Raw genomic sequence first — 72,089 nt, 5'->3', positions numbered from 1 at the left:
AAATCACCCCCTAAAATATACATAGACCATGTATATTTATAGGCAACATAAAAATAAAGAAAAGGAAACAACAAATCCTTCTCCATCTCTAATTCATATGTCTCAAATCTAATATGATTCCAATATCAAGTTGGGCTATGAGTGAGAATCCATTGGGCCTATTATTTTATTAGCTACAATGAATTAATAATTGGCCCGGTCCATGGACCCAATTCAATTAATTCATAAATTAATTTCTACTCCACTAAAAGAAATTAATTGAACTCCAATTAAATAATAAATAACCTCTAAGTCAATATTGCACTTTGACCCCTCTATGCATAATTAGTTATCGGATAAATATAGCCATCAATCCGACTACTTAATTAATATATTTATTTTGGTACCTTTGATTATTTCTGGCTCGATCACAATAAAACATTTGTTTGACAAAAATAATAATTTAAATAAATAAATATATAATAAATCATTTTGTCTAAAAACACACGAAGGCCTTCGAATTTACTTTGTGATCAACCATAATCAATACAAAATAAATACAAGTAGCAATGATGCAAATATTAAAAATATAACCCTCTAACTATTAATTACATAACTACCCAAAGTGTCGGTCTAAGGATCCCGAAGAATCCGCCGAACAAATCAAAGTAATTATTAATTAATAAAAGAGTCTATACTTTTCTCATGCTTAAGAGTCAAATGCCATGACGGTGATAAGGAGTAATTGCATACGACGGCTCTCGCAATATATCTCAACCTAACGCGGATCCAGTTCAAGTCTTAATTAATTATGAGTCCATCCATAATTATCGACTATGAACAATTTATAATTACTATTTATATATCATGCATTGATTGTCATCACATACATATATATAAATATTTCTTGTAATTACATGGACACTATCAATTTCATAGTGAATCGAAACATAATACATTGAATTCACCAATTATATAAATCATAAATATTTCAGATATGTCAGGAACATATGTCACTACAATCCAGATAGGAATTTGCTATGCCAGGGCATATAAATCCCAACAGCTCCCACTTGCCCTCATAGCCAATTCAAATTGCACCTAACTCCAATGTTATCCAGATGATGATCAAAATTATTGATCAATGACACCTTTGATAATGGATCAACAAAGTTGTGTTCCAATGCAATGTTCTAACTACATGTGCATTTTTTTGCCGGACAATATCATGTAGAACATGATACTTCCTCTCAGTGTATCTTGTTCCTCTATGGAACCTTGGGTCATTGGTTTGGACTACTTCTGCACTATTGTCACAACATAGCTCAATAGGCAGGCTAGTATACTCCACAACCTCTAAATCAGTGAGATCAAACTAATAGGCTTCCTTTGCCGCCTTTAAGGCTGTAATATATTCCACACAGGTTTGAGTCAGCAATTGAAATCTGCTTAACAATCTACCAACTGATCTCCCTTCCATTAAGTGAACTTACACTGAGTCATGAACCTCATAGTATCTACTTCTGATTGAAAATCAGAACTAGCATACCTGACTAGGACCATATCATCACATCCATAAATGAATATGATATCATTGGTTCTTCTTAGGTACTTAATGATATTTTTCACAATAGACCAGTCGTCAAGTCCAGTATTGGACTGATCTCTACTGACTATCCCTACTATGTAGCGGATGTCCTGTTTGGTATAGACCATGGCATATATGAGACTCTCATATGCCGAAACATATTGTTCCAGTTTCATTTGCTCAATCTCCTTTGATAGTCTTGAAAAACTACTTACTAGAGAGAGCCATTCATATCAATAAAGCAAGAACTCATTCTTTGAGTTATGCATACCAAACCTGGTCAAAACTTTATCAATGTAGGATTATTAAGATAAGCCTATTTTCCTTTTAACCTGATCTTGCAAAAGCTTGATCCTAGGAATATAGCTTACATCTTAAAAATCCTTCATTTAAAAGTAATTGAACAACTACCTTTTTATTGATGACACAACTTCCACATCATTCTAAATGATTAGGATGTCATCAATATATATAGAATTAGAAAAATAATGACATTCCCTTGCACACTCATGATTTATTCACTAAGAAATCTTCTGGTATCTTTTTGTAGATTAACTTGCCTTCCATAGGAATCACCCTACTAGAAAGTTCTACAAGATCCCAGAATTTATTAGAATACATCGATTCCAACTCTGATTTCATAGTAACTCACCAAAACGATCTGTATCCACATCGGTTCACGCTTCCGTGTAGCTTACTGGGTCCAACTCATGTTTAACAGGGATGTCCATAATGGTCTCACCTAAAAACATGATTCTGTCGAATTGGATGATAATCCTCCCACTACATCAATGTACCGATGCAAGAATCTGTGTAGTAGATGATGCTAACGCATCAATAGGGAATTCATATATTATTCTCAATCTCTATAATAAGTGTGTTCACATGTGGTACATCTGGTACTCATACCAAATTCTCTAACATTATGCTACTAGGTATGTGATTCATAATATGATTCTCCTATAGATAAACAGTGAGTGAAAACAATTAACTTTTATCTTTGAGATCATAAAATAATCCATCCTAGTGACATTTAGAGTAGCTATCAAATCTAGCATGCCTATGATCTGCTTCCAACTTACTTGTCCATATCAAGCGCACATGTGCAAGACTACCCCATATGTGCATATGATTTAAACTAATATTTAGTAAAAAAACACAGCTCAACGGTATCCTTGAGACAGACTAAGATGGAATGCAGTTCATAATGCGCATCGATGTCATTAACGCTAAACTCTTAAATGAAAGAGATAATGTAGCATAGCTGATCATAGATCTACCCATGTTAAGTGGAATTCTGTTATTCCTATTTGACACCTAAATACATTTAGCGTCAATTGCGGAAAACTGGTACATAATACCCTCATTGACCATATAGTCTTTGCACTATCCCAAGAAATACTCATATCCTCGATCAGATCGAAGTGTCTTGACAAGTTTACCTAATATGTGTTCCACATCAGTCTTAACCTTCTCAGAAAATACCAAGAGTTTAAGACTTGTGTTGCATCAGATAAACTTATCCAAAACGTGAGTAATCTTGCTTGGATGTTCATAAGACCACACGTGTCAGTGTGTACCGACTCCAATTGTCCTTTATGTCTATTTCATCTGGCTGATTAAGCCCTAAGAGTTATCTATCCTTCAAAACAGGATTCACAAGTTTGGTTTAGGCTCCCCTGCCTCACTAGGTAATTAACCTTCTTTGACCAATCTTTGAATCTTATTTTGATTGATAACAACCCAAAAATAGACATTAAAAATACAATGAGTCAGGAATAACAAATTTTCTCTTAACATTTAATCTAGAAGATGCAACATTAGTTTCTACATCCTGTAAATCTTAAGAGTTTGTGATTCTAGTATATTAACCATCTTTCAATACACCAGAAGTAATCGCATATCTATTCAATTTTATAAAACCAGTTTTACAAAATAACAACACAGTTTTTATAAACCACAAGTGAAACAAGAATAAGATAGCGTCTAACTTCTGTGCATAAAAATAGTTCTCTAATACTAATATCCTCATACTCTCTATCTTCAGATGTAATACTCCCACTGACTTAGCTACAACCTTGACATCAGGTTAAGTACAAATATATTCCATATCATCGAGGCTTCTGGAATCCTGAAATCCTTACAATAAATTGCAAACATGTTTAGTGGCTCCAGAATCTATCCATCAGGAATTAATAGACACAACCACATAACATGGCTCAATGATTAAATATATATTTTCCTATGCCACGTCATTGCTTAAACAGTTCGTCCTTTAGTGTTTTAGTTAGCGACAAAAGAAACAGTTTTCTTCGCCCTCAACATACACTGCCTTATTCCCTTTAACCTTTTTGAATACCCATGTTTTGTGCTAGTCTAGTCCTATTATCATCCTTCTTCTTTGCTTTGCCCGTCCACTTGGGCCTAGAAGAAGATGGTATAGACTAGGTTAGATTGATAGGAACGCCCATACTCTTGATTATCCCTTCATCTGTTACCAATTCTATAAGAATATCAGCGAGTGTGAACTCAAACTGATTCCTTATTTAGTTCACTCTAACAGAGTCGAATGAGTTTGGTAACAAGGCAATAATCATGTCAACTTGAAACTTACCACCCAAGTCAGCCTTATTGATCTCCAGCTAATTTTTAAATAATAAACAATCATTTTCCAAAATTTGATTTCAAACTGGAGTTCATGAGGCTATCTTGATGGTATTTAAATTTGACACAATACTTAGGCATATGCTCTATCTAATCTCACCAAAATATCTCATTGACATTTAATATGATACTTGAAGAAAATAAAATAATACAAATGTTAGCTTTGGAGTATATTCGAGCTAACTCTAGAATATTGCACCAAGTCATATCATTTGCCTTATCTAATTTATTAAAAGCATTAATGTCAAATTTGGTATCTCAAAGTAAAAGAGATAGGTATAGGAGTAATAAACACATTTTGTACCCTTACGTTGTGAATAAAATATCTAAGTTCATTTTCCAGTCATTATAAATAAGGTCCAATATTATAAAATATGTAAGCAAGCAGATAAACTGGAGTAGACATAATTAATCTGAATATAAATGCATTCATACGATATACAAGGTGAATTATTAATACTATCATGCATATTTAAAATTAAAATGAGTTTGTTAACCACATAATATAATAAATCTCAATCGAACAAGAGATCATTATCATTATTGGTGAACAATCCCTTTTAATTAATGCGGATCCCTCAACTTTGTAGCATAATAAATCAACCAATCAATATGTCAATAACTTATCCTGTTGGAGGAGTTCATTATTACTATTGTTGAGATTCATTTACTATTAGGTGAGCACTTCCATTAAAATAGTATGTGGGTTCCTTAACCACTGCATGAAAAATCGGATAACCAATACACCAATAACTTATTCGGTTGGCGAAGTTCATTATTGCTATTAGCGGGCAAATCCCATCATCTCCATATTTCTTAAGACAATGCCTTGTCTATCTATATGAAATGATTCCCGATTATGTTTAGCCTTTCTAAAATCACCTAGTGTAGATCACTCCGTTGGGGAGCTAACACTATTGATTTTAGATTGAGTGTATAACGTTATTAATGCTCTAATGAAAAATAAAATATTAAATATCTTTTCATTATAATCTAGACTCTTTAAATCATGCGTAGGGCCTTATTTTTAAAGATCTAAGTACAATGAACATTTAATATTATTATTTTCATGAGACAACCATTCTTGTAATATTAAGACTCTTCAAATCATGCGTGGAGCCTTATTTTTGAAGATCTAATTACAATGATTTTAATAACGAAGGCCATGGGGTAATGTATAAAAATCCCCGCTCCCACTCAATTTTTAATCATTCATAATTAGGGTTTTGAATTTATTCATTTACATAATATAATGTATGCAAAACGTCTTGATTTTAATCCAATTAAATTTAAAAAATATTTGGACTTAAATGATTCACTAATATTTAATTTGAGGCACACTTTAAAAATAATTTTTCTGTTTCCCAATAAATGCCCTCAAATTAATTAGCAATCTAATCCAATTTATCTTCATAATTTAATTAATATAAATCAAGCCATTTAATTAAAAATCATGGATCTAATGCATGAACAATTATAACAACTATTAAATTATTCCATGCATCAAATAATAGACAGAAGCAATATAAATGGCCAATGGATTCAGCTTTTAACATTTAAAAACTATTCTTGCTGTACGGGCATCCTTCAACTGTCTGTAAACACCCATAGGAAGCTTGTACGCGTCAGGAGAAGCAAAACATCGCTTGAAACGAGCCCGGAGGACCCCACACGCGCTGGCACGCGCCTAGGGCAAGCTGCACGTGCTCCCACACGCTCCCACGCGCCGGCACGCGCCTGGGGCGCGTGGAATGCACACTCACGCGCTCCCACGCGCCTCCACGCGCCTTCACGCGCGTGGAGGTCAAGCTACCTTGGCTGGCGCGTGCAATGCACGCGCCAGCATGTGCACTCTCCTGGCGTGTGTGGAACACGCGCCAGGCTCACCATCTTGACGCCACACCTGATCCTGGCCACCTCCGACGCCCCTTCTCGCCGTCGGCGAAGCTCCGGCCACCGGAAAAACACCGAAAAAATTCCAAAATATCCGGAAAAATCCCAGAAAATTAAATTTAGCCTCAAAAAATTCCCGAAAAATTCGAAAAAATTCCAGAAAATTACTGAAGCATAATTTAACCCTTTCGGACCCTCTTGAAGCTTCATAGCATCCTTTGATGAATATTACATGGCTTTAATAAATACTTACAATTTGAAATACAATGGAAAAAATTAAATTACATCATTGAATTTTCAAACGGCTAAAACAAAGCCTTAATTACATTCATCCAAAAATAAAATTACATTCTATATACCTATAAGCTTCATCCATGGCCCAAACACACATCATCATCCATTCACAATTATACATACATCAACATGTATTAATATATATCAACATAATAAATCATACATCAACATATATCAATAATTTTATATATGTATATATAATTTGGATCCATGAATATGATTTTTATAAACACATGTTCTTTAGTAATGAATCAAACCATGTGCTCTGATACCACTGTTAGGAAACGTGCAAGCTTTAAAAACTTTTCGAGGGATTTTGATTCATAGATCTTGATTCATCACATAGAGACAAGTTTTATGCAAAAATAAAAATATGATGTATCATTCAATTAATGGATTGAATACTTACATCAAAGGTCTGAGTAAACCTTTAAAACTTTCCTCTAAAGTGAATGTTCTCACTTATTGTAGATCCCTTAGCAAGATGCCTTCTCCTTGGATCTCCATCTTCTTGGTAATTATTTTGCCTTTAGGAATCACTCATAAGCCTCCATGAATTACCTTGGAAAACTAGGCTTGTGGGAGCCTCTATTAGATGAGACCATAAACCCTAATTTTCTAGAGAGAGAAAATTTATTCCTTTTTCCTTCTCATAAAAATCACCCCCTAAAATATACATAGACCATGTATATTTATAGGCAACATAAAAATAAAGAAAAGGAAACAACAAATCCTTCTCCATCTCTAATTCATATGTCTCAAATCTAATATGATTCCAATATCAAGTTAGGCTATGAGTGAGAATCCATTGGGCCTATTATTTTATTAGCTACAATGAATTAATAATTGGCCCGGTCCATGGACCCAATTCAATTAATTCATAAATTAATTTCTACTCCACTAAAAGAAATTAATTGAACTCCAATTAAATAATAAATAACCTCTAAGTCAATATTGCACTTTGACCCCTCTATGCATAATTAGTTATCGGATAAATATAGCCATCAATCCGACTACTTAATTAATATATTTATTTTGGTACCTTTGATTATTTCTGGCTCGATCACAATAAAACATTTGTTTGACAAAAATAATAATTTAAATAAATAAATATATAATAAATCATTTTGTCTAAAAACACACGAAGGCCTTCGAATTTACTTTGTGATCAACCATAATCAATACAAAATAAATACAAGTAGCAATGATGCAAATATTGAAAATATAACCCTCTAACTATTAATTACATAACTACCCAAAGTGTCGGTCTAAGGATCCCGAAGAATCCGCCGAACAAATCAAAGTAATTATTAATTAATAAAAGAGTCTATACTTTTCTCATACTTAAGAGTCAAATGCCATGACGGTGATAGGGAGTAATTGCATACGACGGCTCTCGCAATATATCTCAACCTAACGCGGATCCAGTTCAAGTCTTAATTAATTATGAGTCCATCCATAATTATCGACTATGAACAATTTATAATTACTATTTATATATCATGCATTGATTGTCATCACATACATATATATAAATATTTCTTGTAATTACATGGACACTATCAATTTCATAGTGAATCGAAACATAATACATTGAATTCACCAATTATATAAATCATAAATATTTCAGATATGTCAGGAACATATGTCACTACAATCCAGATAGGAATTTGCTATGCCTGGGCATATAAATCCCAACAACTTCAACATCATTAGGCCTGCCTTTGAAAATTTTGGGGGCTTAGGGAAAACCACTACTGCAATGCTCGATTTCAGAAGATGCCTTCATAGCTCAAACCTTGAGGACTTGAATTTCTCTGGAATCTTCATTCATGGTCAAACAAGAGCATGGGGGTAGCAAACATTTCCAAGAAATTGGACAGAGTTCTGATAAACGACAGTTGGAATCAATCTTTTCCACTATCACACTGCAAGTTTTTACCTTCAGGAATCTCAGACCACAGTTCATTAATCATAAGCCTTGGAAATCCATAACCACATAGGAAGGTTCCATTCAGATTTTTCAACTGCTGGTGTACCTCAGATGATTTCCTACCAATTTAATTTCCATTCCATTTGGAGTATGCATATTGAGGGCTTCACTATGTTCCAGGTTGTGTCCAAACTAAAAAAGCTCAAACAGCCTCTGAGGATGAAATTCTCAAGAAATTTCAATTCATTACAGCATGATGTTGCTTCAGCAAAGACAGCCTTGTCCAATTGCCAACTTGAACTTGATGGAGCTCCTAGTGATCCATTACTTTGGGCCAAAGAGAAAGAACTGCTCTCAGCCTTTACAAGCCTTGCAACAGTAGAGGAACAAACCTGTAGACAGAAGTCTAAGATTATGTGGCTTAAAGAAGATGACTCAAACACCTCTCTTTTCTACAAATCCATAGCTTCAAGGTTCAATAAGAATAAAATTTCCTCCATCACAACATCCAATGGAGTGCTGCTAGACACAGAACCTGCAATCAAGAAGGAATTTGTCACTCTCTTTCAGTCCTTGCTTGGCATGAATCCTCACCCATATCCAGGTATTGATTCACTTTCACCATTCATTCACAACACACTCCCCACATCATTCTACCATTCCCTTTGTTGTATTCCATCAAATGAAGAAATCTACCACTGTATGATGGCCTTGGGCCTGATGGATATAATGCTTTATTCTTTAAGAAAGCTTGACCAATCATTGGCAATGATGTTACAACTGCAATCAAAGACTTCTTCACTTTAGGAAAATTGCTTAAAGAAGTCAATTCCACCTACATTTCCTTGGTTTCCAAAGTCTAGAATCCCACTTCAGTCACTGATTTTAGACTTATCTCATGTGTATCCACCATCTACAAGTGCATATCCAAGCTAATTGCCAATAAACTTAAACCTACCCTACCACTTATCATTGACCATGCACAGTTTGCATTTATTCAGGGTAGACAAATAGATGACAACATCCTATTAGCACAGGAGCTTCTTAATGGTTACCACAGCAAAAACTCATCACTTAGATGTGCCCTCAAAATTGATATAAGGAAAGCTTTTGACTCGATTTCATAGGACTTCCTCTTTGACACCCTCAAACTCTTAGGTTACACACCACCCTTCATTGCTTGGATCAAAACCTGTGTTACAACTCTATCATTCACTCTAACCATCAATGGTGAATTCAGTGGATACTTTAGAAGCATCAAAGGTTTGAGACAAGGGGACCCCATATCCCTCTTTCCGTTTGTCATTATCATGCAGGTTTTCTCTTCAATCATCAATAAATTCACATTGGGAAGTCCATTTAAGCACCATTAGAGATGCAAGAAGCTGAAATTGACACATTTAATCTTTGCTGATGACCTTATGCTTTTCTCATGTGCAAGTCTTCCATCATTAATGATTCTCAAGGAAGCCATTGACACATTTTCTTCTCTCTCTGGACTCCAAATCAACCACAACAAGAGCCAGGTATTCACCTTTGGCATTAGCCCTCAGATAGAAGCTAACATTCGTTCTTTGTTTGGCTTTGATAAAGTTACTCTACCAGTGAGATACCTAGGTGTGCCACTGGTTACATCCATGTTGCGACCAGCTGATTGTAGATCCCTCATTGACAAGAGTACGTCAAGAATAACACACTGGACTAGTAGAGATCTTTCCTTTGCAGCTGATCAGAGCTGTGCTTTTCTCTACACAAACCTATTGGAGCTCCAAATTTATCCTTCCAGTAAGCATTATCAATGAAATGGACAACATCTTCAAGTCCTTCCTTTGGTCTGGTCCAGCACTTAAGAAGACATGAGGTAAGGTAAATTGGGAAAGTTGCTGCCTTCCCAAAAGAGCAGGAGGCTTGGGACTGCCTAACCTTCTATCCTGGAATGAGGTGGCCATCATGAAACACTGGGCATATCATTAGCTCTAAAGACATGTTGTGGGTTAAATGGATCAACACCTACCTTTTGAAAGGCAGAAGTATATGGGAAGTAAAAATCCCTGGACAGTGTTCTTGGACTTGGAGGAGGCTTTTCAACCTTAGAACCACCATTCAGCCTCTTGTCAGAGTTGAAATTGGAAATGGGAATAAATCTAATTTCTGGTTTGATAATTGGAGCAGCCTTGGTCCTTTGTATAAACTTGTATCCCCCTAACAGATCTCTACCTCAAATCATGACAGTAAAACCAAGCTTGCTTCTTTCATTGTCAACTCACAGTGGCAATTTCCAATCACTATCATGACACTAATACCTCAGCTACTTCCAATAGCTAATCTTCCATACCCTAATCCACACAATCAAGACAAGGTTATATGGTGTCCATCAAATCCAGCCAAATTCTCAATCTCCCAAACCTTAAAACACCTAAACTAACACTTACCTACCTTACCATGGACACACCTAGTCTGGACCAAGCCTCCAATTCCAAAACACTCATTTACATTATGGGTTGCCATCCAAAGCCGCTTCCCAATATTAAACAGAATATGCACCTCCCACATCAATGCCACAATGTGTGTCCTCTGCAACAAGGAATTGGAAACCCATGACCACATTTTCTTCAAGTGCGATTTTGTCAAACCTTTGTGGACATTTCTACAAATACGTTGTGGGTTTCACTTTCAACCCTCTTCATGGTCTACTCTGATTAATTGGCCATCACACCATTGGAGAAGAAGACCAAGCTTCTACAGTGTCACAGCTTCAAAATTAGGCCTGACATCACTTGTTTATTGCATCTGGAATGAACGCAACAGAAGGATTTTCAAAAAAAGTCTCTGCATGCAAACTCACTCTTACACCAAGCTCTGGAACTAGTTCGATGGAAATTGCACTCCATGCCAACAATCGACTCATCTAACCCTAGCAGAATTATAGAGGAATGTGAGCTTCCATTTACTGTGCTAACCACAAGACCACTGGCGAAACCACCTGACAACAATGTTCGTGATTGAGGAGATCTTCTCTATGTGCCTCGCAGCAGAGTTTGCCTCCAAAGGTCTTTTTGACTCTACGTTGGGCTTAGTTGTTTGGCCTCAGGTCACTTCTTTCTTGGGATGTAATTGGGCTGTAATGTTTGTTTGGCTGTTAGTCTGTCTTAAACGCTTTTTTGGGCTGTATTTTTTGGCCGCATTGGTTAGCATTGGGCTAGCCTTTGGTTAGTCCTCTTTTTTATAAAATCTGATCTTTCAAAAAAAAAAAAAAAAAAAAAAAAAGGGGCTCATGTATCATTTGTTTAACACAATAATATCATGACTGTATTTGCCGTTGAGAAACCTCTTCCACACCACATATGTGATGTAACGATAGGATGACATGTATCCATTTTAATTTTTAAATATAAAAAGAAAGAAAATTAAGATTTTTTTTAAAATTTTTTTTATTCTTAACATATTTAAATAATTATAATAATAACATGGGTCTTGTGACATTTCAGTGACATGCATGAGGTACATAAACATTGATGTGGTGATGCAAAACTAGGTGTATACTAGTACTTTTTTAGGGTTAAAGGACAATTTGTATTAAACATGTAACTTTGGCAATATTTCCCCAAACAAATGCATAAAATAGCACATTTAATTTCTTTTCCACTTTTTGACCTATTAATTACAAGAGAAATGTCTAATTTGGCTAGACCTAAGAATTTTAACGTCTCAAATGGAAATTAAGAATGTTTTTTTTTTTTTTTTTTTTTTTTTTTTTTAATTTTATTTTTTAGTTAAGGGTAAGCTTGTATTGATGATAGAAAAATTACATGGAGTCCTCAATGAAGAGGGGAAAACAAAATAACATGAAGGCCGAGCCATTTACAGAGACAATAAGACAACAATAGGTTCAAGGCCTTATACAATATATACATAGCAACCATTGAAACATTGCAAAAACCAAGTCTTGCTGCTTGTGAACAAAGTAAGGGGACACTGCTATCTTCCAATCACAGTTTCTTATACCCTCCAGTACCTCAAAAATCAGTGAATCAGCTTTAAGTAATCAACCAAGAGTGCCCATATTCTGCTCCACAAGCTTGTGTAAACAAGTTGTGAAGTTCAATCTCAGCTGAAATCTCCCTTAGATCAGCACAGTTTTTTAACTTAATTGCTGCAAGTTTAGCTCGGACACAAGATTTGACTTGAGAGAAGATGTGATTAGGGCTGGTGTATGCATTTCTGAATGCTCTTCCATTTATCTCCAACCAGAGATAGTAGATTGCTGTAGACAACAAAAGTTTGTGTATCAAAAATCTTCCAAAGGACCAATGTGTTGAGCACCAGTTGATCAGTTCATTCCAGCAGTTGGGTAGAATATAGAATCATGCAACCTCTTGTATAGCATTCCAGACATGTGAACTGAAACTACATCTGAAGAACAAATGATCCAGTGATTCATTCTCAGCCAAACATACATAACACCTGTTAATATAATGCTTAAGAAACATAGGCTTTGAGTCCAATGTATACAGTTTACCTCTAACTGCAAGCCAGGCAATGCAGTCGTGTTTAGGAATGTGGTGTTTGAACCAAATTAATTTGTGCCAAATAAAGGAGGGGGAAGGTGGGGCAAAGTAAGCAAAAGTTTGGGGGAATGAGTAAGCGCCAGAAGAACTAGGCAACCATTGAATACTATCTAATTGCTCTGAAGGAGGTTGTAAATAGTATAGCTGAGAGAGGAAATTTACAGACTGAAAAAACTAAGGGTAGGCTAGAGATAGAGGGATTGTAATACCCCTAATTTTAAAAGGATGGTCTCGCTATTTAATTATTGGTTTTATTGTATTTTTAATTGATTATTTGCTTATTTGCTGAATTGTTTAATTATTTTATTATTTATTTGAATTAATTGTTTATTTAATTGCATTATTTGGTTAATTGTTTATTTAATTGAAATATTTGGTTAATTGGTGATTTAGTTGAATTAATTGATAAATTGTTTTATTATTTTACGCTTATGTGGAAATTCATGTATTTGTAGCTTAGGATTTAATGTCTTAATTTCGTGTCTTTCGTTTTTATGATTATACCTATAGGTTTAGGGTTTTATATTTTTATGGAGTCGCCGACTTATAATTTATTTTGAGGTTGGAATTAGGTTTTAATTGAAGTATATATATACCGTTGTAATCAGACTTAGGGTTTAGACGCCTATATATATATTCTTATTTATGTCTGCTAGGGTTGGAAAACCCTATTCATGTAATAGTGACTTTGGAGGAAAACAGAGAGGGTCTTGAGAGATAACTAGGGTCGGCTAAAGGAGGAAGGAAGGGATTACTTCTGGATTAAACCAAGAGTAATGGAGGTGTTGAATGGCAGTCAGAAATCTGTCGGAAAACTCAGAGACGGTGGTTTAAGGTTTCAAAACTGAAACAGAAGGCAAGTTTTATTCTAACTCTTTCCCTTAGACCTGTGTTTTGTGCATGCTATATAGTCTCCAGGAATTAAATCAAACTTTAAAAATAGTTGTTTATGCATGTTAAATCAGACTATGTTCTAAATTTTTGGTTAGCAAGTTGTACTGAGGTTAGATAAGTTTCTGGAATTTTTAAGACTTGGATTGAACCCTAGAAACTTTTAAAAAAATTGTAACAGAGGACTTGAACTTCGCCGGAAGCGAAGAAGACGAACAGGAGGAGCAAATCACGGCTCTCCATGAGGGAAAGCTGGCTCCCATGAAGGGGGAGCCGTCTCCCTTACTGTAACACCCAGATGGGTGTATTTTTGGTATTTTCTGATGATAGGGGGCTAAAATGAAATTCTGTAATTCAATTGGGTTTTTTTTATTTAAAAAAAGATGTTTTGAACCTGTTAAAGACCCCGAAATGTTGGTTTAGGCTGTTGTGATACCCCCGGATTCCCGGATGCGGGTTGGCCAGGCCCACGCCTGATAACCCGAGGATATCAAAACAATTTAGCAATAATCGAACACAGAATATAATTAAGATAACCATGAGTAAATAAAATTCGCTGGAAAGAAACTAAATGAAAATCCTTTATTAAAAACTTCTGAATAAATCTTATAAATAAGAACTAGTCTGTTACAACCAACTTCTTCAATTATAATACAACTCGGGAATCCATCTGGTGGACCCCTAATCAAAAGCCAATACTGGAAAGCAAACAAATAAAAAGAAGTCCACTGCTAAACCATGAAGAACCCCCCTACATCGTCGGTAGAATAAGTAGTCGTCTCTGCTCAGCACGAACAAGCTCTAAGACCTGGAACCGTCCGTTACCTGAAAAATAATAGTGGGTCAGGCCCACGAACAAGTTCTACCCTAACTACAATCCAAACAGAGACCCGATATGCAGATACATCCTAGACGTCTCAAACATATCTATATAGTCCGTAATAGATAAATATATATCCACACTACAGGACTCTCACTAACTATGCTGAGGGTCTCAACCTGAATAGAAGGTAACATGCAATACGCACCTGAGTGGGCATGACTACCTAAGCCTAACAGGGTATACCTCAACCAACATAGCTAGCTACACATCCTACTGCATATACGCACCCTAACCGTCGACTATGAGACTCAAACTCAAATCGCGGTACCATAATTTATATATATAAATTCCCATCCAAACCAATGTAGTGCCGCTCAACTGATTCATTGCCATGACACGACATAAAATTAGGATTTAAATGTTTTAATTAAATCCCTACTCTAATTATATATATAAGTTCCTTCCAAACACAATGTTGTGCCGGTCAATAGTTCATTTGTCAAGACACAACATATAATCAGGATTTTAACGGTTTAGTTAAAACCCTATCCATCCTAACGCAGAAATATAAACAACCATCCAGTATGTCGTTCAACTGTTTTAGTTGACAGGACATGAAACCATGTACGATTTAACTGTTTTAGTTAATCCATTCCGTATGTATAAATGGGTTGGAATTAGTGTTTTGATCTAATCCGTCCCTCCGTATGTCACCGTCCCATACCGATACATACCATGCATATGATCCGTAAATGATGCAACATTATAAGTAGTACATCAAATAAAGTTCACAGTATCCATATAGTTGATAAATCTAGAGTTTAAACAAGTCATCAACTAAAAATCCAAAATCCATCCATGTCATTAATCGAGACAAAGTTTACTAATTTGTCAAGTTAAAATCCAAAAGCCGTCTATGTAATGAACGAGACAAAGTTCAATGTTTCATTAAGTTAAAATCTAGAATCCATGCTTGTAATTAACGAGATAAAGTTTAATGTTTCATCAAGTTAAAATCCAGAATCCATCTATGTCATTGATACTTTAATTTATCTAACTTAAAGTTCAACTAACCCCTAATACAGTCCAACAGTTAACAACATTATCAATAGTAAAGTGTCAATTTATAAATTCGAGAATAATATAATTTAAACTAGAAAACCAACCACGCATATTACATTCAGTTATATTTGCATACAATCATACCAATCCTTTAACCTGCTACACTCACAACAAGCAGTTAAATATTCCCTATCCGGTTACAGTATGCGATTAAATAACTAACAATCCAAGGACTGATATATTACAAATCCGATACCTAACAGAGCATATTATACTAAATTACATTTAGAGTATAATCATACCAGCCCATAATACTTGCTAGAACAGCAACCTACAGTTAAATCCTTCACTTCCATGGACAACATTTAATTAAGCGATTTAAATTTCATGATGTCAATTTAGCTTAATTGAATAAACTAACCATCCTGGGACTTAAACATGTCATTTAAAATTATATAGAAGCCCAATTACAATTCCAGATTTGCCCCACAGCCCCAAAAATTCAACAAACCTCAGAACTGCACCTATAGGTGCATTTTTTGCATGGAGCCGGCTCCCCCTAGCCTAGAGCCGGCTCTCCCACAAGGGAGCCGGCTCTCCTTGCCCCTAGAGCCGGCTCTCTCCTTTGGAGAGCCGGCTCTCACTCCTTTGAGAGCCGTCTGCACTTCTGCAACTTCTACGCCCTTCTACCTCGTCTCCGACAGCTTCCACCTCTTCTGTTCTTCTTATATACTAAACTTAGGAGGCTTATCTAATCCTAGTATCATCCCCATGGTTTGTTTACAGTGATTAAAAGCAATTACAGTAACCAATAACAATAACAATTTAGCATGCTTAAAGAAACGAACTGAACTAAACATGCACTAACTGTAATAGAATTTAATTCAACACTTACAGATCATCAATATAGTATATTGTAAACATGTAAATCCCAGTTACTGATTAATTAAACCCTAGAGACTGTCTAGGGAAGCACAGAACACAGGCAACGGGAGAGAGAAATGAAAGAACTTGCTTGTGATTTCAGTTATGAAATTCCGGCATCGTGTCCATTGTTCTGGCAATACTGAGTTACTGTCTAGCCTCCCCTTACTTCTGCTCTTCCCTTCTCCTAGGTCGGGCCTTGAAGCCCTAGCCGGAAAACCTCACAACTTATTCTGTTTCTTTCAAAAACCTCTCTCTGTTTCCTCCTAATATCCCAGAACGTGAATAGGGTCTGTGTTTTGTTTTTCAACCCTAACCAGCCATAACACAATATATTTATAGGTGTATTGGAAAACCTAATTTTAATTCTAAGAGGAAACTAAAAACAAAAGAAAATAAAACAAAATATAAAATAAATAATATATAAGTCGGCTATAGATTTCATGGTTATATACAACCCTAAAATCCTATTAATTTGATTTATCCTATATACACATATACCAAAAAAAATATATGTATAATCATCCATGGATATTAACAGTACCCGTTACTCTCCTATTCGAGTAGTCCATGAGACCCAACCGGTTGGTACATCGCTACTGTCCAAGCCCATCATTTTAAACCAGAAATAAAATACACATTTAATCTAATTAAAAATACCAAATAAAAAATTAAATAAAAATTAAGCATATAATTAAATTAAATCCACAAATCAATTCAAACAACACGTCATTCAAATTCCACACATAGCCACATAAGCACTTAAAAATAATAAAATAAATACTGAAAACAATAAAATAAATAATAAAATTCCAATTATACCCCTTTTAAAACTAGGGGTATTACATTCTTCCCCCCTAACAAATGGAATTCCGTCCTCGAAATTCACAAAACTTTGAATTATTTTTATTAAAATTCATTTCCATTCTCGTGTAGACTTCGCTCTATTAGTACGAACAGATTGAGTCATAACTTGGTAACTAACCCATGCCTTCCTAAGTATAGTTATTTATACTTTGGCAAATAAACCATGCCCCCTTGTTGTATATTGTGATAACCGCTGCAAATCAATCATGCCGACAATTCAACCATGTCTGTGGCAAATCACCTATGCCACCTTAAGTATATTTAGTTATACTTGACAAATCAACCATACCGACCATTCAACCATGCCTTTGGAACCATATACCGATTTTAAACTTAATAAAGAACTAAATCTCACCTAATTCGAGCATGCATATCAAACGTATTAATTTAAAACAACCAATCCAGATAGACAAATGAACATATCTTACATCATCTGGTTCACGTGACCCGACAGTCGAAGTCCCGTTGTACCGTATAATTATCTGAGTATATTAAGAAGAAGTGCCGATTTTAAATCGCATTTCATTCCGACAACCCTAACAGAAACCACTAAATCTCCGTTAGTACCTTAAGCTCTAGTTAAGTAAAGTAACACCTCCACAAAGATCAACCTTAATATTTGCAGTTGTCTTCCTTAATTTCTGTGATAATAGCCTGTGTCGTTATTATACAGGCGAAACTACAACTACGAACTCAACAATGAGTCGCAAGATATGAATATGAGATCGGTTGTTGAGAGCGTCCACCTCCCTATTCCTTTCCCCCGAACAGAACTTAATGCAAAGTGTGAATCACCAACTTGATGCATCTAAGTCGTCTTGTATTCCCCTCTATTCAGATGAACTGATGACCCACCAGTTCGCAATAAACCAGAATTTAGCTGACTTAATAAAGAAACGAACCAATATCCTAACCAAATCCGAATCCAAATCCGTGAAAAGGGTCTATCAGTTGAACATAGAAAATGTCTACAAGGGTCTAGGAATCTCGAATGGTCCATCGCGATCATATGAGAAATGGTATCCAAAGCACCACGTCCCTCTGCTTGCCAATCTGCCAAACAACTGCTTCATACCATGAAGCATTTTATGATGCACCGGGATGAATAAAGAACTAAGAGATGTGAATCTCAATCCTTATATCCTCCTTCCCGTTTGTTTATAGAAAGTACCAACTGGTCTGGTACCACCAGCTTCCGTATGCACCCATTACTTACATCGAAGCATTGTCAAAAGTTAACCCAGAAACTGTATCTATGCATCACCAGTTAGTGATAAACTTACCAATAATAAAATTAACCGGTAATTCCATTTATCGAAGGTCGACTCATTATGACTTTTTTACACACACCGTGCATCGCTTCCTTATATAGGTGTTCAGTCTCACCTTCCTATCCTTAACACACCTTACTTCTCTATTATAGGTAAGTGTCAAGTTAACTCCTTGTCTCGTTTTCAATTGAATTTAAAACCTTTCGTATCCTCCATATGGTCATCAATGTCGGAGCAACAGCTAATTGTTGCGAAAGATAACCCTAAATAAAAAAAATTTCCACTTTTTTATACAGTGTAGAAACTTTGGTTCCTCCTCCAAGTGTAACACCAGCAACTCCTCCAAATGACACCCTTGTAAAATAATGTCTTAATTACGAATAGACTGCTAAAGATTTTATCAGCCCACTATCTTCTCTCAGCGTCATTCTAATAAGTACCTACCAGTACAAAATCCTCCGTCTGAACCATAGTGGCATTACAGTGATCTTTACCTACCACAACCTCACGAATCCCCAAGACACTAACAACCACCATTATTATAGCGGTGTAAAAACGAATCCCCACCCAGCATTGAGCATATCAAACTAATCATTTTTTATTATTTGCCTCATTTTGATAGTTTAACTATCCCATCCTAACTAGCATACCATATTGATGCATACCCAGATCCATTAGATTGGCTAGAAGTTTGTATTCCTACCCAATCCTATGACCATATTGCCACAAATCCTAGCGTACATAGCGCTATTATCCATGTCATCAACATAATAGTGGGTTGATCACGTACTTGTGTTCCCAACGAATCCATACTCCCAATCCGGACAAATTAACAAAAATGAAACACGTAACAACAAAACGAAACACATAATATCAAAATGCAACACAGAATAACAAAATCAAACACATAGATACACACAATGCAACAAAACAACCAAAATATAATTCCCAATTAAAACATCCTCCATTTTAGAGAAGAAAACCTCATTTGAACTCAAGTTTGCAAAAGTTCATACCATAGTTTCGTTGGTAATTATCCAACCTCGAAATTTCTCCATTAACCGTAGTTTAACTGCACAATCGTTTGCTTAAACAAATATCCAAAAGCTTAACCCTCATCCTCCTAATATGCGGAATGTAAACCGTCTATTGTGGTTTTACAACGTACCATAGAACGTCACAACCTAATCCCCATTCGCTCCAGAATGTGATATAAAATCATGTCTTTGTTCTAATGAGAACTCTATCCAATTTCCAACCGAAGAGTACTGTTTTAATTGACTCTCTGAGAGACGACAAAAATTTATCCACATGTAGATTGATTTACACCAATTCTACTAGTATCATTCACCATACTGTTGATGAATGAGATCACCTCCATGCGATCCTTCATCTTCAAGCTTTAATATCCCTTTTCTTGGAGACACTGAAATTTCATCCCGTAGGACCCTTTTCAGAATCCTACTATTCGTCTGTCTCCTTTTTAAGAATATCTGCAATTTGTGTTGGCCCCGATATACAGACCTAACACCGACATCTTAATCCAGTCTTGGCGTATACTGTCTAAGTAATGCCAACCTTAGGACTAAATCTTCGATCCCCAAGTTTTGCTTCTAACAAAGAACTTGATAACATCCTCCTTTACTCCATGGGGTCCGTATTGCTTTCCCCTTGAATCCCATCCTTCTCCTAGTGTCAACCATTCCATAACTATGGATTATAATTGACATCAACTACTCTTAACGAACCGCAAAAAGAGTACAATGAATCCTAATATGGCTCTAAGTATCAAGAGACGCAACGCGGAAGTCTTATAATGGAAACACTCCTAAGGACACTAGAACCTGGATTGCTCTGATACCAACTGTGATACCCCTGGATTCCCGGATGCGGGTTGGCCAGGCCCACACCCGATAACCCGAGGATATCAAAACAATTTAGCAATAATCGAACACAGAATATAATTAAGATAACCATGAGTAAATAAAATTCGCTGGAAAGAAACTAAATGAAAATCCTTTATTAAAAACTTCTGAATAAATCTTATAAATAAGAACTAGTCTGTTACAACCAACTTCTCCAATTATAATATAACTCGGGAATCCATCTGGTGGACCCCTAATCAAAAGCCAATACTGGAAAGCAAACAACTAAAAAGAAGTACACTGCTAAACCATAAAGAACCCCCCCTACATCGTCGGTAGAATAAGTAGTCGTCTCTGCTCAGCACGAACAAGCTCTAAGACCTAAAACCGTCCGTTACCTGAAAAATAATAGTGGGTCAGGCCCACGAACAAGTTCTACCCTAACTACAATCAAAACAGAGACCTGATATGCAGATACATCCTAGACGTCTCAAACATATCTATATAGTCCGTAATAGATAAATATATACCCACACTACAGGACTCTCACTAACTATGCTGAGGATCTCAACCTGAATAGAAGGTAACATGCAATACGCACTTGAGTGGGCATGACTACCTAAGCCTAACAGGGTATACCTCAACCAACATAGCTAGCTACACATCCTACTGCATATACGCACCCTAACCGTCGACTATGAGACTCAAGCTCAAATCGCGGTACCATAATTTATATATATAAATTCCCATCCAAACCAATGTAGTGCCGCTCAACTGATTCATTGCCATGACACGACATAAAATTAGGATTTAAATGTTTTAATTAAATCCCTACTCCAATTATATATATAAGTTCCTTCCAAACACAATGTTGTGCCGGTCAATAGTTCATTTGTCAAGACACAACATATAATCAGGATTTTAACGTTTTAGTTAAAACCCTATCCATCCTAACGCAGAAATATAAACAACCATCCAGTATGTCGTTCAACTGTTTTAGTTGACAGGACATGAAACCATGTAGGATTTAACTGTTTTAGTTAATCCATTCCGTATGTATAAATGGGTTGGAATTAGTGTTTTGATCTAATCTGTCCCTCCGTATGTCACCGTCCCATACCGGTATATACCATGCATATGATCCGTAAATGATGCAACATTATAAGTAGTACATCAAATAAAGTTCACAGTATCCATATAGTTGATAAATCTAGAGTTTAAACAAGTCATCAACTAAAAATCCAAAATCCATCCATGTCATTAATCGAGACAAAGTTTACTAATTTGTCAAGTTAAAATCCAAAAGCCGTCCATGTAATGAACGAGACAAAGTTCAATGTTTCATCAAGTTAAAATCTAGAATCCATGCTTGTAATTAACGAGATAAAGTTTAATGTTTCATCAAGTTAAAATCCAGAATCCATCTATGTCATTGATACTTTAATTTATCTAACTTAAAGTTCAACTAACCCCTAATACAGTCCAGCAGTTAACAACATTATCAATAGTAAAGTGTCAATTTATAAATTCGAGAATAATATAAGTTAAACTAGAAAACCAACCACGCATATTACATTCAGTTATATTTGCATACAATCATACCAATCCTTTAACCTGCTACACTCACAACAAGCAGTTAAATATTCCCTATCCGGTTACAGTATGCGATTAAATAACTAACAATCCAGGGACTGATATATTACAAATCCGATACCTAACAGAGCATATTATACTAAATTACATTTAGAGTATAATCATACCAGCCCGTAATACTTGCTAGAACAGCAACCTATAGTTAAATCCTTCACTTCCATGGACAACATTCAATTAAGCGATTTAAATTTCATGATGTCAATTTAGCTTAATTGAATAAACTAACATCCTGGGACTTAAACATGTCATTTAAAATTATATAGAAGCCCAATTAGAATTCCAGATTTGCCCCACAGCCCCAAAAATTCAACAAACCTCAGAACTGCACCTATAGGTGCATTTTTTGCATGGAGCCGGCTCCCCACAAGAGGGAGCCGGCTTTCCCTAGCCTAGAGCCGGCTCTCCCACAAGAGGAGCCGGCTCTCCTTACCCTAGAGCCAGCTCTCTCCTTTGGAGAGCCGGCTCTCACTCCTTTGAGAGCCGTCTGCACTTCTGCGCCCTTCTGCCTCGTCTCCGACTGCTTCCACCTCTTCTGTTCTTCTTCTATACTGAACTTAGGAGTCTTATCTAATCCTAGTATCATCCCCATGGTTTGTTTACAGTGATTAGAAGCAATTATAGTAACCAATAACAATAACAATTTAGCATGCTTAAAGAAACGAACTGAACTAAACATGCACTAACTGTAATAGAATTTAATTCAACACTTACAGATCATCAATATAGCATATTGTAAACATGTAAATCCCAGTTACTGATTAATTAAACCCTAGAGACTGTCTAGGGATGCACAGAACACAGGCAACGGGAGAGAGAAAGGAAAGAACTTGCTTGTGATTTCAGTTATGAAATTTCGGCATCGTGTCCATTGTTCTGGCAATACTGAGTTACTGTCTAGCCTCCCCTTACTTCTGCTCTTCCCTTCTCCTAGGTCGGGCCTTGAAGCCCCAGCCGGAAAACCTCACAACTTGTTCTGTTTCTCTCAAAAACCTCTCTCTGTTTCCTCCTAATATCCCAGAACGTGAATAGGGTCTGTGTTTTGTTTTTCAACTCTAACCAGCCGTAACACAATATATTTATAGGTGTATTGGTAAACCTAATTTTAATTCTAGGAGGAAACTAAAAACAAAAGAAAATAAAACAAAATATAAAATAAATAATATATAAGTCGGTTACAGATTTCATGGTTATATACAACCCTAAAATCCTATTAATTTTATTTACCCTATATACACATATACCAAAAAAAATATATGTATAATCATCCATGGATATTAACAGTACCCGTTACTCTCCTATTCGAGTAGTCCATGAGACCCAACCGGTTGGTACATTGCTACTGTCCAAGCCCATCATTTTAAACCAGAAATAAAGTACACATTTAATCTAATTAAAAATACCAAATAAAAAATTAAATAAAAATTAAGCATATAATTAAATTAAATCCACAAATCAATTCAAACAACACGTCATTCAAATTCCACACATAGCCACATAAGCACTTAAAAATAATAAAATAAATACTGAAAACAATAAAATAAATAATAAAATTTCAATTATACCCCTTTTAAAACTAGGGGTATTATAGCTGTGGTAAGAGACATCATGGAATATAAATATTAATATGCATGCTATCAAGGAGGGAGGAAGATTTAATTGCTAATTTGTTTTAGAAAATTAAATGGACTGGTATGAAAGTTACTTTTGGGATTTTATATAAATGATATATATAATATAATTAAGGCCAGGAATGTTGGTTTATGTTATGGTTATGGATATTATGAAATTTAAATACTAAATTGTATGCTGTCAGGAATTGTGGAAGTTTTAACTGTTAGTTTTGTTAGCAAATTAAATGGACTAGAATGGAAGTATTTTTGGCATTCTAGTATAATGTGCTCATTTTATAATTCCGATTATCATTATATTATGTTATGGATGTTAGTTGACGAACTATTATAATTTCTGTTCTGTCAGTTATATGGATATGAATGATTTAAATTGTTTATTTTACTCTAGTAATTTAAACGGAGGTTATATGACTACAATCATATACTGGATTCATAATAGGATCTTGCATATATCTGACTTCTATTATGTTTGTCTCTGAATGTATCTGATGTTCAAATGAGTGTGTATCATTTATGGATCATATGCATTATATGCATCGGTATGGGACGGTGGCATATTAGGGATGGATTAGATCAAAACGCTAATTCCTACTTATTCAGACATACAGAATGGATTCACTAAAACAGTTAAATCCTACATGGATTCATGTCTTGTCAACTAAAACAGTTGAACGACATATTTGATGTTTATTTTATTTTCTGTATTAGAAAGGATTTATATATATACATATGGTACCATGATATGAGCTTGAGTCGCAGGATCATGGTTAGGGTGTGTATATCGCCTAGGATGAGTAACTAGATATAGTTGATGTTCCCTGGTAGGTTTAGGTACACATACACACCGTTATGTCTGATTTACATGTTACCTTTTATTTAGGCTGATACTACACTATAGGCTAGTGAGCGTCTTATAGTGTCTATTTATATATATATGGACTACTTTAGTTATTACCGAGCTATCTGGGATGTATCTGCGTATCGAGTTTCTGTATGGTTTGTAGTAGGATAGAACTTGCATGTGGGCCTGACCCACTATTATTTTTCAGGTGTTCATCAGTTCCAGGCTTAGAGCTTGATCATGTTGAGCAGATACAGTCACTTATTCCTTCGACCACGTAGGATTTCCTTTCATGTTTAGTTATGGATTTTGTTTCTGTATTTTACTTACATTTGGGGTTATTAGGGGTTCACTAGATGGATTCCCCGAGTTGTACGGATATTGAAAAGTTTGAAATAGTAATATATAGATTTGAGAATTTTATATTTAGAATTATTTCAGCCTTATTAATTATATTTTTAATTCATTTTGTATTCCTGCTTGTTTACATATTAATTGTATGGTATCCCTCGGATCTGTGCTCGGACTTGATCACCTGTGGCTCTAGAATCGAGAGGTATCACAGGGATCATCCAATGTCCATTGGAAATTAGGCTATCAGCTGTGGCTGAAGAGTCCAGTTGAAGAATTTCTAAGTCATTTAATCCCAACTGTTTTACAATTGAGCCATTTGGTAACCAAAAATCCAGCCAAAGCTTTGTGTCCTTTCCACAACCAACCTTAAAATAAATGATGCTTTTGGCCATTTCTATGAGTTTCAACAAGTTCCTCCAGAAACCAGAGCTGAGTGAAGTTGCCCTTAGGTACCAGAAACTTTTCCCTTAATAAGATAGTCATAGGACTAAGTAACTCAAAGATTTTCCTTCCTTAGACATAATTTTTAAATATGTTTAAGGCTTGCAATTCTGCGAGGTTAGGAAATCCCAATCCCCCATAAATTTTAGGTCTACATACTACATTTTAGGCAACCTTAGCTCCACTTTTCTTCATCTCAACCCCAGACCAGTAGAAGCTCCTGAGAATCCTGTTAATTTCATCAAAGACCTTCCTAGGTAACACAAAAGCTTGAGACCAGTAAGCTTGAATAGAACATAGCACTGATTTTATCAGGGCTGCCCTTCCAGCATAGAAGAGAAACTTAGATGTCCAGCTACCAATTCTTTTAGTGATTCTTCCCATAAGTGTTTGACAATCCCTTGCCTTAATTGCTGTAGCAAAGATAGGCATTCCCGTGATTTACTCCTCCTGTTCGTCTTCTTCGCTTCCGGCGAAGTTCAAGTCCTCTGTTACAATTTTTTTAAAAGTTTCTAGGATTCAATCCAAGTCTTAAAAATTCTAGAAACTCATCTAACCTCAGTAAAACTTGCTAACCAAAAATTTAAAACATAATTTGTAACAGTTTATGCGCTAGACCAAATTTAGTTAAGCAAAACATACAACAATTTTCAGTCTGATTTAACATGCATAAACAACCGTTTTTAAAGTTTGATTTAATTCCTAGAGACTATATAACATGCACATAACATAGGTTTAAGGGAAAGAGTTAGAATAAAACTTGCATTCGGTTTCAGTTTTGAAACCTTAAACCACCGTCTTTGAGTTTTCTGACTGTCATTTAACACCTCCGTTGCTCCTGGTTTAATCCAGAAGCAATCCCTTCCTTCCTTCTTTAGCCTCCCTAGTAATCTCTCAAGACCCTCTTTGTTTTCCACCCAAGACCCTCTCTGTTTTCCTCCCAAGTCATTATTATGTGAATAGGGTTTTCCAACCCTAGTAGACGTAAATAAGAATATATATATAGGCGTCTAAACCCTAAGTTTGATTACAACGGTATATATATACTTCAATTAAAACCTAATTCCAACCCCAAACTAAATTATAAGTCGGCGACTCCATAAAAATATAAAACCCTAAACCTATAGGTATAATCATAAAAACTAAAGACACGAAATTAAGACATTAAATCCTAAGCTACAAATACATGAATTTTCACATAAGCATAAAATAATAAAACAATTTTTCAATTAATTCAATTAAATCACCAATTAACCAAATATTTCAATTAAATAAACAATTAACCAAATAATGCAATTAAATAAACAATTAATTCAAATAAATAATAAAATAATTAAACAATTAAGCAAATAAGCAAATAATCAATTAAAAATACAATAAAACCAATAATTAAATACCAAGACTATCCTTTTAAAATTAGGAGTATTACATTCTTCCCCCCTAACAAAATGAATTATGTCATCAGAATTCGCTCTTACCTTCTTCCAATATTTTAAGAAACTACGAGCGAATGACATCCTCCCGTTCCCAAGTAGACTCAGCCTCATTGTGGTGACTCCACTGAACACGTACCAAAGGGATAACCTTATTACGAAGGATTTGATTTCCACGGTCGACAATACGACACGGTGGTTCCAAATATGTGGCATCCGGCTGTAACTCAATCTCCCTAACATCGATATACTGGTACGGTTCTTCATCTCGCAGAAATGTCCGCAACATGGAAACATGGAACACATTGTGCATACGATCCAAATTATCTGGAAGTGCCAACCAATAAGTTACAGCTCCAATACGATCCGTAATCATGAATGGATCAACTAACCGTGGTGACAACTTCCCTTTCTTCCCAAAACGCATTACACCCTTCATAGGGGACACTTTGAGTAGAACCTGATCCCCAACCTAAAACTCCAAAACATGAGTGCGATGATCGGCATAATTCTTCTACCAACTCTGGGCAGTGCGCATGCGATTCCTAATAAGAGCAATCTTTTCTGAAGTATCTTTAATGAATTCAGGACCCAAAAATCTGCTCTCTCCCACCTCCATCAAGCAAACAAGAAATCGACATGGTCGGCCATATAATGCCTCAAACGGTGCCATACCAATAGTCTTCTAAAAACTATTATTATAAGTAAACTCCACAAGTGGTAAATAATCCTCCCAGTGGCCTTTGAAGTCAAGGACACACGAACGGAACATATCCGCCATGATCTGATTAACCCTCTCAGTTTGTCCATCAGTCTGAGGATGATAAGTAGTGCTAAGATGTAACTCTGTACCCAAAGCTTGCTGAAAACTCTTCTAAAATCCTGACACAAAGCTCGAATCCCTGGCCGATATAATAGATAACAGAATACCATGCAGCTTTACAATATCTGTAATTTAAAGTTTCGCCAACTGCTCCGAAATGAAGTCAGTGCGAATAGGCAAGAAATAAGCTGATTTAGTCAACCTATCCATAATGACCCAAATAGAATTGCGATTCTTAAAGGAATTAGACAATTCTTCCATGAAATCGATAGAAATGCTCTCCCATTTCTACTCTAATATCGGTAGTGGCTATAGAGTTCCTGGCGTCCTCTGATGATCAATCTTGACCATCTGATAAGTACTATACTGGGAGATAAAAAAATATAGCAATGTTTTTTGTCTTACCTGCCCACTAAAACTACTGCTTCATATCCTGATACATTTTGTCTCCTCCTGGATAAACAGAAAACTTAGAGTGGTGAGTTTTAGTCATTACATCCTTCCTCAAATCATCAGCAAAAGGTACCACTAAATGTCCCTTGTACTCAAACCTCCATCAGTCCCAACATAGTAAAATGGGACCTCCCCTGAAGTTATCTCTGTAATTTTTTCAATGCACTGCTGATCCGTGAGTTGCGCCTTTAAACTTTGTGAATGATAGAAGGTGTAACTACCATGTAAGCCATAGAAGCATCTGACAACTCATCCACCGTCTTCAAAACATTCCACTCAGTAGTGAATAGAGCAGAAATACTAGCAGCGGGTCGGCGACTGATTGCACATTCGCTTTACCTGGATGGTACTGTATAGAGAAATGATAGTCGCTCATAAACTCTAACTATCTGTACTATCTCACATTCAGTTCCCGTTGAGTGAACAAATACTACAGACTCTTATGATCATTGAATAACCTGAAGGATTCTCCCAACAGATAATGCTTCCAAATGCATAAGGCAAAGACCACAACTGCCAATTCCAAATCATGTGTTGGATAATTAAGCTTATGAGGGTGAAGCTTTCGAGATCTATATGAAATCGGTCACTCCTCCAGCATCAAAACATATTCAAGACCTTGCAAAGACGCATCTATGAAGATAATATAATCTATCCCGCTCTGTGGAGTAGACCGAACCGGCGTAGAAATCAACTTAGTTTTTTGAGCTTATTAAAAGCTTTTTAACAGTGTTCATTCCATACGAACCGTACACCCTTTTTAGTCAAATGGGTGAGTGGTCTCACTATCTTGGAAAACCCCTGTATGAACCTATGATAATATCCTGCCAATCCGAGAAAACTCCGAATCTCGGTAGGTGAAGTAAGTTGTCCTCACTCTACCACTGCTAAAACCCTAGCCGGATCTACCGCTATTCTCCTTTCTGACACCACGTGACCCAGAAACTTCACTTCCCGCTGCCAAAATTCACATTTCTCGAACTTGGCATATAACTGATGTTCACAAAGCGTTTATAATACTGTACGAAGATGTTTAGCATAGTCATCCTCTGACTTTGAATAGATCAAGATATCATCAATGAAGACGATAGCAAACTGATCTAAGTAAGCCCTGAAGACTCTATTCATTAAATCCATGAAGACTACTAGTGCATTAGTCAACCCGAATGGCATGACACAAAACTTATAAGAACCATATCTCGTGAGAAACATTGTCCTAGGAACATCTTGCTCCCTAACCCGAAGTTGATGATATCCAGAACGCAGATCAATCTTAAAGAAATACGTAGCTCCCTTCAACTGATTAAAAAGATCATCAATCCTGGGCAAAGGGTACTTATTATGAATAATAACCTTGTTCAACTCCCTGTAATCTATACACAGGTGAAGTGAACCATCATTCTTCTTCATAAACAAAACCGGTGCTCCCTAGGGTGAAGTACTCCTACGCATAAAACCCTAGCTGAGTAATTGCTGAATCTGATCCCTCAGCTCTCGCATCTTGTAATACCCCCTAATTTTAAAAGGATAATCTCGATATTTTATTTATTAAGTTATTTTATTTTTGTGTGATTAATTGCATATTTGCTTAATTATTTAATTATTTTATTAGTTGGTTTGCTTTACCTGTTTAATCGTGTATTTAACTGTTTTATTTTATTTGGTGATTAATCTGTTGAATTGATTATGTTATTAAATTAATTAATTTTGTTTTATTAAATTGGTTGTTATTTAATTAATTAATTTTGTTTTATTAAATTGGTAGCAAGACATAGCGTGTAAAAAAAAAAAAAAAGGTTTTGTTGTGGGCCGATTATGTTTACATTTAGGGTTTAGTTGGACTTAGGTATTATTGTCTACAAATATGTACCACACGCCTAGTTAGGGTTTTAGAACCCTATTCACGATTGTGGAGGTGGAGAGAGAACAGAGGAGGATTTCAGTAGGTGGTTTTCGCCGGAGAACGTAGGAAAATGACTGTGCAAGGCTAAAGGCAAGTTCTAATCCTAGCTCTTTTCCTTTGGTTCGTGTTCTTTACATGTCTAATGCAACTCCAGGAACAAACAAAGATTAACTATTAAACTAAATTGTATGTTTTGATGTTTAAAAATCTGAACGTATTCTTATATGGTGTATTGTTTTTTTTAGATTTGTTCTAATGTAAATCATGGACATGATTCAAATTGATGTTGCATTTTTGAATAAAGAACTGTTTTAAGCCTGGAACACTGTGGGAAGACATTAAAATAAGTCTGGGTTTCATGGTTGATTTACTTACACGGTAAATATATATGAACTGTAAGTTGTCTGTTTTGGATCCTTAATGCATAATTCGGGTTTCAATTGTTGTTAATAATTAAACAAAGAGGTAAATTGTTTCTGGAACACCTTGGAGTTTTTAGACCTTAGAAACCCTAGGCAAGGAGTACAATTCGTCGAAAAATCTTCGGACGTGAAAGAGATGAAGGAACAGAAGGAGAGCAGGCTCCCGTTTGAAGGAGCAGGTTCCCCGGAACAAAGAGCAGGCTCCATGGGAGCATAGAGCCAGCTCTAGGGGCCTTGGAGCTGGCTCCAACCTTGTGAGAGCAGGCTCCCTCTTTGAGGGAGCAAGCTCTTTCGTTTGGTTTTTGTTTTTCGCTTTTTCGGCAACTGTTTTGACTACGGTGCATGGATTTTGGGATTTTCAAGTTCTGGTAGGAGCTATCTTGGGATGTTTTGAGATGATCTAAGGCCATATTAAATCTTATAAGGGTTGATTATTGTGTGTTAAAACACCGTTGTTCAGAGTGAAACAGAACATAAACCGGTAAATGAAAATCTGGATGCTGTCGTTGGAGATGAAGAGTTTAATTACTTATAATTAATTTAGTAGTTTACTATGGATGGTTACACCATGTTAATCATAGAATAGTGGTAGGAATAAGCATACTTAAAATTTTTAACTACTACTGGCTACGGATTAATTAACGATTTGCATTTAACGACTTATTCTAGTTAGTGTTGGTTTGGTATAAAAGTAAGCATGTGAATTTGTATATTCTGTTATGCTAACTTGGAATTAAATTGATGTTTATATGCATGATCTGTATAGCCAATTATTGGATCTTGGAGAGTAATATGTATAAGCCTGTTAATGTATAAAATTTTATCATGCTTAATATGGAACAATTGATGCCTATATTTAATATATTATTATCAATTGTGGACTTTATGGAATAGTTGGTATTTACATATATAGTTATATTGTCAACTGCTAGATGATGGATTGCATGCACCGGTATGGGACAGTGGTATGTCTAGGTTTGGATTAGCTCAAATTGCTAAAACCTACCTATATCGGAATAAGGGAACGGATTATATAATTAAAATCCTACTTATAATTAAGTCAAGGAAGCTGCACAAGCTGAATGACTAAACGAATTACTGGCTACTTATGTTAAGTCAAAGAAGCTGCACAAGCTAAATGACTAACTGGATTTACTTTGGATGGATATGATGGACTTTAAATATATTTTTATGGTATCGCGATATGAGCTTGAGTCTCAGAGTCATCGTTTAGGGAGCGTATATGCAGTAGGATACGTAGCTGGATATGTTAGGTTGAGGTATACCCTGTTAGGCTTAGGTACTCATGCCCACTCAGGTGCGCTTTGCATGTTGCATTCTACTCAGGTTGAGACCCCCTGCATAGTCCAGTGAGAGTCCTGTAGTGTGGATATATAAATATATACGGACTATCTAGATATTATTGAGTTGGTTAGAATGTATATGCGTATCGAGTCTCTGCTTGGATTGTAGTAGGTTAGAACTTGTTCGTGGGCCTGATCCACGTCTATTTTTCAGGTACTCGTCAGTTTCAGACTTAGATCTGATCGTGCTGAGCAGAGACTACTACTCACTTTTCTGACGACGTAGGATTTCTATCTTATTAGCTTTGGATTTTGATTACAGTTGTTTTATTTTCCAGTTGGGATTTTTATTAGGGGTTCACTAGATGGATTCCTGAGTTGTTAAATAATTGGAGGTTTTGGATTACCGGATTTAAGTATTTATTTTTAAAGGATTTTATTTTAGTTTCTTCCAGCTGTTAATTATTTCTTATTTCATATTGTATTCCGTGTTCATTAAATATTAATTGTTTGGTATTCCCTCGGGTTCGAGCTTGGGCCTGATCAACCCATGTCTCGGATCTGAGGGGTATCACACATCTTCACTGATGCCATCCTATATGGTGCTCTAGAAATAGGCGTAGTGCCTGGAGCTAAGTCAATCACAAAGTCTATTTCTTGACAAGGTGGCAATCCTAGAATCTCTTAAAAAAAATCCAGAAAGTCCTGTACAATTGGTATGCGATCCAATGACACAGTAACATCCTCATTCGTTTTCTCCTCCACATAGAACAAATATGTGCTAGTAACCCCGTTAGAACGTGGCATAGCGACTACATATATATCCTGTCTAGGTATGGTGAAAACAATAGACCTATCATAACAGTTAACTTGTGTATGGTAGTGAGATAACCAATCCATCCCAAGTATCACATCATAAATGTGCATGTCCAGGACCAATAGATTGGCTAGAAATATGAGTCTACCAATATCTAGTGTCACCAACCCATCACTCTCATGTGAAATGACAATATCGCCAAAAGATGTAGAAGTACCCTGTGATCGATCACACACTTGTGTCACCAGCTAAACAATAAAACCAAACTTCTTGAATACTCCGTAGAGCAAAACACATAAGGTATACAAAATACTCTCAAATCTACTAACAGATAGAATATCGCTCTTCCTTGGGAATTCTTCCTTCGAAATCAAACTTATCATATTGATTTACACAAGTTCCTTTATAAACTTCATGGTAATTGTCCCGTCTCAACACAACGTACATACAAACAAATATTTGTTTGCTTGTCCTAATACCAATCACTCCACTGTGATAATCCTTTATTATCGCAACATACACATTCCAATACAATTTAATAAAACCATATGTGTAATAATCACTAAAATGTTCTCATAAAACACAAGAGAAAAACCAAAACCACCAGTTCACTTTATTAAGAACTTCTTTAAACCATAAACTGTCAAAAGAATAATCATAAAACATTCTTTAACATAGTACTAGTGTACGTGTTTAAATCTGTACTACACTTTTACTAATATCTCCACTAATACTAGTAATTAAAATTACTCTTAAAAGAGCCTTCATCCTTGAACTCTGGTACCCTCCATCTTGGATGCTCTGGTATCTCCTCTATCATGATTTTCTTCGGGTCCTCCTCTCCACTTGGCTCAGCTTCGAGCACCACTGAAGTTGTGTTAGGTCCACAGTATGGTGGCCAATCTCGCACACTAGAAACCTTCACTGACTTATACTCTGAAGCAACACCTATTGGAAATAATTCCTTGGTCTCCAATGCTGTCTTCTTAATTCGCATTCGTAGGGGAATCGTCGGAGTAATCTTTTCCTTCCTTGGGTCATTCTTTGCTTTCATCGCGGACCACATCTTTTCCTAGTGCCAAACATTCTGAAATTACAGACTAAACTTGACATCAGTACGTTCTAAGCGAACCGTAAAGGAATACAACGAATCCTAAACTTAAGCTCTAAACAAGAGAATACGCTACGCAGAAGTCTTATACGATAGAATCCTAGAGACACTGAACCTGGAGTGCTCTGATACCAACTGTGATACCCCTTGATTCAAGTCCGAGCACAGATCTGAGGGATACCATATAATTAATATGTAAACAAGCAGGAATACAAAATGAATTAAAAAAATAATTAATACGGCTGAAAGAATTCTAAATATAATCAAATCTATATATTATTATTTCAAACTTTTCAATATCCATACAACTCGGGAATCCATCTAGTGGACCCCTAATAACCCCAAATGTAAGTAAAATATAGAAACAAAATCCATAACTAAACATGAAAGGAAATCCTATGTAGTCGGAGGAATGAGTGATTGTATCTGCTCAGCACGATCAAGCTTTAAGCTTGGAACTGACGAACACCTGAAAAATAAGAGTGGGTTAGGCCTACATGCAAATTCTATCCTACTATAAACCATACAGAAACTCGATATGTAGATACATCCTAGATAGCTCGGAAATAACTAAAGTAGTCCATATAGATTTAAATACACACTATAGGACGCTCACTAGCCTATAGTGTAATATCAGTCTAAATAGAAGGTAACATGTAAATCACACTTTATGGTGTGCATGTGTACCTAGACCTACCAGGGAACATCAACTATATCTAGTTACTCATCCTAGGCGATATACGCACCCTAACTATGATCTTGAGACTCAACCTCATATCACGGTACCATATGTATATATATAAATACTTTCTAATACAGAAAATAAAACAAACATCCAATATGTCGTTCAACTATTTTAGTTGACAGGATATGAATCCATGTAGGATTTAACTGTTTTAGTTAATCCATTCCGTATGTGTGAATAGGTAGGAATTAGCATTTTGATCTAATCCATCCTTATTATGCCACCATCCCATACTGGTGCATATAATGCATATGATCAATAAATAATGCACACTCATTTGAACATCAGATACATCCAGAGACAAACATAATAGAAGTCAGATATATGCAATATCCTATTATGCATCTAGTATATGATTATAGTCATATAACATCCATTTAAATTGCTAGAGTAAAATAAACAATTTAAATCATCCATATCCATATAATTGACAGAACAGAAATTATAATAGTTCATCAACTAACATCCATAACATAATATAATGATAATCAAAATTATGAACTGAGCACATTATACTGGAATGCCAAAAATACTTCCATACTAGTCCATTTAATTTGCTAACAAAACTAACAATTAAAACTTCCACAACTTCTGACAGCATACAATTTAGTATTTAAATTTTATGATAACCATAACATAAACCAACATTCCTGGCCTTAATTATATTATATATATCATTTATAAAAAATCCCAAAAGTAACTTTCATATCAGTCCATTTAATTTGCTAAAACAAATTAGCAATTAAATCTTTCTCCCTCTTTGACAGCATGCATATTAATATTTATATTCCATGATGTCCCTTACCACAGCCTAAACCAACATTTTGGGGTCTTTAACAGGTTCAAAACATCTTTTAAAAAAACCCCCCAATTGAATTACAGAATTTCGTTTTAGCCCCCTATCATAAGAAAATACCAAAAATACACCTATCTGGGTGTTACAGCAATGGAGCCGGCTACCCCTGCATGGGAGCCAGCTCTTCCTCATGGAGAGCCGTGATTTGCTCCTTCTGTTCGTCTTCATTGCTTCCGGCGAAGTTCAAGTCCTCTGTTACAAATTTTTTAAAAGTTTCTACGGTTCAATCCAAGTCTTAAAAATTCCAGAAACTCATCTAACCTCAGTACAACTTGCTAACCAAAAATTTAAAACATAATCTGTAATAGTTTATGCGATAGAACAAATTCAGTCAAGCAAAACATACAACAATTTTTCAGTCTGATTTAACATGCATAAGCAACCGTTTTTAAAGTTTGATTTAATTCCTGGAGACTATATAGCATGCACAGAACAGAGGTTTAAGGGAAAGAGTTAGAATAAAATTTGCCTTCAGTTTCAGTTTTGAAACCTTAAACCACCGTCTTTGAGTTTTCCAACAGATTTTCGACTGTCGTTTAACACCTCCGTTGCTCTTGGTTTAATCCAGAAGCAATCCATTCCTTCCTCCTTTAGCCTCCCTGGTTATCTTTCAAGACCCTCTCTGTTTTCCTCCCAAGTCACTATTACGTGAATAGGGTTTTCCAACCCTAGCAGACGTAAATAAGAATATATATATAGGTGTCTAAACCCTAAGTGTAATGACCCTGTCATTTTTTTCCTTTCATTTTCTCAGATTTTCAAGGATATTTTTTTTTCCGTTGATCTTTTTCCTTTCTGAGTTCGGTTTCTCGCCACATTATGTCATCTTGAGTGCTCGGGGATGGTTTCCGAGACTCTTTTCCTTGGATTGACAACTTCCTTTAAGGATCGAGTCATTTTCACATTTTCACTTTTGTGACACTATTCACGTTTTGTCTTTTTCTCGGTTATCACTTGTTAGCATAACCTCACTTTTCGTGTTCGGATTTGATTCCGGTTTTGCATGCATCCACGATATTTTAATTCCATGCTATGTGTATTTTCACTTTTGTAAAAAAACATGCTAAGTGCTTACTTTTCTTGTAAAGGGTATAGACGCATAACCTTTTTGTAAGTTTCTTAACTTTAGGAGTTTTTGTGTAATTACTATAAAGTAATTAATTTTCGTCTTAGGGACCATTTTGTAATTTTATTTGGAAGATATTTTCAAAAAGGACCTTTTTGCAATTTCTGAAAAGTGTGACAAGTGTCACACCTCATTTGTCCACTTGTTGACATTTGTGTGGAAACACTTTGATGCTTTGGATGATGACATGTGAAGGGTGAAGATTCACCCACTTGTTGGCCTAGGATTGGTGCACTTGTTGGCTTGGATGGTTGACAAGTGTAGGCTTAGGATTAAGCCTACAATGGATGCTTGGATGAGTGGCAAGTATAGGCTCACAATTTGATCTTGCATTAGTGTGTGTGTGTGAGGTAGTGTAAGAGCACATAGTGAGTGGAGGATGTCTATCCCCTCCACTCACATTTCATCTTCATCATTTTTACATTTCCTCCCTCTCTTGTAAAGAAAACCTTAGCCTACATGGATGGAGCCTAAAGCCTTAAGCTTTGACCTTGATTTTTGAGGGCCTTCCATTGATTTCCAAGCTTGAACTTGGGAATACATTTTGTTCCCCTCATCTTCCTTTTCATAACCCTAGAAGGGTTTTCCATTTTGTGTTGATTTTGCCTTGGATTCTAGAGAGGCACTTCTCTAGTGAGGTAGGAGATGTTATAGGGTTTAATTTTTGTTTCTTGCATGTTATTAATGCTTATATAAGTTGTATGCACGTCTCTTGCTAATTTGAGAAATTAGTGATTTATCATTGCTTGCATATAACTCATTTTAGACTTGGTAAATGGCATGGCCATGAGTTGATCTTTGATATATATTAATTTGGGTTAATTTAGATGAGTTTTCAAATCTAGAGATTAAATGGATTTAATTTGATTTAAATTCTAATAAATTGTGTTTTGCTTGTAAACAATCTTAGACTTGATATATGGTATGACCATGACTTAGTGCTTGATATATATTAATTTGAGATCATTTGGACAACTTTTGAAATCTAGAGATTTAATTGATTTAAATTAATTAAATTATATTTGATGATATCTTGCTCATCTTGCACTTTTGATTTGATATATGTAAAGACCATGATATGTTGCTTAAGATATAATAATTTGAGGTTATTTGAAATCTATAGAATTTAACGATCTTGTTTAATTAAATTCTATCTAATGGCTCCATGGATCTATTGGTATTTTAGAAGTTGTTTCTATATTCAAATCATAGACTTGAACTTGTTATGTATTCACTTTGTTGTGTTCTGAGCATTGGACAACTTTGTTGTTATACTTATATTCATGAGAACATGTTTTCTTTATGGAATATATTGATGCTATGTGTAATGAATTGCACACTTTGTAAATGACATTATATATGCCATTTTAGAATTGAAACTCTAAGGTATGGATTGTGTGGTTTCAACCTACTTGTGCATGGAAGGTCGTTTTCGTGCATTATATAAATTATGTATAAGTTGTGAACTTATTTGATTATTTTGGATTATCTTAGGACGGTTACTAGTAACATGGCTAGAGTTTGGCTCTATGCGGGAGGTATAAGTTTTCCCCAATTGGGATAGTGCGCACTTAGGGTGGTCTTCCCTGTGGGTTAGTGCCCGGAATAACCATTGAGGTCTCGGCAGAATTCCGAGCTTAGATGTCCAAGTCTTCCACTATTTGTTTTCGCATTCAATTCCAAGTTAACAATTATGTTTATATTGTAACTTGTGGTTTTGGTTATTGGCGATTTTGATGTTATTAAGTACATCTATGTTTATGATTTTAATGAATCATTTTGATGTTGTTAAGTACATCTATGTTTTATGATTTTTTTGAATCATTTTGATGTTGTTAAGCGCATCTATGTTTTGTAATTTTAGTGAATCATTATGAACTTTGATGTTGTTAAGTACATTATGCCTTATATGTTCAAATGTGGTTTAGGAATGATCCTATAGATTCATTTAGAACATAGACGTTAGGTGGCATGACCCACTTTGGTTATTCTAGCATTTTAGATTTCAAGTCGATAACTTTGATAATCTACATCTTGTTGCTTTGTATAACATGCTCTCATGTTACTTGAATTGCATGAATGATGTGATTTGTGCTAGAAATGATCTTAGGTAGCTTAGGATGCTCCCTGGGTCACACTTTGACATAGACATTAGGTGGCATGAGCCCCTTTAACATGTTTCACCTTAAGGTGATAAAATTGTACAAAGTTAGGTCGATGCATGCTCATCTCCTACGAGTAGCTTTATGTTACTCACCCACGTTGTAGGGACATTTTTCAGGTACGAAGACTTGGTTCGTGATGCTTATCATTCCTTAGATGGCTTGTAGTTCTTAAGTTTCTATTTCATGCAAATGTTAGCATGAGATGCCTTTTGTAGCTTTATTTGACAAAATGTGTATATTTGATTCTATATATGTAATGTGCACACGAGTGCACTCTTTATAATGTATTTGATATGTATGAGATGAGGCCGGAGGCCAATGACATGTATTTGTATCCTATGTAGTTTTGACTTCATGATATATTATGAAAATATTGAAAAAAATGTTAAGTTATTGTCTCACTATGTTTGCATCGGGTGTGGGAATTCCATTTTGATTCTTCTGTAGGATCTCATTATTCATATTTGAAGTGTGGCCAAGGGCCAAATGGTAATTTTCAATCATTTGTTAATTTTGGTTTTCAAAATTTTCGTTTCAAATTCATTTTCGCCTTTTGGCCGTCGGGGGGTCGGATTTTGGATCGATCGTTTTTGGGAGCCGCGGACCATTCCCGAGCACTCAAAATCACTTATTACATTTGCATGCATATTCGTTTCAGCCTAGAAGTGCATTTGGGGTCAAATGTATATTTGGTGCAAACTTACATGTTTGCCGTTTTGAGCCAAAACTGAGCATAAGGGCATTTTGGGATTTTCACATAAAAAATAAAGTTTTCTTTTGGCATAGTTAGCTAGAAAACATGATTTTGAGGGTAGTTTTTTCTTTGTGTTTTTTTTAAAAAGTCCCCGAAAGTCCTCAAAATCACATTTCAAACTCAGATTTCTGCTAAGCTTTTAGCAGAACGAGCGCTCGAAGATGTCGCTCGAGCGCTCGAAGATGGGGCAGAGAGTTTTGGCCCTTAGGCATGTGCCATTCGAGCACTCAAAGCCCTTGCTCAAGCGCTCGAGGTACTGTTCATGTGTGTGTGTGTTTGTGTCTTGGTTCAGCACTGCACCTCCGATTTCAAACTATCATATCTTCTCCGTTTTAACTCCGAATTGGTCCGTTCTTGAGTCTAAATTGACCACGTCAAAATAATATTTCCAATGGTACCAACTAGAGCTCCAGATTCTTCTTTTAGCTCAAGTTATTCAAGTTTTAATAAGGTAGTGTCTGTTTTTGGTTCGAACCAGGATAGGGTTTCCCTTCCTTCGACTTCAGAACTTAATATCTTTGTCGTTTGGACTCCGAATCATGCGATTGTTGAGTCTATTCTTGTTGATTTTTTATTGTATTTCCAATGGTGTGCACGGTGGCACCCATTTTAGTGTGGAATGACCATTTTGCCCCTAGGTTCATTCTTATCCGTTTTTGAAACATTGCTTCCGCATTTGTTTTCTTTGGGTTCCGTGACCTCATTGAGGGTCACATTGGTGTCTTAGAGACGTATTGTATCTCTAGAGACCATTTTTCTATCCTTTGCTTCCGCATTTTGGATCCGTTTCGGGTCATCACAAGACACACTGGGTTGAAAAATTCAGGGTCGTTACACTAAGTCTGATTACAACGGTATATATATACTTCAATTAAAACCTAATTCCAACCCCAAACTAAAATATAAGTCGGCGACTCCATAAAAATATAAGACCCTAAACCAATAGGTATAATCATAAAAACTAAAGAAACGAAATTAAGACATTAAATCATAAGCTACAAATACATGAATTTCCACATAAGCATAAAATAATAAAACAATTTATCAATTAATTCAATTAAATCACCAATTAACCAAATATTTCAATTTAATAAACAATTAACCAAATAATGCAATTAAATAAACAATTAATTCAAATAAATAATAAAATAATTACACAATTCAATAAATAAGCAAATATCAATTAAAAATACAATAAAACCAATAATTAAATAGCAAGACTATCTTTTTAAAATTAGGGGTATTACATTCTTCCCCTCTAACAAAAGGAATTCCGTCATCGGAATTCGCTCTTACCTTCTTTTAATATTTCAGGAAACTGCGAGCGAATGATATGCATCCTCCCGTTCCCAAGTAGACTCAGCCTCATTGTGGTGATTCCACTGAACACGTACCAAAGGGATAACCTTATTACAAAGGATTTGATCTCCACGGTCGACAATACGACACGGTGGTTCCAAATATGTTGCATCCGGCTGTAACTCAATCTCTCTAACATCGATATACTGGTACCGCTCTTCATCTAGCAGAAATGTCTGCAACATGGAAACATGGAACACATTGTGCATATGATCCAAATTATCCGGAAGTGCCAACCAATAAGCTACAGCTCTAACGCGATCCATAATCATGAATGGATCGACTAACCGTGGTGATAACTTCCTTTTCTTCCCAAAGCGCATTACACCCTTCATAGGGGACACTTTGAGTAGAACCTGATCCCCAACCTAAAACTCCAAAACACGAGTGCGACGATTTGCATAATTCTTCTACCAACTCTGGGCAGTGCGCATGCGATCCCTAATAAGAGCAATCTTTTCTGAAGTATCTTTAATGAATTCAGGACCCAAAAATCTGCTCTCTCCCACCTCCATCCAACAAACAAGAAATTGACATGGTCAGCCATTAAATGCCTCAAACGATGCCATACCAATAGTCTTCTGAAAACTATTATTATAGGCAAACTCCATAAGTGGCAAATAATCCTCCCAGTGGTCCTTGAAGTCAATGACATACGAACGAAACATATCCGTCATGATCTGATTAACCCTCTCAGTTTGTCTATCGGTCTGAGGATGATAAGCAGTGCTAAGATATAACTCTGTACCCAGAGCCTGCTGAAAACTCTTTCAAAATCCTGACACAAAGCTTGAATCCTTGACAGATATAATAGATAACGGAATACCATGCAGCTTTATAATATTTGTAATGTAAAGTTTCGCCAACTGCTCTGAAATGAAGGTAGTGTGAGTAGGCAAGAAATGAGCTGATTTAGTCAACCTATCCATGATGACCCAAATAGAATTGCGATTCTTAAAGGAATTAGGAAATTCCTCCACGAAATCCATAGAAATGCTCTCCCATTTCCACTCCAGTATTGGTAGTGGCTGTAGAGCTCCTGGTGGCCTCTGATGATCAATCTTGACCATCTGACAAGTACTACACTGAGAGATAAAAAAATATAGCAATGTCCTTCATCATACCTGCCTACCAAAACTGCCACTTCATATCCTGATACATTTTGTCTCCACCTGGATGAACAGAAAACTCAGAGTTCCTCAAATCATCAGCAGAAGGTATGACTAAACGCCCCTTGTACTCAAACCTCCATTAGTCCCAACATAGTAAAATGGGACCTCCCTAGAAGTTATCTCTGCAATTCTGTCAATGCACTGCTGATCCGTGAGTTGCGCCTTCAAATTTTATGAATGATAGAAGGTGTAACTACCATGCAAGCCATAAAAGCATCCGAAACATTCTACTCAGTAATGAATAGAGCAGAAATACTAGCAGCGGGTCGGCGACTGAGTGCATTTGCCACCACATTCGTTTTCCTTGGATGGTACTGTATAGAGAAATGATAGTCGTTCACAAACTCTAACTATCTGCACTGTCTCACATTCAGCTCTCGCTGAGTGAACAAATACTGAAGACTCTTATGATCACTAAATAACCTAAAGGATTCTCCCAACAGATAATGCTTCCAAATGTATAAGGCAAAGACTACAGCTGCCAATTCTAAACCATGTGTTGGATAATTAAGCTCATGAGGGTTAAGCTTTCGAGATCCATATGAAATCGGTCGCTCCTCCAACATCAAAACACATCCAAGACCTTGCAAAAATGCATCCGTATAGACAATATACTCTATCCCGCTTTGTGAACTAGATCGAACCGGTACAGAAGTCAACTTAGTCTTTTGAGCTCATCAAAAGCTTTCTGACAGTATTCATCCCATACGAACCGTACACCCTTTTTAGTCAAATGGGTAAGTGGTCCCGCTATCTTGGAGAACCCCTGTATGAACCTATGATTATATCCTGCCAATCCGAGAAAACTCCGAATCTCGGTAGGTGAAGTAGGTTATTCCAACTCCACTACTGCTGAAACCCTGGCCGGATCTACCACTATTCCCCTTTCTGACACCACGTGACCCAGAAATTTCACTTTTCGCTGCCAAAATTCACATTTCTCGAATTTGCCATATAACTGATGTTCACGAAGCGTCTGTAATACTGTACGAAGATATCTAGCATGGTCATCCTCTGACTTAGAATAGATCAAGAAATCATCAATGAAGACGATAACAAACTGATTTAAGTAAGCCTTAAAGACTCTGTTCATTAAGTCCATGAAGACTGCTGGGGCATTAGTCAACCCGAATGGCATGACACAAAACTCATAAGAACCATATCTCGTGAGAAACGTTGTGCTAGGAACATCTTGCTCCCTAACCGGAAGTTAATGATATCCAAAACGCAAATCAATCTTAGAGAAGTACGTAGCTCTCCTCAACTGATTAAAAAGATCATCAATCCTAGGCAAAGGGTACTTATTATGAATAGTAACCTTGTTCAACTCTCTGTAATCTATACACAGGCGAATTGAACCATCCTTCTTCTTCATAAATAAAACTGGCGCTCCCTAGGGTGAAGTACTCATACGTATAAAACCCTGGCTGAGTAATTGTTGAATCTGATCCCTCTGCTCTTGCATCTCCACTGGTGCCATCCTATATGGTTTTCTAGAAATAGGCGTAGTGCTTAGAGCTAAGTCAATCACAAAGTCTATTTCTCGACAAGGTGGCAATCTTGGAATCTCCTGAAAAACATCTAGAAAGTCCTGTACAATTGGTATGCGATCCAATGACACAGTAACCTCCTCCTTCATTTTCTCCTCCACATAGAACAAATATGTGCTAGTAACCCCGTTAAAACGTGGCATAGCGACTACATATATAGCATGTCCAGGTATGGTGAAAACAATAGACCTATCATAACAGTTAACTTGGGCATGGTAGTGAGATAACCAATCCATCCCAAATATCACATCATAAATGTGCATGTCCAGGACTAATAGATTGGCTAGAAATCTGAGTCTACCAATATTTGTGTCACCGACCCATCACTCTCATGTAAAATGATAATATCGCCAAAAGATGTAGAAATACCCCGTGATTGATCACACACTTGTGTTACCAGCTAAATAATAAAACCAAACTTCTTGAATACTCCATAGAGCAAAACACATAAGGTATACAAAATACTCTCAAATCTACTAACAAATAGAATATCGCTCTTCCTTGGGAATTCTTCCATCAAAATAAAACTTATCATATTGATTTACACAAGTTCCTTTATAAACTTCATGGTAATTGTCCCGTTTCAACACAACGTACATATAAGCAAATATTTGTTTGCTTGTCCTAATACCAATCACTCCACTGTGATAATCCTTTATTATCGCAAGATACACATTCCAATATAGTTTAATAAAACTATATGTGTAATCATCACTAAAATGGTATCATAAAACATAAGAGAAAAACCAAAACCACCAGTTCACTTTAGTAAGAACTTTTTCCCTTGAGCAAGAATATGTTGATCCACTTTACCCAAATCATTTGCTTAGAGCTAATGATATTCCAGAAGTGCTTCATGACAGCTACCTAGTTCCAGAGAGCAAGGTTGGGGAGGCCAAGACCACCAGCCCTTCTAGGAAGGCATCAAAGTTCCCATGCCACCTTGGCACCTGTCTTCTTTAATGGAGGTCTGGACCAGAGAAAGGACCTAAAAATGCTGTTCATTTCATCAATGATACTCATTGGCAAGATGAATTTTAAGCTCCAATAAAGCTGAATGGAGAAAAGAACTGCTCTAATGAGCTGCAATCTACCAGCAAAGGAGAGATCTTTGCTAGTCCAGTGATTGATTTTATTGCAAACTTTGTCAATCAGCACTCTGCAATCATTTGCTTTCAACATGGAGGTGATCAATGGAACTCTAAGATATTTCACAGGTTATGTCCCTTCTTGAAATCCAAGTAGTGAGAGGATACTGCTTTCCATTTACTCATTAACACCTGTAATGAAACATTGACTTTTGTTATGGTTGATGTGTAATCCAGAGAGTGAAAAGAATGAGTCAATAACATATTTGATTGTTGTGAAAGATTGAATGCTTGCATGTGAGAAGACCATAAGGTCATCAGCAAAGATAAGGTGAGTGAGCTTCAAATCCTTGCACCTCCAATGACATTTAAATGGCATTTCAGTTGTGCACTTGTTCAAGAGCAATGAGAAGACATGCATAACAATCACAAAGAGGTGACAAGGGGTCGCCTTGTCTTAACCCTTTGACATTGTTAAAGAAGCCATTGAACTCTCCATTGATGGAAATGGTAAATGATGGTGTAGTGATGCAGGTTTGGATCCAATGAATGAATAGATGTGGAAACCCCATCAGTTTCATTGATTGCAGGAGGAAGGTCCATGAAACTGAGTCAAAGGATCTTCTGAGATCAATCTTTAGGGCACACCTAGGTGAGTTTGAATGTTTGTGATAGCCATTGAGTAACTCTTGTGCAAGTAAAATACTATCATCAATTTGCCTGCCTTGAATAAAGGCTGACTAAGCCTGGTCAATGATGCAACAAAGGTATTTGCTGATAAGTGTGATACCCCTCGGATCCGAGACACGGGTTGATCAGGCCTAGGCCCAAACCCGAGGGAATATCTAACAATTAATATTTTATAATGAACATGGAATACAAAATGAATTAAGAAATGAAATTAAAGCTGAAAGAAACTAAAAATAGAATCAGCAAAATATTATAATTATTAAAATCCATCAAACCCAAACTCCAAAACTACATCAGTTTACAACTCGGGAATCCATCTCTAGTGGACCCCTATTAAACATCCAAACGGAAAATAAAGCAACTGTAATAAGCATCTAGAAATAAACTATGGAGAGAATCCTAAATCGTCGGAAGAGTGAATAGAGACCTCTGCTCAGCACGAAGACGTTTAAGCCTGGAATTGTCGTGTACCTGAAAAATAGAAATGGGCTAGGCCCACGCGCAAGTTCTATACTACTACAATCCAAACAGAGGCCCGATACATATGTACATCCTAAATAATTCAACAATAGCTAATAGTCCGTAAGTGTATATATATATAGTCACACTAAAGGACTCTTACTGGACTACAGGCCGGTCTCAACCTGAATAGAGGTAACATGCTAAAACGCACACGAAGTGGGTATGTGTACCTAAACCTAAACAGGGTACACCTCTAACCATCGTATCCAGCTATGCATCCTAATGTATATACGCTCTCTAACCGTCGATCCTGAGACTCAAGCTCATATTGAGGTACCATAACAATATATTTAAAATCCATCTTGAATCCTAGTAGTGCCGCTCAACTAGTTGTTGCCATGACACTACAATCAATAGGACTTAACTTTTAGTTAATCCAATTCTTAATCCAGAGTAGGTAGGTTTTGATATTTTGAATCCAAACCGCCCTTAGTATACCACCGTCCCATACCGGTGTATACTATCCAATCATCCAATAGTTGATACTATCAACAATTAAAGTAAACATCAACTAAATCCATACATCCCACACTTGATACCAACAGTAATAATGTAAGCATCGATAAGTAGAGTACAAGTATATACATAAACATGCTCAGTACATACAGTTCCATGAAATCTGGTATACTATAAAGTTTAAATCTTAATAACATTCAACAGCCATCAGTTGATATTACAGATCTCAAAGTAACTATCAACTAAGTTCATAACTCCAATAATTGACACAACTGAAATCATGAAAACATCAAGAACAGAAATACTGTAAGCATGTAGACATATTTAATCTATAGTATTTCCCCAAAATCCAGTAATACTAAGTTGGTTTAATTCTTAATATTATTCCAAGTTGGTTTAATTCTTAGTATTATTCCACACCAACTCATTTAGAATAGTTATCATACAGATACATGATCATGATATACAGTTAAGCATGTTACAATTATATCGTTCGTCTCAGAAGACTACTAATTCAGAGAGTTAAACATTACTAACTTTCTAATTCCTAAACATAGTGAAACTGTCTGATTAATTCCTCACGGTCCAAACTGTTCTAAGCCCTTAGACTTAATTAATACCACATCTGGAGCGTTAACGTAACCATATACATCCATTAGACCTTTCATATTAAATCCTAAACTCAACTGGAAACTTCAGAAGTAACCATCGCATGCAAAACTGACTGGAACAAAGAAAAAAAAATAAAAATGCACCAAAGGAGACGTCTCCAAAAAGTGGAGCCGCCTCCTTTAGACCTTGGAGCCGGCTCCACTTTTTGGAGCTGCCTCCACATAAAAAGGGAGCCGGCTCTCTCCAAGGGAGAACCGGCTCTCTCCCTCTCTGTCTTATTTCTTCGCCTTCCGTCTCTGTTTTACGCCTCTGTTATTTCACCGTCACGATTTCCAGAGGCTGTAACCCAATCCCAGTACATTCCCAATCCATGCTTAAGTCCAGTTAACATTACATACATAGCTTTAAATAGAGATGTATGCAAGCAACCATCATGTTTTAACAGTTTTACAAAGCATAAAAACATACAAATAAAGTTCAGTTTAAGCACGAACAGAGAATGGTTTAATTGATTCAATTAATCCTAAAACTGTTTAAGAATGCAAAGAACACGAGACCTAAGGGAGAGAGTGAGGATAGAACTTGCCTTACACCGACGTTCGTCTAAATCGTCCGGCGAATCCTCTGTTTACTCTCTGTTTTCCTCCCAGCCGTCTCTAAACTCTTTGTGTCTTACTGTGGCGTAATATCCTTCTAAAAACCCTAGGCAAACACCCTAGAGGAGTATTTATAGGCCACATTAATCCTAGACTCTCTTAAACCCTAAGTGGATTTGCTCGGCCCAAAGAGAAAACTAGGTTAAATGCACTGTCGGCTGTGAACTATGATTCTAATGTATAACCATCCATGTGCAACCTTCCCTACAGCCACGTTAAAAAAGAAACTAATTTAAACTAGAAACTAATTGAAATTAAAAAGCCAAATTCATTTAACAAGTTGCTACCTAATATAATTTAAACCAATAATGAAAACTATCAATTAATTCAAATGAAACAAATAATAACAATTAAAGCAAATAATTCCCACAACTAAACAATTAACCAGTAAAATTGCAAACAAACAGTTAAACAATAAATAAAAAAAACAATCAAAACAAATAAAATAGAGTTACAATTAAATCACAATTAATTAATGCCAACCAATTCATCATTTAAACAAATAAAACTCAACTTAAACAATTAAATAAATTTCAGGTCTATCCTTTTAAATTAGGGGCATTACAATAAGGGCCCAAGTGATTTTTTTGTGTGGCAATTGATCATATATTTGCAATTTTGGTACTCGGCCTGTCCAACTAAAAAACAAATATTTAAATCAAACCATCTTTAAGAAATTCAAAATTTTATGGTAGTCTTGACCAACAAGACATGAATAATGAGAAGGAGACTTGTGCCCCGATCTGTCACTCTCATATTTAGAATTCCAGAATATATATATATATATTTTTAAAGTTAGATTAATTCCACTACTTGTGTTCACATTCATATCACTGTTCTCTTAATATGGTTTCTAATAACTATTCAAATGTTCTTATATTGACTTTTGTAATTCAGTATATAGCGTGAGCCTTTTCCAGTCTGCACTTTTTCTCTATAGTCAATCTTCTTCCTTTCCTAAACATAAGAAATGTCTGAGTTGGCTGGACCCTAGAATTTTTACATCTCAAAAGAAATTTTCATCATGCATACCATTGAAAAAACTGCACAAAAATGAAATATTCTGTGTAAATTGTTTGCTCAAATGAGTGGCAGAGTGGCCCTCCCTTTCATATATATACACACACACACCATGTTTTGGCATATTATCCGAGCACGTTGCTGGGATTTCACAAATGGTTCTCCGACTTATAACTTTTAAGACAAATCTAAGGGACACGTACACATGGAGAAGCAATGTTATTTTCAATATTTATTTCTTCATTATCAGATCAAAGAGTATACATTGTATGGGACTTGGTTTACTATATAACCAAGTTATTTTTTCGGTAAATACTATATAACCAAGGTGGTTATATAAAACGAATAAAGATATCAAAACAAAAACAAAATTAATTAGCTTGCCAGCTACTTAATTAATTCCATCTGCCCTTGAGGAAGCCTCTGCAAATCTTTCCCCAACACTTCCTATCTGGTTCGGCTATCTGCAATTTCGCCTTGGCATCTTCAGCAAGACCTTTCTGCAAGTAATAATCAAGTAACCAAAATGAGTTTAAGAGAAATGGAAATGAAGTATTACGAAAAATTAATGAATGGAGTGAGAAACACACGGAACAACTTAGTACCTCTATAGAGTCACTCTTGAGAAGGCGGTCGATGAGATTGTCAAGAATGTCTTTGGTGTATTCTGGATGACCTTGGATTCCTAGAATGTGGTTTCCAATGGTGTACATCTCCACGCCCGTTTTATCTGAATATGCAATCACTTCAGCACCCACCGGAACCTCCCATACCTCATCTTGATGGCATTCAATGATTGAAAGGGCTGCTGGGATTTCGTCCGACCCTTCTAGGAAACTGCATGGGGAGAAATCTTTCACAATTTTCACTTTTCTTAGTCCAATATCCCAACCACTGTTTGCCTTCCCAACTTTTCCACCCAACGATCTGCACAAAACCTATATATATATATAAAGTTATATAATCATGGATTAGTTTCTTTTTCAATGAATCAAATATATATTAGTAAACACAATATGAATTATATATACAATGCATGTGAAAAGTACTATATTAAATTTTTACCTGGTGTCCAAAGCAAATACCAAGGACTTTCTTATGCATGGAGTCTAGGGTTTGCAAAAGAAAGCAAAGCTTGAGAACCCAAGGGTCATTGCCATAAGCATCGAAAGGGCTACCACTGACCACAAAGCCATCATAGTTTTGGAGCTCATTCATGTCCGGGAACTCTCCTTCAACAACCCTAAACAAGTCCCACCTCTCTCCTTCTTCCCCGAAAGCTGCAACAAAAACATTGAAATATCCACCATACACTTCCTTCACATACTCAGAATCATTTGCTGCTAGTAGCAAAGCATATCTTTTCTCTACTTCAACCTTCATATCTTAATTAAATGTGAGAGAAAGAGAGAGAGAGAGAGATTTAGTGTGTGAAACTAAAATTACGAGAGAGAGATATATATATATGCAGAGAGAGAGAGAGAGAGAGAGAGAGAGGATGATATATATGATCAAGTATGAAATGTTTTGAAGAGCAAGGGTCCTTTTATAGGCATAGCACACCAACAATATATTGTGGTATGGAAATTTCCATGCATGTGGCGTGGGTCGACTTTCCATATATTAAAGGCAAATTACAAAATTCTAAATTCTTGGAGAGAAGAGAGAATTGACCGTAACCATGTGATCAATACCGAGTGAGGAATATACATGCACACATACATATTTCAGTGGTGCACTTTTTTCAAACGGTAGACCAGGAAATGTTAGTTAATTTAAAATCCAGGAAATGGTAGTTAATTTAAAATCTATTAATCCCTATCTATTTATGACTATTAATGGCGATATTGTATTGGAAAATTAAATTAGTTGGACCTCCCAAATTCTTAAAAATTTCGTTTTTATGGTGAGATTGGTGACCTATTTTGGTTATTAAAAGTGGTTGAAATTAACTTGCTTTTAAAATTTTAAATCTCATGAAAAACATCTTAATTATTATTGCAAATTCTTCCACGATACAACATATATATTACACTCTGTTCATATATATATTATTTATTATAAATTAAAGAGGGAAGAAAAGCATGCTCAACACTGACATGTCCGCGGTCAATTGTTCTTCTCTTTATTTACTCAAAAAAAAAATTTATTTTTCTCTTTATTTTTATATTTTTTTTGCTAATATTGAAGTGCTCTTAAAAATATAAATTGTAAGAAATATATGTATATACAATTATTTTATTTTATTTTTGGAATTAAATATTGTATTGCTAAGTTGGCCTCCCAAATGGTTAATTAAGCTTCTCATGCATATAAAAAGCTCAAGTGGAGTTAAAAATATTTTTAGTCTTTGGTTTTACTGTAGTATTTAAAGCTCAACACGCACTATTTTCCACGTACGCGCTACTGTAGTATTTAAAGCTCAACACGCACTATTTTCCACGTAGGCGCTATACGAGCGAGTCTTGTTCAAAGTGAGAGGGCGACTACCAAGAAGAAATATATTTCGGACTAATTCAAACGCTTCGCAGGGCTGATTTTTAAAGTCCTCGACTTGGATTAGAAAATTGCAAATCAAAATAATATGGGTTTGGGCGTGTGCTGGTAATTTAAATATAGTTTTTGGACAAATTCAATAATAACCCAAATATATGATATTTTGTTTGTTTTTGGTAGAATTATTATTACGAAAGGCTTGTTGATCGATTGTCATCTTGCATTTTGGAGACAGAATAATGTATTAAGATTAACTAATACGGATGACCCAGTGAATAATGAATCTCCTGGCACAAGCCGTTAGTTCGAAAGTCTTACATTTGATTCTCACCGGGTACAAAAAGTACCTGAATTTGAATTATGTGTAGTTTTTAAGATATTGCACATATTCAAAGTTTATAATGAATTCAAAAGTTCAAAAGACCCCATGACTGAAAGGTTGGTCTCGTAATTATAAGTGTATGTGAAGTTTGGAAAAAATCTATATAGATAATACTTACCTACTTATCGGTGAATAGAAAGTTTATACTTATCCATGATGTAGCGTAAAAGTAATATGATAAGTGTCCTTAAAATAGAAAATAATAAAAATTGAATGTTTACCAGGTCTAGGGATGGCAACGGGGCGGAATTGGGGCTGGTTTGGCTAAATCTTACTCCATCCTATTAGAAAATTCATTATACTAACTTCGCCCCTATTCGAAATGAGTTTGTAATTGGTATATCATAACCACCCCTATTCAAACAGACAAAATACCGACTCCGCACTGTGTACTCCATTTATTTGCAGGGTGGGGCGGGTTATGTCATTTCTATTTTATATATTTATATCTATATATATATATATATATATATATATATATACTAGCACAATGTGCTCAAATTGGGTTGATAAATAAGCTAGTCCACCTTTTAAATTACTAAATAGTGAATATTAATATATTAACCAACACTTTCAGCAAAGTAACAAGGGTTGTAAAAATATTATATATATAAATATTTTAAAGGTACATATATAATTGGGGTGGGTTAATCATTAAATTCATCCCCGCCCCAAACCCGTTTCGGGTTTTCAATTGTTTTATTATATCCATCCCAAATCTATTTAGAGTGCTACCAAATTTACCTCTTTAGGGGCGAGACGTGGCGAAAACCTGCCCGGTCGAAGGAAATTGACATCCCTAACCGGGTCAACTAAAAAAAATGCAAATCAAATCCTAATTTAACACTCTCCCTCTCTACACCCAATTACATAAAATCTGAGTTACATGGTTTGATAGATGATTTGTTGATTGCAAAATTGATTGCTATTGTATATTTCTTGTCTTCGATCTTTTTCTTTTGGCGAAAAACAAATATTTATGTATCATTACATTTATAGTTATCTATTAATCATTCAGAGTTTTGTTTGTATGTTGTAATATTATTTTATTTAAAAATTTTAGCTTTAATTTTTTTTTTTTTTACGACAAGATACTCTTCTCATTCACTCCTTGTACAAAAAGAGTAACGTGAGGGGGGAGAGAGTTATATTTGAATCTTATTGAGTTTAATCCCGATAACCTATCAAATTTTTTAATTTTTATTATTTTATATTGTAGGGACACGTGTTAATTAATTTTATACCATATTAAGTATGAACTTTCTATTTACCAGTGAGTATGCAAGTATTGTCCCACTAGTTACGAAATACTCATTTATCTTTTAACATGTTAAATTCCCCAAATATCTAAAGAATTTTGGATAAATTATTTAGGAATAATTTCATAAAAATGAAATTTTTGAGATAAAAAGGTCAAAAAGATGGAGTCAAACTTCAAATTTTCAAATAAATAAAGTTTTATAAGAGGCTGACCCAAACTTCAAATTTTCAAATAAATAAAGTTTTATAAAAGGCTGACCTGAGCAGAGAAATTTGTTTACCCATGCAATTGATCAGCTCCTTTCTCTCTCTGAGTCTCTTCATCTCTCTTTATCATCAGAGCAGAGCCCAAGAGATATTTGTTTATCTCACTTTAGGTGCACACCGGGCATTGCTGCTATTTCATGAATCTCGGTACTGCGGCCAGAAGTTGAAGCTGCAGAAGTTGGTTCATGCGATTGGCATGATAAGACAGCATAGAATTCCATCCATTACTACACTACCAATATAAATAAATACAGAAAGAAACTGTTCTGCAATACTTTCCACTCTTTCAAAGAATATCAGATCAAATGTCAAGTCAAATGGATTCTCATCACAGTGGCACTGACCATCACAAAAATCATGCTACTAGCTGTCATTCTTTGAAAGAGTGGAAAAAATCCATTTGATTGATCTGAAATTGAACAATGATCTGAAAGAATAAACTGTTTTGCCGACATTGTTGCTGGTTTTTGTGTGCCAGAGCCTGAACTCACCGCCGCAATCCCTAAAGTGATAAAGAGAGATGAAGAGGGTGTAGATCAATTGAATGGGTAACTGAAGTTTGATTTCATCTTTTTCACCTTTTACCTACAAAATTCTATTTTTTTAGAATTATCCCAATAATTTATATACCCAAAATTGAAGATAGTTTTTTAATTTAGTTACAGAAGGTTTGTGCTCCATTAACGATTAAGTACTGTTAGACCTTTGTTTGCACGTAAGGTGAATGTTAAGGAACTTTTACAACATATAGGGTTTATATGAATGCATAGTGCCCTTTTAAATAAGTGTTAAAGGTAAAAAAGAAAAAAGGAAAAAAAAGTTTTAGAGCTGGGTTGGAATTGTTGTGAGAATGTTGAAAGTACTATTAGCAGAGGTGTCATAAAACTATTGTCAATAAAAGCAGTTATGTATTTGGTGATACATTGTATAAAACACTTATTATATTTGAATCACTTTTATTATTAATTTTACTATATTACCCTTGCATTAATAAACATGTGTTAATTTTCTAATATTAAATATTATAAAATTCCACTGAGTTCAATAATTTGTGAAGATCAACTCTATTGATTTAAAATATATATATATATCACATATTTTTTTTTATGATAAAGTATTTTTATTTAGTATTAAAATATAAATAAATTAAACATAATTTAATGATTATTAACTTGTATTTGATTGGGATCTTCTAGTAATACAGTAAAATAAGAACAAAAGATATTTAACCAAATTAGGATATTCGTTTGCTATTTTAAAAAGTAATTTTTTTGACGTAATCTCTACCACTTATAAAAGTTTTATTTTTTTACCAAACATATCGTTATTTTTTGAAATGAAAGTAATTTTTAATGGTAGGGAAGTAACCCCAAACACCCACTTAATGGGCCTAATCAAGCACCTCTTACATTGATCGCACCTTAGCATGCATACTTCTACTTCTAGAGATAAATTAGGACGAGTTGTCCACTATATTGTTGGAAGCCCAAGCCTGACCTTATTGTCGGCCTAAACAAGATGGTTGATTCAACCACCCTAGTTTCCAACTCAATTTGACCAATGCCCTAAATCAAATCATAGATCTACCTAAAAGGCTAGCTCGTACGAGGTTCTTGCAAAATTTGGGAAGAGTTAAATGTACGTATACAGTTTTGCCTTTCCACGTGAATAGGTTGTTTTTACTTTTGAAACCATTTAGACACCTCTCATTTTAAAAGCCTTTTTTTTTTTTTTTTTTTTTTTTTAATTAATATGGTTTTAATCTACGTCACACAATTATTCTCAACGGGTGTCGCTCTCATACGCACTTTGTGTTGGGATTTATATGCCCTGGCATAGCAAATTCCTATCTGGATTGTATTGACATATGTTCCTGACATATCTAAAATATTTATGATTTATATAATTGGTGAATTCAATGTATTATGTTTCAATTCACTATGAAATTGATAGTGTCCAGTTAATTACAAGAAATATTTATATATATGTATGTGATGACAATCAATGCATGATATATAAATAGTAATTATAAATTGTTCATAGTCGGTAATTATGGATGGACTCATAATTAATTAAGACTTGAACTGGATCCGCGTTAGGTTGAGATATATTGCGAGAGCCGTCGTATGCAATTACTCCCTATCACTGTCATGGCATGTGACTCTTAAGCATGAGAAAAGTATAGACTCTTTTATTAATTAATAATTACTTTGATTTGTTCGGCGGATTCTTCGGGATCCTTAGACCGACACTTTGGGTAGTTATGTAATTAATAGTTAGAGGGTTATATTTTCAATATTTGCATCATTGCTACTTGTATTTATTTTGTATTGATTATGGTTGATCACAAAGTAAATTCGAAGGCCTTCGTGTGTTTTTAGACAAAATGATTTATTATATATTTATTTATTTAAATTATTATTTTTGTCAAACAAATGTTTTATTGTGATCGAACCAGAAATAATCAAAGGTACCAAAATAAATATATTAATTAAGTAGTCGGATTGATGGCTATATTTATCCGATAACTAATTATGCATAGAGGGGTCAAAGTGCAATATTGACTTAGAGGTTATTTATTATTTAATTGGAGTTCAATTAATTTCTTTTAGTGGAGTAGAAATTAATTTATGAATTAATTGAATTGGGTCCATGGACCGGGCCAATTATTAATTCATTGTAGCCAATAAAATAATAGGCCCAATGGATTCTCACTCATAGCCCAACTTGATATTGGAATCATATTAGATTTGAGACATATGAATTAGAGATGGAGAAGGATTTGTTGTTTCCTTTTCTTTATTTTTATGTTGCCTATAAATATACATGGTCTATGTATATTTTAGGGGGTGATTTTTATGAGAAGGAAAAAGGAATAAATTTTCTCTCTCTAGAAAATTAGGGTTTATGTTCTCATCTAATGGAGGCTCCCACAAGCCTAGTTTTCCAAGGTCATTCATGGGGGCATATGAGTGATTCCTAAAGGCAAAATAATTACCAAGAAGATGGAGATCCAAGGAGAAGGCATCTTGCTAAGGGATCTACAATAAGTGAGAACATTCACTTTAGAGGAAAGTTTTAAAGGTTTACTCAGACCTTTGATGTAAGTATTCAATCCATTAATTGAATGATACATCATATTTTTATTTTTGCATAAAACTTGTCTCTATGTGATGAATCAAGATCTATGAATCAAAATCCCTCGAAAAGTTTTTAAAAACTTGCACGTTTCCCAACAGTGGTATCAGAGCCAGGTTTGATTCATTACTAGAGATCATGATTTTATGAAAATCATCATTCATGGATCCAAAATTATATTCATATATATTTTTATTGATGTATGTTGATATATGATTTAATATGTTGATATATATTGATACATAATGATGTATGAATAATTGTGAATGAATGATGATGTATGGTTGGGCCATGGATGAAGCTTATAGGTTAAATTAATGTAATTTTATCTTTGGATGAATGTAATTAAGGCTTTGATTTAGCCGTTTGAAAGTTCAATGATGTAATTTAATTTTTTCCATTGTATTTCAAATTGTAAATATTTTTAAAGCCATGTAATCTTCGTCAAAGGATGCTATGAAGCTTCAAGAAGGTCCAAAAGGATTAAATTATGCTTCAGTAATTTTCTGGAATTTTTCCGAATTTTTTTGGAATTTTTCTGGAATTTTTTGACGCTTAATTTAATTTTCTGGCATTTTTTCGGATTTTTTGGAATTTTTTCGGCGTTTTTCCGGTGGCCGGAGCTTCGCCGGCGGCGAGAAGGGGCGTCGGAGGTGGCCCGGATCAGGTGTGGCGTCAAGATGGTGAGCCTGGCGCGTGTTCCACACGCGCCAGGAGAGTGCACATGCTGGCGCGTGCATTGCACGCGCCAGCCAAGGGAGCTTGAACTCCACGCGCGTGAAGGCGCGTGGAGGCGCGTCCCACGCGCCCCAGGCGCGTGGGAGCGTGTGAGTGTGCATTCCACGCGCCCCAGGCGCATGCCGGCGCGTGGGAGCGCGTGGGAGCACGTGCAGCTTGCCCTAGGCGCGTGCCAGCGCGTGTGAGGTCCTCCGGGCTCGTTTCAAGCGGCGTTTTGCTTCTCCTGACGCGTACAAGCTTCCTATGGGTGTTTACAGACAGTTGAAGGATGCCCGTACAGCAAGAATAGTTTTTAAATGTTAAAAGCTGAATCCATTGGCCATTTAATTTGCTTTATCTGTCATTTATTGTTGTATGTGATGCGTGAAATAATTAATTGCTAATTATTATTGTTCATGCATTGGATCCATGATATTTATTTAAATGGCTTGATTTATATTAATTAAATTATGAAAATTAATTGGATTAGATTACTAATTAATTTGAGGGCACTTATTGGGAAACGAAAAATTGATTTTGTAAATTATTTTTAAAGTGTGCTTCAAATTAAATATTAGTGAATCGTTTAAAGTCCAAATATTTTCTAAATTTAATTGGATTAAAATCAAGACGTTTTGCATGCATTATATCATGTAAATGAATAAAATGAAAACCCTAATTATGAATGATTAAAAATTGAGTGGGAGCGGGGATTTTTATACATTGCCCCATGGCCTTCGTTATTAAAATCATTGTAATTAGATCTTCAAAAATAGGCCCCACGCATGATTTGAAGAATCTTAATATTACAAGAATGGTTGTCTCATGAAAATAAAAATATTAAATGTTCATTGTAATTAGATCTTTAAAAATAAGGCCCTACGCATGATTTAAAGAGTCTAGATTATAATGACAACATATTTAATGTTTTATTTTTCATTAGAGCATTAATAATGTTATACACTCAATCTAAAATCAATAGTGTTAGCTCCCCAACAGAGTGGTCTACACTAGGTGATTTTAGAAAGGCTAAACATAATCGGGAGTCATTTCATATAGATAGACAAGGCATTGTCTTAAGAGATATGGAGATGATGGGATTTGCCCGCCAATAGCAATAATGAACTTCGCCAACCGAATAAGTTATTGGTGTATTGGTTATCCGATTTTTCATGCAGTGGTTAAGGGACCCACATACTATTTTAATGGAAGTGCTCACCTAATAGTAAATGAATCTCAACAATAGTAATAATGAACTCCTCCAACAGGATAAGTTATTGACATATTGATTGGTTGATTTATTATGCTACAGAGTTGAGGGACCCGCATTAATTAAAAGGGATTGTTCACCAATAATGATAATGATCTCTTGTTCGATTGAGATTTATTATATTATGTGGTTAACAAACTCATTTTAATTTTAAATATGCATGACAGAATTAATAATTCATCTTGCATGTTGTATGAATGCATTTATATTCAGATTAATTATGTCTACTCCAGTTTATCTGCTTGCTTACATATTCTATGATATTGGACCTTATTTATAATGACTGGAAAATGAGCTTAGATATTTTATTCACAACGTAAGGGTACAAATGTATTTACTACTCCTAAACCTAATCCTTTTACTTTAAGATACCCAAGAGAACATTAATGCTTTGAATAAGTGAAATAACGCAAATGAGACGACTTGGTGCAATATTCTAGAGTTTACCTCGAATACGCTCCAAAGCTAACATTTATATTATTTTATTTTCTTTAAGCATCATGTTAAATATCAATAAGATGTTTTGGTGAGATTAGATAGAGAGTATGCTGAAGTACTACATCAGACTTGAATAGCATCAAGATAGCCTAAGGAACTCCAGTATGAAATCGAATTTTGGAAAATGATTGTTTATTATTTAAAATTAGCTGGAGATCAATAGGGCTGACTTGGGTGGTAAGTTTCAAGTTGACATGATTATTGCCTTGTTACCAAACTCATTCGACTCTGTTAGAGTGAATTAAATAAAGAATCAGTTTGAGTTCACACTCGCTGATATTCTTATAGAATTGGTAACAGATGAAGGGATAATCAAGAGTATGGGCGTTCCTATCAATTTAACCTAGTCTATACCATCTTCTTCTAGGCCCAAGTGGACGGGCAAAGCAAAGAAGAAGGATGATAATAGGACTAGGCTAGCACAAAACATAGGTATCTAAAAGGTTAAAGGGAATAAGGCAGTGTATGTTGAGGGCGAATGAAACTGTTTCTTTTGCCGTTAACTAAGACACTGAAGGACAAACTGTCTAAGCAATGACGTGGCATAGGAAAATATATATTTAATCATTGAGCCATGTTATGTGGTTGTATCTATTGATTCCTGATGGATAGATTCTGGAGCCACTAAACATGTTTGCAATTTATTGTAAGGATTTCAGGAATCCAGAAGCCTTGATGATATGGGTATATATTTATCTTTTGACCTGATGCCAAGGTTGTAGTTAAGTCAGTGGGAGTATTACATCTGAAATTAGAGAGTATGAGGATATTAGTATTAGAGAACTATCTTTATGCACAGAAGTGAAACGCAATCTCATTCTTATTTCACTTTTGGCTTATAAAAACTAGATCGTTATTTTGTAAAACTGGTTTTATAAAATTGAATAGATATGTGATTGCTTCTGGTGCATTGAAAGATGGTTAATATACTATAATCACAAGCTCTTAAGATTTGCAGGATGTAGAAACTAATGTTGCATCTTCTAGATTGAATGTTAAGAGAAAATTTGTTATTCCTGACTCATTGTATTTTTAATGTCTATTTTTGAGTTGTTATCAATCAAAATAAGATTCAAAGATTGGTCAAAGAAGGTTAATTACCTAGTGAGGCAGGGGAGCCTAAACCAAACTTGTGAACCCTGTTTTGAAGGATAGATAACTCTTAGGGCTTAATCAGCCAGATGAAATAGACATAAAGGACAATTGGAGTCGGTACACACTGACACGTGTGGTCTTATGAACATCCAAGCAAGATTACTCACGTTTTGGATAAGTTTATCTGATGCAACACAAGTCTTAAACTCTTGGTATTTTCTGAGAAGGTTAAGACTGATGTGGAACACATATTAGGTAAACTTGTCAAGACACTTCGATCTGATCGAGGATATGAGTATTTCTTGGGATAGTGCAAAGACTATATGGTTAATGAGGGTGTTGTGTACCAGTTTTCCGCAATTGACGCTAAATTAATTTAGGTGTCAAATAGGAATAACAGAATTCCACTTAACATGGTTAGATCTATGATCAGTTATGCCACATTATCTCTTTCATTTAAGAGTTTAGCGTTAATGACATCGATGCGCATTATGAACTGCATTCCATCTTAGTCTGTCTCAAGGATACCGTTGAGCTGTGTTTTTGACTAAATCTTAGTTTGAATCACATGCACATATGGGGTAGTCTTGCACATGTGCACTTGATATGGACAAGTAAGTTGGAAACAGATCATATGCATGATAGATTTGATAGCTACTCTAAAATGTCACTAGGATGGATTATTTTATGATCTCAAAGATAAAAATTGATTGTTTTCACTCACTGTTTATCTATAGGAGAATCATATTATGAATCACATACCTAGTAGCATAATGTTAGAGAATTTGGTATGAGTACCAGATGTACCACATCTGAACACACTTATTATAGAGATTGAGAATAGTATATGAATTCCCTATTGATGCGTTAGCATCATCTACTACACAGATTCTTGCATCGGTACATTGATGTAGTGGGAGGATTATCATCCAATTCGACAGAATCATGTTTTTAGGTAAGACCATTATGGACATCCCTGTTAAACATGAGTTGGACCCAGTAAGCTACACGGAAGCGTGAACCGATGTGGATACAGATCGTTTTGATGAGTTACTATGAAATCAGAGTTGGAATCTATGTATTCTAATAAATTCTGGGATCTTGTAGAATTTTCTAGTAGGGTGATTCCTATGGAAGGCAAGTTAATCTACAAAAAGATACCAGAAGATTTCTTAGTGAATAAATCATGAGTGTACAAGGGAATGTCATTATTTTTCTTAATTCTATATATTGATGACATCCTACTCATTTATAATGACGTGGAAGTTTTGTCATCAATTATAAGGTAGTTGTTCAATTACTTTTAAATGAAGGATTTTCAAGATGTAAGCTATATTCCTAGGATCAAGCTTTTGCAAGATCAGGTTAAAAGGAAAATAGGCTTATCTTAATAATCCTACATTGATAAAGTTTTGACCAGGTTTGGTATGCATAACTCAAAGAATGAGTTCTTGCTTTATTGATATGGATCGCTCTCTCTAGTAAGTAGTTTTTCAAGACTAGCAGAAGAGATTGAGCAAATGAGACTGGAACAATATGTTTCGGCATATGAGAGTCTCATATATGCCATGGTCTATACCAAACAGGACATCCGCTACATGGTAGGGATAGTCAGTAGAGATCAGTCCAATACTGGACTTGACAACTGGTCTATTGTGAAAAATATCATTAAGTACCTAAGGAGAATCAATGATATCATACTCATTTATGGATGTGATGATATGGTCCTAGTCAGGTATGCTAGTTCTGATTTTCAATCAGAAGTAGATACTATGAGGTTCATGACTTAGTGTATGTTCACTTAATGGAAGGGAAATCAGTTGGTAGATTGTCAAGCAGATTTCAACTGTTGACTCAAACCTGCAGGTGGAACATATTGCAGCCTTAAAGGTGGCAATATAAGCCTATTGGTTTGATCTCACTGATTTAGAGGTTGTGGAGCATACTAGCCTGCCTATCGAGCTATATTGTGACAATAGTGCAGAAGTAGTCCAAACCAATGACCCAAGGTTCCATAGAGGAACAAGATACACTGAGAGGAAGTATCATGTTCGACATGATATTGTCCGGCAAGAAAATGCACTTGTAGTTAAAACATTGCATTGGAACACAACTTTGTTGATCCATTATCAAAGGTGTCATTGATCAATAATTTTGAGCATCATCTGGATAACATTGGAGTTAGGTGCAATTTGAATTGGCTATGAGGGCAAGTGGGAGCTGTTGGGATTTATATGCCCTGGCATAGCAAATTCCTATCTGGATTGTATTGACATATGTTCCTGACATATCTAAAATATTTATGATTTATATAATTGGTGAATTCAATGTATTATGTTTCAATTCACTATGAAATTGATAGTGTCCAGTTAATTACAAGAAATATTTATATATATGTATGTGATGACAATCAATGCATGATATATAAATAGTAATTATAAATTGTTCATAGTCAGTAATTATGGATGGACTCATAATTAATTAAGACTTGAACTGGATCCGCGTTAGGTTGAGATATATTGCGAGAGCCGTCGTATGCAATTACTCCCTATCACTGTCATGGCATGTGACTCTTAAGCATGAGAAAAGTATAGACTCTTTTATTAATTAATAATTACTTTGATTTGTTCGGCGGATTCTTCGGGATCCTTAGACCGACACTTTGGGTAGTTATGTAATTAATAGTTAGAGGGTTATATTTTCAATATTTGCATCATTGCTACTTGTATTTATTTTGTATTGATTATGGTTGATCACAAAGTAAATTCGAAGGCCTTCGTGTGTTTTTAGACAAAATGATTTATTATATATTTATTTATTTAAATTATTATTTTTGTCAAACAAATGTTTTATTGTGATCGAACCAGAAATAATCAAAGGTACCAAAATAAATATATTAATTAAGTAGTCGGATTGATGGCTATATTTATCCGATAACTAATTATGCATAGAGGGGTCAAAGTGCAATATTGACTTAGAGGTTATTTATTATTTAATTGGAGTTCAATTAATTTCTTTTAGTGGAGTAGAAATTAATTTATGAATTAATTGAATTGGGTCCATGGACCGGGCCAATTATTAATTCATTGTAGCCAATAAAATAATAGGCCCAATGGATTCTCACTCATAGCCCAACTTGATATTGGAATCATATTAGATTTGAGACATATGAATTAGAGATGGAGAAGGATTTGTTGTTTCCTTTTCTTTATTTTTATGTTGCCTATAAATATACATGGTCTATGTATATTTTAGGGGGTGATTTTTATGAGAAGGAAAAAGGAATAAATTTTCTCTCTCTAGAAAATTAGGGTTTATGTTCTCATCTAATGGAGGCTCCCACAAGCCTAGTTTTCCAAGGTCATTCATGGGGGCATATGAGTGATTCCTAAAGGCAAAATAATTACCAAGAAGATGGAGATCCAAGGAGAAGGCATCTTGCTAAGGGATCTACAATAAGTGAGAACATTCACTTTAGAGGAAAGTTTTAAAGGTTTACTCAGACCTTTGATGTAAGTATTCAATCCATTAATTGAATGATACATCATATTTTTATTTTTGCATAAAACTTGTCTCTATGTGATGAATCAAGATCTATGAATCAAAATCCCTCGAAAAGTTTTTAAAAACTTGCACGTTTCCCAACACTTTGAGCGCCCTCCCGTACTCATGCTCCACGCTGACTCAAATTCTTACTATTTATGACTTAATTCTGTCGCTCTCACGCTCCTACTCTCAAATTCGCTCTCACTCCCACTCTCATTTTATGTGACTTAAGTTTTAATCTTACTTTAAATCTCTTCGCACATTTTTTTTTTTTTAGATAGAGCTTAAGGAAATCTAACCTTGATTATCTTGATCGATATGGTGGTCGGCTGAAGCCCATTCGCACTTGATCCACATTGTTGGCTTCATTTCTTAACAAATTTAAGTTTATCAATTACAATTTTGTAATTTTGACACTCATGACCGGCATGGCTTAAGTCTAAAAATATTTAATTAAATCACCCTCTAAGGAATTTAAGGTTTTAAAGGAGTAAAATTCCATTCAGATTTAAAGGTCAGCCAAAATGACTGACCGAAGTTTATTGCATCCTTAGAAATTTGAATGCAATGAAGTCGGAACCAAATTAATGGATCTGGTTTCATGTTCTGCCAGAAATATATTATAAACTGTATACGCAAGCACAGACCAACATGTATGTTGGGGGCGGGGCGAGGGGTTACACCCTGAATTTTTTTTTATTTTTAATAATATATCATTGTTAATTTGTTTTTGTCTACCATATACCGATAAAATATTACTATCACCCGGCAAAAATCACTAAAATTTTTCATTGTTGTTCCATCTGACATAATTTTGTGCCCAGTGTCTACATATGCTTCCAGAATGTCAACTTTATGAAATTCCATTTATGGAAACTCAATACATGACTTTACCTCATATTGACTTTTGACTGGATTGCTTGCTGGACCCACCCTTCCATTGTACAGTAACATATACATATCTCTGCGGACAATACTTGGACCACCTAGGTTGGATGAAGTTCGTCCAACCTAAGTACGTGGCCCAATCACATTTCGACACGTGGCTGAAATTAATATAAAATCAAATTGGGCATTGCCCACCAATTTCCGGGTATAACCCGTTCTTCTCTCCATCTCCATCCCCAATTTTCAGAACTCTACGCATCAAACTAATAGTTATTTTTTGCTTGCTCCATCTTCAATCCCTAAAACAAGTACCACCCAATCACAAAGTTGGCCTGCAAACACACAATTCAGCCACCCATAGCAATCAACAACCAAATCAAGCAACCAAACAGCAACCCCAAACCACCAATTCGCAACCCCAATCATCAATTTAGAGCACTGCAGCACACACCCACAAGCTTCACACAACAGTGTCCGCTACAAGCCGTGACTCAGGAAGGATCCAACCAGAATCGTACGCACACCAAGGCATCGAAATTAGACGCTCACCGTGACTGCAACTCCCTAGCCTCCATTTTCTTCTTTGTTCTTGGTGCCCGTCGGCCACAGTTCGAGGAGGAAGAAGGCGACGACAGTTCGAGAAGCATCCATGTAACTATCTGCCATGCTTGATTCATCGCCAGACTGAACTTCGCCTCCCACTCGCCGTCACTCGCGCACGCGAGTAGATCTAACGCGTCTTTCACGCGCACACGCGCCCCTTCTTCGGGCAACTACGTCTTCGTCAACCTCTCCGTTCTCTGTGCCGTGAAGTCGTCGATTGTTCTCTTTTATCTTGCCGTCAATCTGCCGGGATTTCCGAATTCGGTCATGGTTTCCAACAGCCACCAATCCAACACTACTCGCTCTATCCTCTCCATGCTCTTCTTAGGCCACCAAGGCGACACCGGACTACACCACCGACCTCAACTCCGGTTGCTTCTTCGCCAACAGCCACCAAACGAGAATCGGATATGAGGCAGCTGAAGATGGAGGGACTTGAGAGGAGAGGAGGAGGAAAGATTGATGATGAAACGGGTTATACCCGAAAATTGGTGGGCAATACATAATTTAATTTTATATTAATTACAGTCACGTGTCGCAACGTGATTGAGCCACTTACCCAAGTTAATTACAAGGTAAATAAACTTCGTCCAACCTGGGTTGGACCCAAGTATTGTCGTATCTCTGTTAACTGGTTCTTTTACTTCTATTATAACATTTCTAAGGGTTTTACTTTCCCTCTTTAATACTAGTTCATGTTATAAAATCCATCTACGGCGAGAGAGTAAGTTTCACTTTGCTGAATTGAACACTGTTTGCATATAAATTTGAACAATATTGGAAAACCTTATCCAATATTATCCGAATTACAATAATGAAAAACCCTATCCTGTTTCATCCAATCCATAGAGAATGCCAATTATCCAAAAAAATATATTGCTGGAATTTCACAAATAGTTCTCCTAGGTTTATCTCTTCAGACAAATATAAGGGGGACACATGATATAAAGTAGAAGCAATGTAATATATTTTCAATATATATTTCTTCAATATCAGGTCAAAGAGTATACATTGTATGGGACTTGGTTATGCTATATAACCAAGTTTGTTTTTTTTTTGTTTTTTTTTGTTTTTTTTTTTTCTGTAAATTAAAAAATTAATTTCTTAGTAAATATTATATAACCAAGTTGGTTATATAAAACGAATAAAGAGATCATAACAAAACTTTGGTTATATATGCAATTAATTAGCTTGCTTGCTAGTTAATTCCATCTCCTCTTGAGGAAGCCTCCGCAAATCTTTCCCAACACTTTCTATCTGGTTCGGCTATCTGCAATTTTACCTTGGCCTCCTCAGCAAAAGTTTTCTGAAGGTAATAATCAAATAACCAAAATGAGCTCAAGAGAAAGGGAAATGAAGTTAAATATGAAAAAAAAAGAATGGAGTGAGAAATAAATAAAATAAACTTAGTACCTCTATAGATTGGTTTGTGAGAAGACGATCGATGAGACTGTTAAGAATGTCTTTGGTGTACTCCGGATGACCTTGGATTCCTACTTCCTAGAATGTGGTTTCCAATGGTGTACATCTCCACTCCCGTTTTATCTGAATATGCAATCACTTCAGCACCCACTGGAACCTCCCATACCTCATCTTGGTGGCATTCAATGATTGAAAGGGCTGCTGGGATTTTGTCCGACCCTTCTAGGAAACTACATGGCGAGAAATCTTTCACAATTTTCACTTTTCTTAGTCCAATGTCCCAACCACTGTTTGCCTTCCCAACTTTTCCACCCAATGATCTGCACAAAACATATCTATATATATAACCATAGATTAGTTTCTTTTCAATGAATCAATTATATATTAGTAAACACAATATGAATTATATACACAATGTGAAAAGAAGTGAATTTTAATTATCTGGTGTCCAAAGCAAATACCATGGACTTTCTTATGCATGGAGTCTAGGGTTTGCAAAAGAAAGCGAAGCTTGAGAACCCAAGGGTCATTGCCATAAGCATCGAAAGGGCTACCACTGACCACAAAGCCATCATAGTTTTGGAGCTCATTCATGTCCGGGAACTCTCCTTCGACCCCCGACTGTATTCGCGAAGTGGCAATATGAGTCAGGTTAATGGACAAGGCTCTACTATCTCATAGTCAAACTAACTTATTGTAGAAATACGGGGTGAACGGTTCTACAATTCTAACTATCTATTATTATGTAATATTTGGGAATAATTGTTCCGGTGGTTCGATAAGCAATCCTCCGAAACAGGGGGCAATTGATGGATGTATAATTTAAATACCCGTGGATAAGAGAAGGTTGTTAAATTAACGCACTTCTCATAAGATTGAGACAGGCTCTACAGACTAAGATAATGATTATATATTACGATAAGGATTACAGACTCAGATAAAGATTACATATTACGATAAGGATTACAAATTATGATAAGGATTAAACCTACAGAATACGATAAGGATGAAACCTACAGATTATGATAAGGATTAAGACGTCGGTAACTCTACGTGACATCCTGACCTAAGTCCTATAAAGAAATGGGGCTAATCGACGTTTTAAGGTATGCAATAAATCCTAAATCAATTTCTTGATTTCTCCAGAGAGATTACTTCGCACACTGACTTGTTCGTCGGAGCCTACTCCACCGGTAACACACCGGTGCTTGTAGGATCACCTACACGGATGACCCTATGAATAAAGAGTCTCCTGGTTTGAACCATAAGCTCGAATGTCTTACGTTTGATTCTCATCAGACACAAAAACATCTGAATTTGAAATATACGTCTGGTTTTTGAGTGATCGCACACATTCAAAGTTTATCTTGCAGTCAAAAGTCCAAAAGAGCCGATGGCAGGAAGGTTTCGGTCTTCTAATTACAAGCACATGTGAAGTTTCAAAAAAACCCATATTAATACCCTGTGAGCTAGCTTTGACATATACTCCTTCCATCTCGAAATTTGAACATCTTTCTACTTTCTTATATCGTAATATTCATGCCCCATTCTAAAAATGAATGTACTATTTTTTATAACATTCCCAAAGTATCATTTTAACATTAACTTAAATAAGTGCACTAGTAATGAAGTACTCTTTTGTTGGCCCTACAGATTTCTCTCAAGGGCAATCTGTTACTTTTGATGATAACAAACCATTAATGATATTCAATATACTAATGTTTACATTGAGCTTAATTCCAGATCAAAAGCAACATTGTGAGGAAAGGAAGGAAGTTTCCAATTCATTGAAGTTGAAATTACATTGGAACTTATCATCAAGGCAAAATACAACCGGCACAAGGAAGTCCATGCAACTAAAAAGATCAGTAAAATTTACCCATGGGGTAGACAGGTTGGTGAGTGGCTTAGGATCAAAGTATAAAGAATCTGTGAGATCATTTGAAGCTCACTCTAAGGTCATACATCATTCACACACTTCAAACCATAGTATACACATTCTGAGGCATCACAGAATAACAAGAAAATAGGCTGAGACAACTCAGCCGACTCAGTTTGAAATCCAGCCGACAAAGTTAGGCTGAGGCTCATCAAAATCAAAATTCAACTTAGCCGGCTCATTTGATGATCCAGCCTGTTGATCAAAAGCCCTGATCCATTTGTTTTGATGATAACAAATCAGTTAAAGATGTTTTATATTCTAATATTTTAACTGAGTTTAAATGCAAGGAAAAATGAATGTTTCTTAATTGAAGAAAAGAAAGGATCTTCATGTCATTATATGGAATCAGATGCAAAGACAAGAGGATATAAACACTCATAAAAGGTGCACTTAACAAAGTTCAAAATGTCAAAATTATGGTGATTGACAAAGTACAACAAAAAGGAGCTCAAAACAGCATTATCAGCAATATACGTCGACCGGTTTGTGCCATACGTCAATCGGTATCCATGCAGAGGCAAAACTCAAAGAACAGCTCACATATGTCGACCGGTTTGACACATACGTTGACCAGTATCTATACAGAAGCAAAATTCAATGAAGTGCTCATATACATCGACCGGTTTGAAGCATACGTCGATCGGTATCTATGCAGTAGCAAAATTCAAGAAAAAGCTCTATACGTTGACCGGTTTGAAGCATACGTTGACCGGCATCTAGGCAGTACTGAAATCTCAGGAACTCAACATATACGTCGACCGGTAAGTAGCATACGTCAACCGGTTTGATAAAGGATACGTCGACCGGTTTATGACACACGTCGACCGGTTTGGTCGCAGCTCTGCAGATTCAAAATTCAAACGGCTAGAATTTCATTTAATGCTTCCAACCACCTACAACAGCTCTATTGAACTCAAAATCTCTTCAAATACAGATGGATAGTCTACAAACAAACTGACTTCCTTGTGAGAGCATTCAAGATTATCATTCAAGAGCATTCAAATAGCTTGACATTCTGATCTGAGCATTTACTTCTCATTTTCTTTCTCATATTAGTTCAGAGACTAGAACTTTATTTATTTCATCTACTTTCCTTAGTGTGTGAATTATTCTTGTAATATCTTCTAGAAAGAGAGAGAGAGAGAAACAATATTGTAATCTTCATTTTCATATCTCTACCATCTTGTAAGGGTTGGTATGACCCAAAACCAAAGCTTAGGAGAAAGGTGTTCTCCAAGCAAGGAAGAGAAGCATAGTTGTGCTTCAATTGACGGTTTGCTCTCCACCATTAAGGAGGAGCTTTAGTGATTTTGGAAAGTCTCAAGGGAGGACCTTGAGCCGAGGAGTAGGAGCTTCCGAACCTCGCTAAATCGCCGAGTCACTGTTTGCAATTCTCTATCTCTATTCTCTTTAATTGCACTTATACTGCTTGAATATTTTTTATTGTGTATTGCATTCTATGTTGTTGAAGATAAATTTTTTAAAATTACAAACATTGGCCATTGACTCTATTCACCCCCCCTCTAGAGTCAATTAGTGACTAACACAGCCGACTCAATTTACAATTGAGCCGGCTCCTTTCTCAACCCAGCCGACTAAGTCAGACCGAGGCTCTTTACTTTCAGAATCTTGAAGGTACTCAACTCAGCCAACTCAATTTTGAACCAAGTCGACTCATTCTTGAACTGAGCTGACTCAGTTCTCAACTAAGTCGACTTCTTTGATTGGTCAAATAGATTTGTTACATAAATCCTTCATCTTTCAACTCGTGACTTAGTTTATGACTCTGCAGTTTGATTCACATGTGTATACTAATATGTTGACTGTCTTCTAGCAGTATTAATGTCCTTGTCTTGATGTCAACAGCTATAGTATCCATAAAAGAACTATACATAAAAATTCCAAATCTGATATCTGCCCTATGCATTGAACACCTTTGTCAAACTAGGTTTTTCTGTCAAAGAAGTTTCTCTGCCAAATGTTGCTATGAAATGTCTTAATCAAGAGAAGGGTTCTCAACGGCTAAGAGAATGGGATTACCACGGGTATTGATCATGGAAAAGCACTATATATAGATGTGTTAAGTTTGCTGCTGGGTGTGCTTGAGCCTCAATTCACTATGAGTTATTCATACCATCTTGCTGAGTAAAAAGTTTGGCTATCCTCCATTCACTGATTCTCTAAGCTAAACTTCAGATTTTCTTCTCTCTCACACACTTACATCATTTAGAGACAGTGAGCTTCATTTGTATCATTTGATTCTCTAGAGAGTGTAAACTGTAATCTCAAGTTGTGAGAGTTAGATTTTGTAATACACTTCCATATTTTATTGTAAGACTAAGAGAAGAGATTCGCTTAGCCAGGTTATTGAAAAGGCTAGTTTGGCCCTAAGTAAAGACTAAGAAAGGCTGTCTTTTAGCTAGGAGAAGGAAGGAATTGTTTCTTGTCAAGGTTTGCCCTCCACCCTTAAGGAGGAGCCATATTGGATTGGGAAGTCTCAAGAGGGGTCTTGAGCCAAAGAGTAGGAGCTTCTGAACCTCGCTAAAATCGCTTTGTCTATGTTTGTAATTTCTCTCTCTCTCTCCTTTTTACATTTCAGTTTATGTTTATGCTTATCCACTAATTCACTTAGCATTAGACTATTGTTATAAAATTACTTATCTGCTTAAGTGATTTGTAGTAATTGCACGAAAACTTTGATTTTGTCATTATTGGACTAGGACTCTATTCACCCCCCTCTAGAGTTCATTCCTGGGCAACAAGTGGTATCAGAGCCTAAATTCTATCTATACGACTTAACCATCTTAGAATACGATCATGTCCAACATTGGCTCATTGTCTTTCTTAGAAGGTTAATCCAACAATCGACCTCCTTTATTTGATGGTAATGATTTTAACTATTGGAAAAATAGAATGAGAGTCTTTCTTGAAAATGTTGATATTGAAGTTTGGGATGTCATTGAGTTTGGAAACGAAGTTCCTAAACCTAAATCAGTAGAAGGAAATGAAGTTCCCAAACCTAAATCAGAATGGGATGCCAATGACCGTAGACTAGTTCAATGTAACTCCAAGGCCAAAAACAATCTCTACTGTGCATTAAGTAAAGATGAATACAATAAAATTTGTGATTGTGACACGGCCAAAGAAATTTGGGACAAACTTATAGTAACCTATGAAGGAATTAGTCAAGTCAAGAATACCAAAATTCATAGACTTATGCATCAATATGAACTTATTAGCATGAATGAAAATGAATCAATTAGTGAACTGTTTTCTCGTTTTACTAACATTATTAACTCCTTGAAGAATCTTGGTAGGGTATATCATTCTTCTGATCATGTTTGACAGATCTTATGGACACTACCAAAAGGATGGAACTCAAAGGTTACCGCCATTCAAGAAGCTAAAGACATTGAGAAACTACCTCTAGATGAGCTTTTTGGGTCCCTCCTCTCATATGAAATTACCATGAAGGACCAATCAGCAAAGGAAGCCATTCAATCCAAGACTACCACCCTCCAACCCTCCACAAGTGAAGAAACATCTAAAGAAGCCATTGAAAACGATGAAGAAATAGATTTTGCCACACTTTCCTACAAAAGATATCTTCAAAAGAAGAAATACAATAAAAGAGACAATCTCAGAAAGAGTCCCTCATCATCATCACGTGACTCTTCTCAAAAGGAGCAATCAACATGCTTCCATTGTGGAAAATTGGGGCACTTCAAAGCTGATTGTTTCCTCTATAGAAAGGAAAAGGAAGAAAAATCCAAGAAGAAATCTATGAAAGCCTCATGAGAAGATGATGACTCTCTCACCTCCGGAAGTGATGATGACTTTGTTACAAACAACCTAGCTAACCTTTGCCTTATGGCAAATGACGATGAGGTAAGCTCTTCCTCCAACTCTTCTTTTGAGCAAGACATTTCCTTTAATGACTTACTTGATGAATATAATGGGTTACAAGATGCTTTTCAAGAACTCCA

General features: G+C 35.6%; 1 protein-coding gene and 1 pseudogene across 1 annotated transcript; both read right to left on the bottom strand.

Moving 5' to 3' along the window:
- Positions 1-48,807: 48,807 nt before the first annotated feature.
- Positions 48,808-50,066, bottom strand: LOC132278981 (gamma-glutamyl peptidase 5-like). The gene is made up of 3 exons (XM_059780896.1): positions 49,645-50,066; positions 49,185-49,517; positions 48,808-49,079 (listed from the first exon to the last, which is right to left on the bottom strand). The coding sequence occupies exons 1-3, from the start codon at positions 49,960-49,962 to the stop codon at positions 48,975-48,977; spliced, it is 756 nt and encodes a 251-aa protein (XP_059636879.1). The 5' UTR covers positions 49,963-50,066; the 3' UTR covers positions 48,808-48,974.
- Positions 50,067-65,624: 15,558 nt separating this feature from the next.
- On the bottom strand, positions 65,625-67,656 carry LOC132278041 (gamma-glutamyl peptidase 5-like; annotated as a pseudogene).
- Positions 67,657-72,089: the final 4,433 nt, after the last annotated feature.

The sequence above is a fragment of the Cornus florida genome, unplaced genomic scaffold, assembly GCF_030987335.1.
Source record: "Cornus florida cultivar Cherokee Brave unplaced genomic scaffold, ASM3098733v1 CherokeeBrave_3.0.0_Hap2_Chr10, whole genome shotgun sequence".
NCBI lineage: Eukaryota > Viridiplantae > Streptophyta > Magnoliopsida > Cornales > Cornaceae > Cornus > Cornus florida.
The sequence above is the reverse complement of the archived record's forward strand: the minus strand, read 5'-3'. Positions and strand labels throughout refer to the sequence as shown.

Bases quoted from the DNA above. Each gene is read 5' to 3' on its own strand.
- LOC132278981 (XM_059780896.1), bottom strand. From the start codon at position 49,962: ATGAAGGTTGAAGTAGAGAAAAGATATGCTTTGCTACTAGCAGCAAAT. The intron at 49,518-49,644 runs GTAAAAATTTAA...ATATATATATAG, and splicing joins GTATTTGCTTTGGACACCAG to GTTTTGTGCAGATCGTTGGG. The intron at 49,080-49,184 runs GTACTAAGTTGT...TATTACTTGCAG, and splicing joins TCAAGAGTGACTCTATAGAG to AAAGGTCTTGCTGAAGATGC.